At 43.0% G+C, this 72089-nt stretch overlaps 2 protein-coding genes and 1 non-coding gene across 3 annotated transcripts; 1 reads left to right on the forward strand and 2 right to left on the reverse strand.

The window, feature by feature from the left end:
- Positions 1–7290: 7290 nt before the first annotated feature.
- trnaf-gaa (transfer RNA phenylalanine (anticodon GAA)) lies at positions 7291–7363 on the reverse strand. The gene has a single exon. It is a non-coding gene; the product is annotated as a tRNA-Phe (tRNA).
- Positions 7364–7685: 322 nt separating this feature from the next.
- ndufs7 (NADH:ubiquinone oxidoreductase core subunit S7) lies at positions 7686–39577 on the forward strand. Its single transcript, XM_028816629.2, has 8 exons — positions 7686–7833; positions 20133–20169; positions 23221–23283; positions 26508–26625; positions 27506–27685; positions 35923–35969; positions 36048–36136; positions 39392–39577. Exons 1-8 carry the CDS (start codon positions 7818–7820, stop codon positions 39487–39489), a joined length of 648 nt encoding a protein of 215 aa, XP_028672462.2. The 5' UTR covers positions 7686–7817; the 3' UTR covers positions 39490–39577.
- A 4839-nt stretch (positions 39578–44416) lies between these two features.
- Positions 44417–54202, reverse strand: gamt (guanidinoacetate N-methyltransferase). The gene is made up of 6 exons (XM_028816630.2): positions 53879–54202; positions 49419–49564; positions 46412–46475; positions 46089–46156; positions 44910–45020; positions 44417–44788 (listed from the first exon to the last, which is right to left on the reverse strand). Exons 1-6 carry the CDS (start codon positions 54057–54059, stop codon positions 44648–44650), a joined length of 711 nt encoding a protein of 236 aa, XP_028672463.1. The 5' UTR covers positions 54060–54202; the 3' UTR covers positions 44417–44647.
- Positions 54203–72089: the final 17887 nt, after the last annotated feature.

Here is a 72089-nt window from a genome sequence, read left to right on the forward strand (position 1 = left end):
CCAGAAGCATTGTGGGAGCAAATAATCTGGACGACTTTTTTAGGTTTTGCCTTCAGTAGTGGAGTCCTCCTGGGTGGTCTTCCGTTAAATCCACTGTCGGTCAAAAAGCGTCAGATCAGACATTGATGGGCCTCCTCGACCTTGGAGTTCGCTTGTATCTCTTTGGAAGTTGTCCTCTGCCTTTTGTCACCCAGTCTCACTATCCTTGTGCCCACTCTGGGGTCCTTGTCCAGGGAGGTTAGCTTAAGGTCTCATGGACCTTCAACTTCTTCATAACCTTTGCAGGTGTTGTTACAGGAATATCAAGCTGGTCTTCTAGCCTTTGCCCTTAACATGCTGGTCTCTCATTTTCTTTCTGATCTCCTCCCACAACTCCGTCCTTTGTTCAGTGTGGGACACACAATGACACCAAGTAGCAGAGTGACGACTTTTCTTCATTTAAATCGGCTGAATGGCTGAGACATGTGTGATACTAATTCAGGCAAATAGCGAGTTTGAAAAATCACTCCAGTCCAATTATTTAGGGTCTTCTCTAGGGGTCCCAACACTTGTTCCCAGGCCATTCTAGAAGATCTTTGTAGACTAAGTAACACTTGATCTCTTGTCACACCTGCTTTGCTTTACTCGACTTCTCAGAGACACACAGGAGACAGTCACTTTTCAAGTCGTCACTTTTCAGGGGGCATGCGGCACTTTTTCAGGGAGCAAATACTTAATTAAGACGCCTTTCTTAGGGTTTGCCTTCAATAATGGAGTCCACTGTCAGTCAAAAAGTGGCAGATCAGACCGTGATGGGCCTCCTCGACCTTGGAGTTCGCTTGTATCTCTTTGGAAGTTGTCCTCGGCTTTTTGTCACCCAGTCTCACTATCCTTGTGCCCACTCTGAAGTTGGGTTCAGGGCAGTTGGTCAAGGTCTCATGGACCTTCAACTTCTCCATAAAATTTGCAGGTGTTGTCACAGGACCATCAAACTACTTGGAGATGATGGTCTTCCAGCCTTTCACCTGCTGGTCTCTTGTTCTCTTTCTGATCTCCTGTCCTTTGCTTTCATACGTGATGACACCAAACTGCAGAGTGACGACTTGTCTCCATTTAAATCGACTGAATGACTGACTGCACGATTGGTGACACGTGTGACGCAAATTCAAGGAAATAGCAAGTTTGAAAAATCACTCCATTCCAATGCTTTAGGGTCTTCTCTAGGGGTCCCAACACGCGTTCTCAGGCCATTGTAGAAGATCTTTCTAGAATAAGGAACTCTTGATTTCTTGTCACACTTGCTTTGCTTTACTCGACCTCTCAAAGGCCTGGAGACACACAGGGGATGGTCGCTTTTCAAGTCGTCACTTTTCAGGGGGGCGACAACTTTGTCCCACGTCCGGATGTGATGTACTTGGAGTGGAAGAAAAGTGAGGCACATTGTTGGCAGAAACTAAAATGGAAGCTGCTTTAATGAGTTCAGACCCTTTTGGCGTTGTCCTGTAATTGAAATGGGGGCTCCTATTCTGGGTGGGGGGCGCTGAGGGAGCTTGTGTTTTGTGCAGCCGCTCATTTTTTTATTTCCAAGAAGAACAGACGAAGCGGGATGTGCTGTCGCTGCTCATCGCCACATTAGACGACTTTTCTAGCAGTTTCCAGTTGTAGCCTTCATTTAGTGTACCGAGTCAGGCAGCCCGTTCCTGTGAGGGGCAGGTCCCTTAATGTCACTTACCCAGTGACTCGGTCCAGGTGGTCCACAACTCGCCCCTCAGACATGTTTGATTTTGTCTTTACCCATAGGGGTGACGCTGCGCGTGTCTGCGTGACAGCTGACATTTCAACAATCTGGATGACGACGGACCCTTCAGCCCACCAAAGCTCGGCAGTTCTGCTCCGTTTTGAAAGTCGCTACTGTCCACCACACTACTCGGTCACTTATTCATCATCAATCGGTTTGGTAGCTCATCGGGGGAATACCGCGACGAATAAGGAACGCAGCCACTTGGGACATCGCAAACAGAAGAGGGGCTCGTCTGTCTGATGTCTCGTGTTGTCTCCCACATCAGAAGGGGAATAAAAAATAAAATCACACAGCACCGCCAGGCCGCACACTATTGGCCGTCAGAAAAAAGCGGCGAATGCCACCGTGTTGGAAAGTCGTCATGGCGTCGTCTAGTTTGATGTGCTCGGCGATGTTCAGTCGTGTAATCTGCAAATCTGACGTACCCACCGACTAGAAGTGGCCTAACGGGACGTCGGGGTTGGTGTGCAGTGAGCTTGTTAATTTGTCGTTTTACTTGTAAACACATTTCGCCTCGTATCTCCTTGATAAACATCTTCTGATGCTTTTAGTTGAGACAAGCATTTTATTTTCTTATATGGACTCTGTATATAGATTTTTTTTTTTTAAAAATGTGTTTTATTAGTTAATGTATGTATTTGAAGATTTTATTTAGTATTTTTATGGTCATTGAACGATAAGTACAGAATTTAATTTTGTTAATAAAATATGAACGGGTAAAACCTGCGCTCTGCAGTTTATTTGTAAAAAAGAACAAAAGAGCAGAAGGCTTCTGCATGGCTGGTTATGCTGGTGTTTAGTGGGGGGGGGGGATAATGGAAAAGCTGTAACCAGTAGGGGGCGCCACTGAACCCCAGACAGAGCCACACCTAGAATTTATTAATAACAGGTGCATACGATCGAAGCATAACCTGGACAGCAGTACCACCCTCTTCCTCCACTCTCCTCCCGGCAAGCCTCGTCCACGGCGGCCCGACTCTGACTGTCTGGTCAAGGGGAAGCAGCTCCTTTTATCTTTGATCAGGGAGAACTTCCAGGGCTAGCAGTCATAGGGTTAAACAGGAGTCCCACAAAGCCTACCTCACCCCTTGGTGGCACCCACAGAACCAAACAGGGCTGTACTCCGGGACTCCAAATCCCATCATGCTCCATGGGTATCCAAAGGGGACCCGAATCCCAGGGATGCTGCTCCCTTAGCGTATCAGGGACTGCAGTATCCACATGCTGTGGTCTCCCCAGGTCCTTCTCAACATCCTGGCCTCCCTACCAGGTAAGACTTTCTATTCCCATCTGGTCACAGAGCCTGTCCTTCAAATTTTCTTTATCGTTGCTTTCCACCTGGGACACCCGTGTCTGTGGCAGTCACAAAACATTAAAAAAAATGGGAGTCGTATCCTTTGTCATAATCACAACAAAAAAGGTTTGGGGCAGCCACCTGTGTATTGTTCCTGGCTGCAATGGATAACTGCTAGATAACAGATTTGAGTCCACAATTGAACTGATTTGCTGGCACAAAGATGGCAGCTTTAAGAGAGAGTGGAGGAAGTGACATCAACACTGGGGCCGGGAACTGGAAGTGATGTCATTAGAGACAACACCAGAAGTGATGCCACCTGTAGGGCCGGAACCGGAAATGATGTCATCAGTGTGGGGCCTGGAATGTCAGCTGTAGGGCCAAAACTGGAAGTGATGTCATTAGGCTGGGGGGGACTGGAAATAATGTCATCAGTGGGGCCAAAATTGGAAGTAGAGTCATTGGGGACAGGACCAGAAGTGATGTCATCCATAGGGTTGGAACTGGAAGTGATGTCATTGGGCCTGGGGACCGGAAATGACGTCATCAGTATTCTTAAATATCAGCACCAGTCCACTTCTTCTCCACTCCTCAGGCATCCTCTCACTTTCCAAGATTCCATTAAACAATCTGGTTAAAAACTCCACTGCCATCTCTCCTAAACACCTCCATGCTTCCACAGGTATGTCGTCTGGATCAACGGCCTTTCCATTCTTCATCCTCTTCCTCGCTGTCCTTACTTCCTCCTTGCTAATTCGTTGCACTTCCTGATTCACTATCTCCACATCATCCCACCTCTTCTCTCTCTCTTGTTCTCTTCATTCATCAGCCTCTCAAAGTACTCTTTCCATCTTCTCATCACACTCTCCTCTCTTGTGAGTACACTTCCATCTTTATCCTTTATCACCCTAACCTGCTGCACATTTTTCCCAGCTCTGCCCCTCTCTGTAGCCCACCAGTCCTTTTCTCCCTTCTTAGTGTCCAACCTCTCATACAACTCATCATATGCCTTTTCTTTACCTTCGCCACCTCTCTCTTCACCTTGTGTCTTATCTCCTTGTACTCTTGTCTACTTTCTGCATCTCTCTGACTATCCCACTTCTTCTTTGACATCCTCTTCCTCTGTATGTTCTCCTGTATTTCCTCATTCCACCACCAGGTTTCCTTTTCCTCCTTCTTCTGTCCAGATGTCACACCAAGCACCCTTCTTGCTGTCCCCCTTACTACATCTGCTGTAGTTTCCCAGCTGTCTGGTGACTCTTCACTGCCACCCAGTGCCTGTCTCACCTCCTCCCTAAACTCCACCTTGCAGTCTTCCTTTTTCAACTTCCACCATTTGATCCTTGGCTCTGCCCTCACTCTCCTCCTCTTCTTGATCTCCAACCTCATCCTACAGACCACCATCCCATGCTGCTTAACTACACTTTCCCCTGCCACTACTTTGGAGTCTTCAATCTCCTTCAGATTGACTCTTCTGCATAGGATGTCATCTACCTGTGTGCATCTTCCTCCACTTTTGTACGTCACCCTATGTTCTTCCCTCTTCTTAAAATACGTATTCACCACAGCCATGTCCATCCTTTTGGCAAAATCCACAATCCTCTGACCATCTTCAATCCTCTCCTTGACAGTATACCTACCCATCACCTCCTCATCTCCTCTGTTCCCTTCACCAACATGCCCATTGAAATCCACTCCAATCACCACTTTCTGTCCCTTGGGTACACTGTCCATCACTTCATCCAACTCAATCCAAAAATCTTCTTTCTCACCCATTGCACATCCAGCTTGTGGTGTATATGCACTAATAACATTCATCATCACATCTCCAATTTCCAGCTTCATAATCATCACTCTGACTGACACTCTCTTCACCTCTTGACATGCTGTTCCTTCAGAATAACTCCTACTCCATTTCTCCTCCCATCCACACCATGATAGAACAATTTGAACCCACCTCTGATCCACCAGGCCTTACTCCCCTTCCATTTAGTCTCACAATATATCAACCGTCCTTCTCTCCATCATATCTGCTAACTCTCTCCCCATACCAGTCATACTGCCCACATTCAAAGTTCCTACCCTCAGTTCCACTCTCTTTACCTTCCTCCTCTCCTCCTGCCTCCGGACACGTCTCCCCCCTCCCTTTAATTGCACACTTACACAAGAGGTAAAAATAAATGTTACATTTCTCACATGTATATGAAAAGGTTCCACGTGTCATTGTGTCAGAAGTGTTTGGATTTGTCGGAGGCCTAAAACTGTCCTGACTGCAGCTGGATACTTCAGGGCGCCAGTCCATCACAGGACACACACACACACCAAGCAGTCAGTTTAGCGTCGGTAATCCTGTCTTTAGACTGCAGGATAAAACTGGAGACCCACACAGACACGGGGAGAACATGCAGGGAAACCCGGGATGCAAAGGTAAAACATCAAATCATGTTTTCTGTATGGGACAGGGTGAATAGTTACAGATAACTCCATGTTGTTCTTTTCAGCATTTTCCATACTGTCCCATCAGTTTTGCAATTGGGGTTGTAATAAATGTGAAAATGAAAAGTTAGGCGCCCCCGAGCAGCCATGAGTCGAGGTAATTCTTGGTAGTGAAAACCAATCACATCGCTTTCTGCTACCAAGATTCATCCAAGAATTGAAAGCTCGGGCCAATCACAACCCGTTTCGGCTACCAAGAATTGGCCAATGACAGCTCAGTCGGCTACCAAGAACTGGCGAATCACGACTCATGTCGGCTACCAAAACCCAGAAAGGGCGGGCCAGCCTCTTGTCAGTTAATGTATTCTGCAAAAGCTCATTGGAGTCGACACACAGACAGACGCTTTGCGATTTGCGTTTCATTTTGAACTTTCTAAAAATGTTACTCACGAGTGTCAGTTTGTGCAGATGTATTTACATTCAAGTACACATTTTTTGAATGATTTTTTAAACGTTACAATACAATACAATACAGTTTATTTCTGTATAGCCCAAAATCACACAGGAAGTGCCGCAATGGGCTTTAACAGGCCCTGCCTCTTGACAGCCCCCCAGCCTTGACTCTCTAAGAAGACAACGAAAAACTCCCAAAAAAACCTTGTAGGGAAAAAATGGAAGAAACCTTGGGAAAGGTAATTCAAAGAGAGACCCCTTTCCAGGTAGGTTGGGCGTTCAGTTTATTACATTTATTAAACATGTCTGCAAAACGTGTTTACTATAAGTATATAAACATTTACCTTTGCAATATTTCCAAATACAGCAGAGTCTCGCTTATCTGACTTTCCGTTTTATCCGACGTCCCACCACAAAAAAAAACAAAAAACGCATCAATCAGCAACAAGAACTGTAAGCTGAGAGCGTAGTCTATTGTTTGTTACTAAGTTCATTTTTTCAGTTGTTTTATTGTAAAACATGATTATTAGGTTCGGAATGTATAAAATTATAACATAGTTTGACGTTTAATAGGCTTTTTCTTAACACCTCCCATTATCTGACATTTTCACTTATCTGACGTTTATGTCGGATAAGCGAGACTCCACTGTATTTATTTGTACCTACTTCGAATTAATTAAATGTCAGCATCAACTAGAATATATTACTTCCCCGATTTTATAAATACATACAAACACAAGGCTGTGCACTGTTATTTATTCATTCTTACTGTGCTTTCATTTTTATTGTACCCCTCTTGATTATCTGTGCAGCCGTCTCAGACCAGGTGCTATATTAGTAAGTGAAATGCATTATTATTTGTTATAATTATGATTCAACAGAATGGGCAGGCAGTTTCTTTAAGTGTGATTTTAACTCTGCGTGTTGTCCATGTGTTCCATGACAAATCAATCATTCATTAAAGTTTTTGTTTAATCAAAAAAGAAAAATAAACAACTACATCTGCAAGGTAGGATTCAAACCACCGTTCGTTGAAGATAAAGTTTTTAAAATTTATTTTAGAGATACTGTATTTTCTTCCATTCAGAAATGTGCCATGAGCGGGATTCGAACCAGCACCTCTGTGATAATTTCTGGTAGATCGTCTGTCAAGAATCACAGCTATACCTCGACTAATACGCGTAATCCTAAATTACACCTTCTTCTGTTAATACAGCTGAATATTTATTAATATTTATAATCAGTTCAACTACCGTTTGTATTACCTACATGATCGCTAACACAGCAGCACTTCACTCTCACTGCCTTCCTCGTCTATTAAAATTCCTGCCGAAACCCGGGATCGAACCAGGGACCTTTAGATCTTCAGTCTAACGCTCTCCCAACTGAGCTATTTCGGCGTTTCTATCAATTTAGTGATATACATACCCTTACACGTGTGTAGCTAGTTTTTCTTTTCACCATTTTTCTTACTAAATTTTATGTTATTTATTATTTAAAATACAAATAACGTGCAGCTATACTTTTGACAGCGAGTATTGAAATACCAGTGCGTTCTGTTCGCTCCTGCGCTGCTCTACCTCGCGCCTCTTGTGACGTCATTAAGCTGCGACAGGATTATTCTGGTCGCTCCTAATCAAAGCACCGTAGACCTCGCGATTTTATTATTATTTATTTCCTCACGCTTAATTTGGTTATCTTGAAATTAAGCCAGTTTATAAAGTATGAGTATGTTTTTTTGTTATACAGTCTGAACTAAAAGGAAAATAACTTTTTTTTCGGAACGTGTGCTCGTTAGCCTCGCGGACTCTATTCGGTGTCGGACTACCGGACGTTCGCGAGTCCTTCACTAAAATGGCGGCGCTGGTAGGTAAGTTACAGGTTTAAGTGCTTCTTTGCCCTTAAGTCGCCGTTGAAAGCAGGTGGCGGTGCTTGTTTGGAGGTTGACCGGTTACACTTTATGGACGTCTTGCTCTTTTGTAATCGCAGTGTCGCGTTTGTCGACTCGTGTGTCTGACGCTCGTCTCCCTGACCTTGGCACCCGGCTGGCTGTTTCTGCTGTCCGTTCTTCGCTCCTTCATTTCTCGTCTTTTGAAACAAAACCAAAACGTGTGGCGCTGCGATGTGTTTTAGTGACTCGGTGTAAAATAATGTCATGTTTTTGAAATGCCCAACAGAATCGAAGGCAAAGTTTTTTTTCCCTAAAACGAAACACATACGCGGATTTAGTTTTACAGGACGAAACGCCACCTTAGGTTGATTTGCGAGCTCTTTGTATTTCAGGTGTTGCTGTGTTTGTGTCTTGAGGGGCCGTCAGACAGGCTGAGTGGGCATCTCTGGCCATCAAGTACAATACAATGTATTTGTGAAAAGCCCAAAGTCACACAAGAAGTGTCACAGTGGGTTTTAACAGGCCCCGCCTCATGACAGCCCCCCAGCCTTGACTCTCTCAAAAGACAAGAAAAACTCTTATAGGGAAAAAAATGAATTAACCTCAGGAAAGGCAGTTCAAAGAGAGACCCCTTTCCAGGTAGGGTGGGTGTCAAAAAGAAGGGGATCAATACAATCCACAGAACAAATCCTCAATACAATAGTACAATAGAAATATTACAAGTACGGAGCAGAATTTAACAGTAGATGATATCCCATAATAGGATTTGGATTTGTTTAGAGTCCTGGAGACCTCAGCCATCCCCCTATTGACAATTCCACAGCTGAGACAGCCAATCCGATGACAGGACCCCTCTACCCCACAATTCCTGCGATCCTCCATCAGAGATGACTTTACCTTAGGCAGACAAAACAACTTGGCAGGTGGGCCGTGGGCACCAAGTGGCACATCTGAGTACCGAGAAGAGAAACTGAATAGGTGAGGGTTAGTAACAAATAACATGAGAGTTAGAATTTATGTTTTAGTGCTAATGACTGACAACAGAGATGCAGTCTGTGCAGTTAATCAGCAGCTCTAGTCAGGGTGTGCTAAACTGAAGTAGTGAGTCTTCAGCCGGGATTTGAAAGCTGAGACCGAAGGGGCATCTCTTATAGTAGCAGGCAGACCACTGCACAGTTTAGGGCAGGGGTGTCGAACTCCGGGCCTGGAGGGCCACAGTGGCTACAGGTTTTCATTCTTTTTCCTAATCAGTGATCAGTTTTCACTGCTAATTAACTCATTTGCCATTTGTTTTAATAGCCCTGTTTTTAAGGATGCAGTGCTCTGACTTGATTCATTTCTTCATTAAATGACAGCCAAACAAAAGCTGGATGATAAATTAGACTGGACTGCCAATACTGATGCTCTGTGTAAGAGAGGACAGAGCCAACTATACTTCCTTAGAAGGCTGGTGTCCTTCAACATCAGCAATAAGATGCTGCAGATGTTCTATCAGACGGTTGTGGCGAGCGCCCTCTTCTACGCGGTGGTGTGCTGGGGAGGCAGCATTAAGAAGAAGGATGCCTCACGCCTGGACAACCTGGTGAGGAAGGCAGGCTCTATTGTAGGCATGGAGCTGGACAGTTTAACATCTGTGGCAGAGCGATGGGCGCTGAGCAGACTCCTGTCAATCAGGGAGAATCCACTGCATCCACTGAAGAGGATCATCTCCAGACAGAGGAGCAGCTTCAGCGACAGACTGCTGTCACCGTCCTGCTCCACTGACAGGCTGAGGTGATCGTTCCTCCATCACACTATGTGACTCTTCAATTCCACCCGGGGGGTAAACGTTAACATTATACAAAGTTATTGTCTGTCTGTATACCTGCATTGTTACACTCTTTAATTTAATATTGTTATCATCAGTATGTTGCTGCTGGAGTATGGGAATTTCCCCTTGCGATTAATAAAGTATCTATCTATCTATCTATCTATCTATCTATCTATCTATCTATCTATCAATCAACCAGAAATGAGATGTGAAACGAGCCAACAGATGACCAGCTAAATTTGGTCTTCAAACTCCAACCAATTTCACTCCATCCACTTTCTTAATGAGAAGCTGATTCTTGCTGTTAATTAAACTCGTTCTTTAATTCAATGGCTTGTTGCTGCTCTCATTCTGCCACAGCAGACATTTCCAAAACTGTTGATTTTCTGTTTTTTCCAAGAACACTGTGAAAATGTTTTGGTCATCTGAGAGATATGTCTTACTGAGACCTTCACCTTTCTTTATTTTCAGATATTGTGGATAGCTGGTTGTGTAGGCAGCTCGTTTTGTGTCTCATTATTGTTTTGCTGCTAATTAAGGAAAAAGAAACAGCAAAGGGGCTGAGTTAAGTTAATTAAAATTAAGGCAAAAGAAGTTAATTAGCAGCAAAAAACTGGTCACTAATGAAGAAGATGGTTAGAATGAAAACCTGCAGCCACTGCGGCCCTCCAGGACCGGAGTTCGACACCTGTGGTTTAGGGGGTCCTGTAACTAAAAGCTCGACCTCCCACTGTTATTTTATTAATCCTTTAAATCCTAAGCAGACCGGCATCTTGAAATCTTAATGTACGTTCTGGTTTGTAAGTCATGATAAGTTCACACAAGTAAGCCGGACCTCGGCCATTTAAGGCTTTATATGTTAAAAGGAGGGAGAAGTGTGGAGTGGAGTCTGTCGGTGGGCAGACTTTCTTTAATTGAGCTTTCGACAAAGCTGTCAAACTATCAGCAGACCTTATTGAAGAAAAAGGGAAGCCAAGAAGAAAGAGAAGTTTAGGAGTAAACAGGACTCGTCCTTGCTCAAGTCAGTAATTTCAACTTGATTTTCCCATTTGTCCTTTTCCATTTTCTCACAATGTCATTTATGGCACCGTCCTTTAATGCCCTCGACGACAGATTCTGATGGCGGAGTGGTGGCTCTGAGGCTGGGGGTCTGCACTGGTAATCGGAAGGTTGCCGGTTCAAATCCCATAAATGCTAATAGGGTCTCTGCTCTGTTGGGCCCTTAACCTGCAATTGCTGAGCACTTTGAGTAGTGAGAAAAAGCTCTATATAAATACAAAGAATTATTATTATGGTTTCCAAGCACCTTAACGTTTAATGGCCTCTTCTGCTATCGCCACATTCAGCCGTGTGCACAATCCAGGATATGATGTCAAGGCACACACATCACCAACCGCATTCGCGAAGCTAATTTGGTGATGCACAGACAAGTAATTACATTTTAGAGATGCACCGAGTTGATAGTTTTCATTAACATGTAGGAAACAATAAATTGATGTACAAAAGAAATTGTAGTTCAGAAATAAATGATTGGGATGAGAAAAAAAAAACAGTTTTAGGAGACAAAAGCATAGAAACATCGGAACAGAAAAGTGTGGAAAAACACTGGGAAGGACACCGAGCCAGCACTTGATTGTTACAAGTTACAATTAGCAATATTAACACAAACATCTCTTCCCAGCTTAAGAGCCTGGGTGTTATTTTAGACCGTATCCTCTCTTTTTCTTCCTATATAAGTAATGTTTCTCGGAGTGCCTTCTTCCATCTCCAAAACATTTCTAGACTTCATCCTGTTCTTACGCAATACAGTACTGAAGTATTGGTTAATGCCCGAGTCACCTCACGCATTAATTACTGTAATGCTATTCTATCTGGCATCACTCAAAAACTTATCCATCGCTTACAACTTCTTCAAAATTCTGCTGGCAGGATAATAACCTGCTGTTCTAAATCCACTGAACACATCACACCGATTCTCTCTCAACTTCACTGGCTCCCTGTTAACGACCGAATACATTACTAAATACCGCTCTTAATATTTAAAGCTCTCCACAACCTCACTGATCTCCTACAGACTTTCACTCCTTCTCACTCCCTCAGATCCTCATCTGCAGCTCGACTTTCTGTACCGCACGTCTAACTCTGTTCTACGGGAGCTCGAGTGTCTCTCCTAGTGCTCCTCAACTCTGGAATTCTCTTCCCTCTCATATTCGTCAGCTCGATTCAATAACACATTTTAAAACTGCCCTCAAAACTTATCTTTTCAAAATGGCATACCAATTGTGAATTTTACACTCTTATTGCCTGTTATCTTTGTTTGCTTGCTAATTATTGCTTTTTATTTTACAAATGTTGTTTAATTTCATTGTAAGGTGACCTTAAGTGCTAAGAAAGGCACCTATTAAATAAAATGTATTATTATTAAGACAGCGTGCAGCTTCAGTAACGGGAGCTCTCAGTCCTACTGCTGACACCAAAGCTGGTTGCCCAGTTCTTAACCCTTAACTTCTCACGCTGGTGTGTTTTGTACACCAACCTCAGTTATTTTTGTCCAGTGTCCTTTTTACTTGATCCTATGTTAAAGCAGATTAGGCAGCACGGGCACCCTCAGCCCCAAAGTAGGCACTCAGAGTCTCGGGACAGGCAGCAGAATCAGGCTTTTATTACATGATGCAGACACACAGTCCCAGTTCAGATAAATTGAGCCCCAAGCCTTAAGTGAGCTTTATTACAATGCTTATGACAAAATATCCCCTCTTCACACTGTTTCCCATCATCAGCTTCACAGAGTTTCTAATAATAATAACCTCGCTCAGCACCTTTTCTCATAACAATCACCAGAAAGCAGGAGACAGAGCTGGAGGTGGCAGAAATAAAGATGCTAAGATCTGCATTGGGTGTGACGAGGATGGACAGGATTAGAAATGAGGACATTAGAGGGTCAGCTCAAGTTGGACGGTTGGGAGACAAAGTCAGAGAGGCGAGATGGTGTTGGTTTGGACATGTGCAGAGGAGAGATGAGGGGTATAATGAGAGAAGGGTGCTAAGGATAGAGCTGCCAGAGAAGAGGAAAAGAGGAAGGCCTAAGAGAAGGTTTATGGAAGTGGTGAGAGAGGACATGATGGTGATGGGGGTGACAGAGCAAAATGACGTGGACAGAAAGATATGGAACAGATAGATGGATACTTTATTAATCCCCAAGGGGAAATTCACATACTCCAGCAGCAGCATAATGAAAAAACTATTAATTAAAGAGTGATAAAAACACAGTGCACGTTAAAAAGTGCAAGGTGGAGAGTGCGAGGCAGGTGTAACAGTCAATAACATTGTATAATGTTAATGTTATAACAAGATGACCCGCTTTGGTGACCCCTAACGGGCGCAGCTGTAAGAAGATTTTCTTCATTAAAATCCCTTTGGCTCAAAGGACATGTTGGCCTCGTGGAGGTGAGCGTCACCTAATCACTCCTCCCTAATCCTGAGCTGTTAAACTTTGAGGGCCTTTGGTTAATTAGTTCTCACCACTAGTTTGGACTCAGTAGACCCCACCTGTGAAAACTGGACTGCTGAATTAATAATTCAATGAATGTTTACTTGTTGCACTGGCATCTCTTAAGGCTGACATAATAGGCAGCTGTGCCAGTTAGGCGGCAGCACACAGCTTCACTGATGAAGGTTACGCTGCAGACAGCTTGGCGTGGTGCCTTTTGACTACTGGAAATAAAAGAACAGGCCCTTAACAATTAATCCTTACATAGTTTAAAACTGGTTTAATGTACTCTTGTGTAACTTTATTATTAGTATTCTATTCATAAAAAGGCACAGACATATAAACATAAATGCACCTTTAACCTATACAGTATGTATACGTGCTAATAGTGTTCCCATAATTAAGCCTTGAATGCTTAGAGAAAGTTGTCTAATCCACACTATATTGCCAAAGGTATTGGGGGACCCCCCCCCCCCCCCCCCAAATCATTGAATTCTGGGGTTCCAATCCCTTCCATGGCCACAGGCATATAAACTCAAGCCCCTCGGCATGCAGACGGCTTCTACAAACATTTGTGACAGAATGGGTCATTCTCAGGGCCCCGTGAATTCACGTTAGTAAGTCCGTTAGTGAAATGTCCTCGCTGCTAAATATTCCACGATCAACTCTTAGTGGTATTATAACAAAGTGGGAAGCAATTGGGAACAGCAGCCACAAAGTGGTAGGCCACATCAAATCACAGAGTGGGGACAGCGCATGCTGAGGTGTGCAGAAGTCGCCAACTTTCTGCAGAGTCGATTGCCTCAGACCACCAACAGCTCATGAACAGCACAGAGCTTCACAGGATCAATGGGCCTCCATGGCCGAGCAGCTGCAGCCAAGCCTGACGTCACCAAGTGCAATGCAAGGTGTCAGATGCAGTGGTGTAAAACCCACCGTAACACCCCTGGACACTCGAGACCAGTGCAGACGTGTCCTTTGGAGTGACCAATCACACGAGTCTGGGTTTAGCGGGACTCGCCTGACTGCATTGTGCCGAATGTAAAGTTTGGTGGAGGGGGGATTATGGTATGGGGTTGGGCTTGGCCCTCTTAATTCCAGTGACGGGAACTCTTAATGCTTCATCATACAAAGCCATTTTGGACAATTTCATGCAGCCAACTTTGTGGGAACAGTTTGGGGATGGCAACATGACTGCACAGGCACCAGTGCACAAAGAGCAAGGTCTATAAAGAAATGGAAGAGTTTGGTGTGGCTGCACAGAGCGCTGACCTCAACCCGACAGAACACCTTTGGGATGAATTCGATCGGACACTGCGAGCGAGTGAGCCAGGCCATATCGTCCAACATCAGTGTCTGACCTCACCAATGCTCTCCTGGTCGCAAATTCCCATAAACACACTCGTACACCTTGTGGAAAGCCTTCCCAGAAGAGTTGAAGCTGTTAGAGCTGCAAAGGGTGGGCCGACTCCATATTAAAGGGGATGTGTGTGTAAAGGCAGGCGTCCAAATACTTTTGACAATAGAGTGTATGTCAGGCAGAAGGCCCAGCACCCAAGTTAATAAAATAAAATCTATCTGCTCGTTGGCTCACCTTCTTCAAAGAGCACAACCTCCTTGAATCACAGAAATTCAAAACAAAGCAAGTAAAGGAGCAAGCAGGCCACTCTTTTATGCCAAAATCAATGGTGGCCTGCCTTAATTAACTCCTTCATGGTCTAAGACTAACTGCAACTCTTACTGTTTTAACGTGCACCAGGATCTAATGCTTATTTTCATATATGCTCATGATTCTCTTTCAATATATGCAACTCATCAACTTTAAGAATATACTTTTCTATACCAGCAGCATCCACCATCTCTCCTCAGCTCGATTCACTACAAGTTCAGTGTCGCTATTGTCCCCCCCCCCCCCAAGCCAGTTTTATGAGTGGATGCCCAGTCGCCAGTTCCTTTTGGTGCACCGCACAGCTGCTTACTTGTGTATGTATGACAACAATGAGATGCTCTTCTTGCAATGACTTTGTCTGCAAAGAACATTCAACAACTGAAGGGAAATGTGACACACGTGTGCAAATCCTGCAGTGGGTGAAAGTGTGACGGGTGACGAATGCGCACCGGAGAAGTGGATCAGGTTTATTTTCAGATAGTCCTGTCATGCTGTTCAGTAATATGGTATTACATTACGTTAAAAACATAAACAATTAAAAATGATTCCTATATTATATATTACATCCTCACAGCGTGCATATAAATAGCCATTTTAACACTGGGACATAAATTACAGTGCATCCGGAAAGTATTCACAGCGCTATGGACATGTCATTTCTCAATTTTTTTATTTTTAATAAATTTGCAAAAACTTCAAGTAAACTTTTTTCACGTTGTCATTATGGGGTGTTGTGTGTAGAATTCTGAGGAAAAAAATGAATTGAATCCATTTTGGAATAAGGCTGTAACATAACAAAATGTGGAAAAAGTGATGCGCTGTACACCAAGTGAGTACTCATGAGATGGAAAATGGTGCGAGTAGGTAAGGGTTAAAGCTGTGGTTCGTAAAGTTTATTTCTATTTTTTTTCTCACAACCTAGTTTTGCTTTTTTTTTTTTTTTTTTTTGAATCGCTGCCAATTGTTATGCCTCTGTGCCTCTTGGAGATTCACTCCCAATTGTCACCAACCGACCCCCCCCAAGAGTCTCCCTTGCAGAATCACAGACACAAGTCACAACATAGAAATGATATCTGCTTGAGCTGACCCTTTCCCATTGTGCACTTTTGTGATTTGCAACTCAAATTCAGACAACATGCGTCGTGTAGTTTAAGAAATACATCATCCAGACTACGTAGTGATGGCCGAGAAAAAATTAGCACATGTGCAGAATAAGAAAAAACAGCATGATGTTTTTGTGGTTTAATTTGTTAATTGCTTTTATATACCATATTTACTCGTGTACCACGCGCCTTCGTGTAAGACGCGCACCCTAATTTTACAAAGAAAATCGCGAAAATAAAGTCGCCCCGTGTACGACACGTGTTCTGATTGTATAGGAAGCGTTTAAGGCACGTTTTCCGCAAAATGCACTTTTGTTTTTGTTGCATGATGAGAGAGAGAGAGAGAGACCAAGCAAAAGAAGTAAACATTACAGAAAAAAATTTCCTCGTGTATGACGCACACTTAATTTTTGGGAAAAAATGTGCACATGGTACACGTGTAAATACGGTATACAGTAATCCCTCCTCCATCGCGGGGGTTGCGTTCCAGAGCCACCCGCGAAATAAGAAAATCCGCGAAGTAGAAACCATATGTTTATATGGTTATTTTTAGAATGTCATGCTTGGGTCACAGATTTGCGCAGAAACACAGGAGGTTGTAGAGAGACAGGAACGTTATTCAAACACTGCAAACAAACATTTGTCTCTTTTTCAAAAGTTTAAACTGTGCTCCATGATAAGACAGAGATGACAGTTCTGTCTCACAATTAAAAGAATGCAAACATATCTTCCTTTTCAAAGGAGTGCGCGTCAGGAGAGAGAGACAGAGAACAAAGCAAGCAGTCAAAAAAAAAATCAATAGGGCTGTTTTAAGTATGCGAAGCACCACCGGTACAAAGCTGTTGAAGGCGGCAGCTCACACCCCCTCTGTCAGGAGCAGAGAGAGAGACAGAGAAAAACAAACTGAAAAATCAATACGTGCCCTTCGAGCTTTTAAGTATGCGAAGCACCGTGCAGCATGTCCTTCAGGAAGCAGCTGCACACAGAAGGTAGCAACGTCCCTATCGTCTAGGTGTGCAAACAGCCCCCCTGCTCACACCCCCCTACGTCAGCGCAAGAGAGAGAGAGAGAGAAAGTACGTTGGGTAGCTTCTCAGCCATCTGCCAATAGCGTCCCTTGTATGAAATCAACTGGGCAAACCAACTGAGGAAGCATGTACCAGAAATTAAAAGACCCATTGTCCTCAGAAATCCGCGAACCAGCAAAAAATCCGCGATATATATTTAAATATGCTTACATAAAAATCCGCGATGGAGTGAAGCCGCGAAAGGCGAAGCGCGATATAGCGAGGGATCACTGTATAGAATTTTTTTTTTAACTCTTAACTGGCACCAGTGCAGGCATCACCTGCATTTGGCTGCACAAGTAAAAGGGAGATGGACGGGTAAGAAAGGAGAAAAAGAATTTATGAAAAGGTACTCGAGAAGTGAGTGCATGAGCACGAGAAAGGCGAGAGGCGAAAAGGAAGGCTAGAACTCCACGCGAGTTTCCAGTAGAGGAGAGTGAGTGTGACGTAGCTGGCGTAGATCTCTGATACAAAAAATAACTTGTAATGTTAATGATGTAGTACACTAACAAATATTAAATAACACTAATGTATATTATATGATTTTATGTGATACAAAATATTTTCAGTATCGTTTATATTTCTGGCTTGTGCATTTTCTGTGCTCTTTTGCCAAGCTACAAAAATAACCCTGAGCCATTTAATTGTTCACATGCGAATTGCAAATAACCAAAACCACAGATTCCAAATTTGTGAATCTGGAGGGGTGACTGTGTGGAATAAAACACTATATAAATGCAATGAATTATTATTATTATCATAATGTGTTGTGTCCCTCTGAGCAATCTGATTGGCCAGTTTGGCTTTGGTCTGACTGCTCAGTTTCACTGTGGTTGCTTAGTCAAATGTAGTTGAGGAAGACAGTGTACGGTAAGGAAGGTTGACACATCCAAGGATACCGAGGAGGAAAGTCACTTTCAGATGTGGAGAGTAATTACAAGAGATGTGAATGATAATTTTACTCTGGGTAATTTGGATATGGTAGTCATAAAGAAGACTGGATTTAAGCAGCATGCCTCAAAATGACAGAGGAAGGTGGTCATCATGCCGGAGAGACGAGACATTTCACGTGCCTACCTGAATGGTTCGCCTCAAATTAGTACCCGAGTCCTGCCCTGTAGTGTGTGACACCTCAGCACCACACCAGTTGTAATCCCCAACAGACCTGACCCCATTGGCTCTCTGGCAGTTTCAGCTCTTCCCTTCATAATGCGAATAGCCTTCCTATGTCACATGAGGGTACCCAAGAAAGACATACAACACAGACTTGAGGGTACATGTAAGGTAAGAGTTGTCAAACTGAAATACAGGTAAAATTCCGTTACAACGAATATCTTTACAACGAAATTTTCATTACAATGAAGTATTTTTATGGTTCTGACAGTTTCCCCAGATGACAGGAGTCTATAGAAATCTCGTTACTACGAAGTCCATTCAGCAGATACTTTCATTACAACGAAGTGACCTTGAAATGCCTGAATGAATCATTAACAGAGCAGTTAGTTCCAAGGTCTCAGCTCAGTTGTGCACAACGATCCTCAAACAGAAACAGTCTTTTTTTTTTTTTTTTTTTTTCTTTCTTCGGTCTTTCCTCGTACTGTTTTTTTTTTTTTTTTTTTTTTTTTTTTTTTTTCAGTGATACCTTTTACTTATCGCTCGTCAACATTTGAAAAACATCTATTGGAATTTAACTAATTGTCTCCCTCCTATAGAAACGGCAGACACAGAAAAACGATAACGGTTCATATTAGAAAAAAAAACTTTAAATTTTTGCAGCTCTCGATTGCGGCAAAAAGAAAAAAGACGTTGCCAGTGAATTCGGAATTTTGCCATCGACACTGTCAACTTTCTTGAAAGGCAGAGCAAAAAAAGAAGAGAAATCTCGGGCTGCAAACGTATGCAAACTGCTGCATTTAAAGACGCTGAAAAAGCTGTTTTTCTGTGGTTCAGTGACGCTCGTTCAGGAAACATTCCTATTAATGCGCCACTCATTCAAGAAAATGTGAGGTTTGTAAACTCTCTTGGGACCTCCCACAACTGGACAACACGCCGAAGAGCGTCCTGAAGTGCGATCACCTCGTCTGTGGAAGACTGTTTATCTGTTGCCGGGGCAACGGCAGGCTCACAGCTCTGCTGCGTCTCTCCGCCAAAGTAAATGGAAAAGATCTCGATGGGTGATGCAGGGCACAGGATTACTTGGCCTGCCTGACTGCTGTGTCTGTGGATAGGAGAGAGTGGCAGATCCCACTACAATAAATAACCCTGCTGTTCCTGTTTCAAGCTGAATAAAGCTGGTGTCGCTAAAGTACTGAGACTAAGCCTCATGTTTTGGCGTGCAAGACAGGGACTTATAGCGCACCCACGATCTTTTAGGATTCGCTTCTGTGGCGCCTCACTGCAGCGTTCTGAGCCTGCGGTTGCCCTGCCCCGGCAACGGACAAAAATCTTCCACAGACGCAGCAATCGCACTTCGGGATGCACTTCAGTGTGACGTTCCCGTTGGGTGGGGAGTGGGGGGGGATCCCAAAAGAGTTCAGAAACCTCACAATATGAAGAAGAAAAGGATGATTCGGCTTCTGACTGATAACTATGCTGCCCACAACAGGCATCCACATTTAGATAATGTTCACGTTGAATTCCTCCCACCCAATTGCACAGCAGTGCTTCAGCCACTGGATTTGGGCATCATTCGCACCCTGAAAGTGTATTAGCGCAAGGAAATGTTGAGAGAAATTCTCGTCAGCATAACTTGTAGACAGGAGGAGATGAACATTTACACGAAAGAAGCTATTGAAATGATTGCAAACGCCTGGACACAAGTGAAAGAAAGCACTATAGCAACAAATACAGTGTCTCTTTACAGTGAAATTTTCGTTACAACTAAATATTTTTTAGGTCCCTGGCAGTTCGTTGTAACAGAATTTTACCTATATTTTCAAATTTATTCTTTTACCTGTCTTCAACAGACAACCTAGCCAGTAATTATGCAAGTCTAAAAAAGGCACAAGCCTGTGCCCACTTGCCAACCTGATGACTAAGCACATTACTGTATATTCACATTCCCATTTATGAGCCTATTAGTCAAAATCCAAATCCAGTCAGTGGCTGTCCCATTCATTGTGTCTCTCTTTTCATTTCAGGTCCCCGCCTGGCCAGGCTTTTAAGCATAAACCTCAGGTCAGTAGCACTTTCTACTTTGCCTTTATGCTTTCCTTTAAGGTTGGCGTACAATGTGTTATTAAGCCCAAATGTTTGTTTTTTAATCAGCACAAAACCACTAGCAGATCGTAGTAAGGTCTTGACAAGGTACTCCATATGGCCAAAAGTATGTGGATGCCCCTCCAAATGACTAACTTTGGGTGTTTCATTGTTAACAGGAGTAGGTCTATCAAATCAAACACATAGCCATATAACCTTCATTGACAAACATTGGGCCATACTGAAGAGCTCAGTGACTTTAAACGTGACACTGTCATAGGATTCCAGCTTTGTTACAAATCAGTATGTGAAATTTCTGCACTGCCCCAGTAAGTCCTGCAATTGTGAAGTAAAAACATTGAGGAGTAACAACAGCTTAGCCATGAAATGGTAGACCACGCAAACTCACAGAATGGGGCTGCCAAGCACATAAATATGGCCTGTCCTCTGTGGCATCACTCAACAGAGTGCCAAAGTGCCTCTGGAAGCAAAATCAGCACAAGAGTTGTGTGTCGGGAGCTTCATGAAGTGGCTTTCCATTGCCTCGGAACTACGCACATTAAGATCACTATGTGCAATGCTAAGTGTCAGCTGGGCTGGTGTAAAGCGTGCTGCCATTGGACACTGGAGCAGTGCAGACATGTTCTCTGGAGTGAGGAATCGGCGTCCTGCATTCTGATGGACAAATCTGGGTTAGGCGGATGCCAGAAGAATGATACCTTCCAGACCTCATAATGCCTAATGTAAAGTTTGGTGGAGGAGTGATAACTGCAGGGTTTGGACTAGGCCTCTTTGGTTCTAGTGAAGCGTATTAATGAAAGCTACAGCATATACAGACGTTGTGGACAACTGTGAACTTATGACTTTGCAGCAACCATTTAAGGAAGGCCCTTTTGTGTCCCAGCATTGCTGTGCCCTTTTGCACAAAACCAGGTCCATAAAGACATTGAACTTCTGCACCTGCACTTAGATTTAAGTGATAGATCAATAGTCCACAGTTTATCGTGGACTGAGCTATCTAGTTAAATAAGTGTAAGTTTGGCCAGCTAAGGGGTATTGATATGAATCTTAGGGTCTCCAGGTGCTTGCTGGTTTGGGGTCAACTACAGGAATGATTCCTCCTGGTTGCCCTTTTATGAAGCACAGTCACAGGGTTACATTTTGAACAACATAGCAGATCTTTATATATTTTCTTGTGATAGTTATCCCCAGATATTTAAATCGTTTTGATTTCATGAGCAAATAGTTATCCAATCTAGTATGATGTGATAGAAAATGTACTGGGAAGAACACACTTTTATTCACATTAATTCTGAATCCAGAAATCTTGTGAAACTCTCCTAACACATCTTCAACTAACGATCAAGATAACTGTAGATGTGATATTAGTGCTGGGAGGTATACCGGTTTATACCGAAAACCGTTTTTTATTTTTGTTATGATACGGATTTTTCTTATACCGCAATACCGGTTTAAATAGCCTAAACCACGTTCGGAACATAGGGCAGCGAAAAAATGTTTAAGGGGGGACCCTTTTCACCGCTACACTGCTAAACACGCATGCAGCGGAGTACATGTGTTGATGGAGGTATTGAGCGGTGAAAATGGACAGAGAACATTCTGAAACTGAAGCTGTAACAGACAATAAAGTTGAACATGATGACACAAGAACTTTTGCCGAATGAACTAAGATTGGCACCATCCACGTCCTCCAGTAAAACTGAAAAAGCTAGAGGACACTCAAGTCAGACGTCACTTGTAGATGCATTTGCTAGAGGTACTGCCTATGACAAAAAAAGCAAGCGGTGGATCGAGATAACCAACGCCATTACAATCCATATAGCTAACGTGTCAGTGGACAGAGATTGATAACATTAACAGAAAGTGGAGTTGGTTTACAAAAAATATTTACTCTTTATTCCTTTTCTAAGACATGTTCAGTGCAATACAACTTTTGACAAGCACCACTGAATATTTTACTAAGTCTAAATGCCTGTTTGGATGGTTAAAAATATGTTGTCAAAATTATAGTTGAAGTTGTTTGCAAAATTTGTTCAGTAAAAAGGTTCTATGTTTTGACTGCAACTGTCATGCAATGTGATTCCTTCTCTTCATTAGTGCCAACCCCTTGAAAACTATCACTTTATGGGGCCATGCAAACCTGTATTAATACTTTTGTGCACATTAAAGTTTTTTTTTTTGTACAATGTACAATTCTCATGACAGTGGATTAGATTATTCTTAGCCAGTCTACTGCAGTAATTATAGTGGAAAATGTGGTTAACATCCATTCATGCATGGAAAAAAAAATACCGTGAAACTGGTATAATTTTGAAAAATATTGTGATATAGAATTCTGGTCATACCGCCCAGCTCTATGTGATATATAAATCACCATATCATCTGCATGTAGTGATATTTTCTGTTTAAGTCCGTCTCTGATAGTCCCCTTTATGTGTGGTTTAGTCCAGAAGTGAATAGCCAGTGGCTCAATGGCTAATGCAAAAAGCATTGGTGATAATGGGCACCCTTGTCAAACCTCTTTCTAATTTGAAGTAATTGGTGTCAGTGTTATTAATGAGGTGGTCTGATGCTTCTGGACTGGTATAAAGTACTTTAATCCATGCAGATATATTGCGGCCAAGCCACAATCTGTGCAGTATAATATTTATATAATCCCATTCAAGTCTATTAAAGGCTTTTTGTGCAGCCAAAGATAGTAAATCTTCTAATGGGTTCAAATTTGAAGGCGAGTATATCACTTTTAAACAGGCACCAAAGGCTTGAGGCTGAGTGTCTGCCTGTAATAAATTCTGTTTGGTGTTGTGATATCACTAAGGGAAGCGCTTTCTCAATTCTTCTACCTAAGACTTTCACTTGCATCTTCACGGCATTATTCAGGAGTGAAATTTGACTATATGATGCACATTGTAGTTAAGTCTTTATTTTTCTTTGCAAAAATCGTTAGTAATGCCTTGCATAACAGCAAATCTTTTGTAACCTTGACTCTTTCTTTCCCTTTCTTTGCAGACCTGGCTGTGTTTTCGCTGTGCATAATAAAGGCCTTCACCAGAGTTCAGAAGCTGAAAGCAGGTCAGAATGTGGTCAAGATGTTGCACAACTAAATGCGTCGTCATTTTCATTAATTGCTGGGCAAACCTTGTGCTTGGTTTAATTTCAGCATTTTAGCCCCTCACCACCTGACATGCATTTAACTGTTCGGAGAGTGTTAAGTATTCCTTCTGATTTTCTGTAGGCCAAAACTCTAAATCAGGGGTGTCGAACTCTGGGCCTGGAGGGCCACAGTGGCTGCAGGTTTTCATTCTAACCCTTTTCCTAATCAGTGACCAGTTTTCACTGCTAATTAACTTTTTTTCCTTTCATTTTAATAGCCGTTTTTAAGGATTCACTCCTCTGAATTGATTCTTATTTTTTATTAAATGTCAGTCAAACAGAAATGAGACGTGAAACAAGCCAAAAGATGATCAGCTAAACCGGGGCTTCAAACTCCAACCAATTTCACTCCAATCACTTTATTCTTGCTGTTAATTAAACCCGTTACTTAATTCCCTCGCTTGTTGCTGCTCTTATTCTGCCACAGCAGACATTTCCCAAACTGTTGATTTTCTATTTTTTCTAAGAACATTGTCAAATTGTTTTGGTGAGCTGAGAGATCAATCTTACTGAGACCACCATGACCTTTCTTTATTTTCAGATATAGTGTGGTGGGCACAGGTGAGCTGGTCCTGCGGTGGCTTGTTATGTGTCTCATTATTTGTCTGCTAATTAAGGAAAAAGAAACAACAAAGGCTGTGGTGGGCTGACGCCCTTCCCGGGGTTTGTTCCAGCCTTGCGCCCAGTGTTGGCTGGGATTGGCTCCAGCAGACCCCTGTGACTCAGTGTTAGGATATAGCGGGTTGGAAAATGACTGACTGACTGAAGCAGCAAAGGGGCCTAAGTCAAGTTAATTAAAATGAAGGCAAAAGTTAATTGGCAGCAAAAACTGGTTACTAACTAAGAAGGTGGTTAAAATGAAAACCTGCAACCACTGCAGCCCCCTAGGACCCGTGCTCAAAATGAAAGGCTTTTTGTAGAACAGCAAATGCACTGAAATAACATTTTAATTCATCATCCTGTGTAGCAGTCATTCTTAAGTGAGGGGCCTGCCGTCCGACACCAGTGTGCTGCGCTGTTCAATTTCATAATCTCCTAGCTAAGGAGTGAAGTTGTCATTGCTACCACAGCTCTACTGGTGCACATTAGTAGGGAGTCTCTCAAGGCTTCATGCTGGTGATGTGTGTGCACTTGAGGAAAAGTTGAAATAAAGCAACTTGCTCCTCTACATCAATTTGCAGCTATTGACAGTACAAGTGTATAGGAAGGCCACGGCCTGTTCTTTTTCATGCTATGCCTCCAGAACGTTTCGACTGTCTCTTTCTTTTGTTTTCCTCTTGTCTGTGTCCCTAATACGCTTCCATGTGACATTTAGACACTCGCCTTTTCATGTCGACTTTGTCATCTGACCACTTCTTTTTTTTGAAATTCTTCTTTTTTTTTTATATGTGCTTTTACTGTTGTCTTTTAACAAAACACTGAATGGAAGTGGCTATTTATATTGATTTGCATATTCAAATATGCAAAATTCTGGGAGGAGTTGGGGTGGGGCTGTATGCACGTTCGTGTGCGTTAAAATTCACGCTGACTGGGATTTATAAAGGGGGAGTGCTTGGAAATTTACTTACACACATACACACATTCCTGTTTTTGTCCGTACACCACGTTTTAGTGTGAATTCTACACACAACGTTATACATGAGGCCAAAGAAGTTTGACATTTGAGTCCATTTGTTAAATATTACTTTTTAGTAAGTTTTCTTTTTCTGTTTTACCAGCTAATGATGCAAATATGAATCTTACAGTAGCAAATGTTACAAACCTAACAGATGGCTTCTCCAACACACCAGCTCTTTAAAACACATTATTACTAAAACAACTTTAAAGAGTTTGCTTACATGACAATATAATGAATTCTCACGGAATTCACTAATTCAACAATAACTGTAAATATTTGAATTATTATTTTTAGTATTGATTTTAAGCCTTGGATTTTTGTCCAGACATGCAGTGTGAATTGTAGGACCTTCTATACCCAGGTCCACGTGTGCCTTTCTAAACAGTGTCCAATCAATTCAGTTGGCCACAGGTTGCCACCAATCAAATTCCAGAAACATCTCGAGGAGAATTAAAGGAAACCGGACACATCTGAGCCCAATTTTGAGTTGCTGAGGGTCTAAATACCTCTAGGAATGAGAGATTTTGATTTTTGTTAAAATTACAAACCTTTCTGAAAATCTGCTTTTACTTTGTCATTGTGGGTTATTGAGTGTGGCTTGAAAGGGGCAAAAATAACAAGTTGATCCATTTAAAATTAACAGTAAAATATGCAGAAAGTGGAGGGGTCCGAATCCTTTATGAATCCACTGTACGCCGTTTTGTAGATCAGCTGGAAAAAGTGTAGAGTTTAGAATTTGAGGTGATAAAATGTGAAAACAGTTTTGGATGCCGGAGTCCTTTTTCAAGGCACTGTAAATGTTACCAGGAATGGTTTCCAACACTCATTTTTACTTTCTTGTATATTAAGTATAGGGAAAGCATTGTAATCGTCCAAAAAGTCGATGTTGAGATTTTGCTGAATCTCAACGTGTGTGTGTGTGTGTGTGTGTGTTAAACACGATAACTTGACTACACTTTCACTTAGGTCAACCAAATTTTACATACAAGTATTAAGTACAAAACATAGATTTCTATCAACTTTTGAGCTATTTCTGCTAACTGGAAGTCCAGCTGCAGAGTCTGATTTATTCAGCTTTACTTTTAGAATAATTGTTCAATATATTATTAATTTGATTTGTTGTTGATGGTTCTTTTAATGTACACAATATAAAAATATATCATTGTCTTGCGGTTTACTCTTCAAATATCCATCCTCATATCTGAGAATACGATTAAGTCTCAGGGAGACCATTCCCAGTTTTTATTCTTAAAAGCTTTTTAATGGAATGTCAAATTCTATTTTGTAGTTCCTAGGCATTCATTTTAGAGGTTCAAGTGTGTGTGTGTTTATCATCAAGTGATAGATAGTCGCCTTCTCAGTCCAACTGGAGGTGCTCTGCAGTGAATTCTGCAGACGCAGCAGCGTCTCCTGTAGATGGAATGTGACGTATTTGCTGTTTGGTGTCTTTGTTTTGATGTTTGTTTGTTTCTTAACTTGACATTTTCACAAACCTGACAACTGAAATGTCTCCTTCTCTCCTTAGTGTTATTCCTGCTAGACACAAAAGTACAGCATTAGCTCCTAAGAAGTCCTCCGCACCCAGCAGTAAAGGAGAGTATGTTATCGCCAAATTGGATGACCTGGTCAATTGGGCTCGACGAGTAAGTTGGACTCCCTTTTAAGTTTACAGTTTATAGTGCCACATAAAGCCCAACATGAGTCCGTTTCAATTCAAGTCTTCTAGCTCTTTTCACTGAATAGACAGATAGTAGTTTATTTCACTACTCTATGACAACTTTATATAATAAAATACAATTACAAACCTTACAAATTACATAATCCACAAACTTGACATACAGATTTTTGGTAAACATACAGTAAAATAAACCAATTTCAACAGATTGACATGCAAGGATCTTAACAATATAAAGAGCGACACAAATTAAGAGACAAATCACACAGAATTACTCAGGTATAAAATGGAGATATTACAATGGAGAAGAGGAAAGCAAAATCTCCAGTCAGCAATATTCTTGAGAGGGAGAAAAAGCAAAAATAATCAAACTGTCATAAGGAGGGTTACTCAGGTCTCTCTTTTTTTGTTTATTTGTTTGTTTTCACTTTTTAGATTCTCTTATTTTAAGAATCTACTTAGGCTATGTGCTCAGTTCAGGTGCCTTTTTAAGGGGGAAAATGGGACCTTTTGTGGGAGCAGGAGAAAGTGGGTGTGGAACAGGCAGGAACGGAGAGCAATGTATTTGGGAGTTTCTGGGAGTGGGATAATAAAATTAGTACAGCACACACGTCTCTACATTGCTGTCCACTTTTGCAGACTCATTTTGTTTTTTGTTTTTTTGACTGGTTTTCCTCCTTTGTAATAGCTGATTGCTATCTATGCTTTATTTTGTTGTTGTTTCAATAAATATAAAAAGGGGAAGGAATAAGGGCAGGTGAGTCTTACCTCTGAGCCATGTTCTGTGACTGTTATATTTTTTAATGTGTTAGCCTCAGTGTGTTCCTCCTCCCTCTTTTTCTACTCAGAGCTCCCTGTGGCCCATGACCTTTGGTCTTGCCTGTTGTGCAGTTGAGATGATGCACATGGCAGCACCACGCTACGACATGGACCGTTTCGGAGTGGTCTTCCGAGCCAGCCCTCGGCAGGCAGATGTCATGATTGTTGCAGGAACTCTCACCAACAAAATGGCCCCTGCCCTCAGAAAGGTAATGTTAAGAAAAAAAAAGCCTCAAAAACATTTGCATTATTATTTCTGTCACTTATGTGTTTGGACTGTTATGTGTTACACTATCAAAACATAACTGCCACTGGCACCCTGATGAGTAGTAAAAGCTACTAATGCAGTCCTCAGTCATCCATCCATCCATTATCCAACCCGCTATATCCTAACTCAGGGTCACGGGAGACTGCTGGAGCCAATCCCAGCCAACACAGGGCGCAAGGCAAGTCCTCAGTCATTCTCTTTCTAACATATTCTGTACACACTGTTCTGTTTCAGTGTTAAGTAATATGCTGTCTGTCTGTCTATCTAGCTATCCATCTAATTGTATAGTGCCTTTCATATCTGTCTGTTTACTACATAGTGCCTTTCACATCTATCTATCTATCTATCTATCTGTCTATCTATCTATCTATCTATCTATCTATCTATCTATCTATCTATCTATCTATCTATCATATAGTGCCTTTCACATCTATCTATCTATCATATAGTGCCTTTCACATCTATCTATCATCATATAGTGCCTTTCACATCTATCTATCTATCATATAGTGCCTTTCACATCTATCTATCTATCTATCTCTATCTATCTATCTAATTATATAGTGCCTTTCATATCTATCTATCTAATTATATAGTGCCTTTCACATCTATCTATCTATCTAATTATATAGTGCCATTCACATCTATCTATCTATCTATCTATCTAATTATATAGTGCCTTTCACATCTATCTATCTATCTATATAGTGCCTTTCACATCTCTGTATGTGTATATCTATTATAGTTTAAATACTTGGGATCAGCAGTACAGAGTGACGGGGATTGAAAGAGAGAGTGTACGCAGGGTAGAGAAGAGTGTCAGGAGTAACACATGACAGACGGATATCAGCAAGAGTGAAAGGGAAGGTCTACAGGACGATAGTGAGACCAGCTATGTTTTATGGGTTGGAGACGGTGGCACTGACCAGAAAGCAGGAGACAGAGCTGGAGGTGGCAGAGTTAAAGATGTTAAGATTTGTATTGGGTGTGACGAGGATGAACAGGATTAGAAATGAGGACATTAGTGGGTCAGCTCAAGTTGGATGGTTGGGAGACAAAGTCAGAGAGGCGAGATTGCGCTGGTTTGGACATATGTAGAGGAGAGATGCTGGGTTTAACAAGAGAAGGGTGCTAAGGATAGAGCTGCCAGGTAAGAGGAGAAGAGGAAGGCCTAAGAGAAGGTTTATGAATGTGGTGAGAGAGGACATGCAGGTGACGGGTGTGACAGAGCAAGATGACAAGAACAGGAAGGTATGGAAAAAGATGATCCGCTGTGGCAACCCAGCCAAAAGAAGAAGAAGAATGTCGACTTTCCAACACAGCTTCACATTTCCAAAGTGTCACGAGTTTGCCGCTTTTTCTGACGGCCAGTAACATACTTTCCAGGTGCAGAGAGTTCAGCCTCAGCCCTTTGTTGCCTTTTTCCATTCTGTCGTGGTATGTAAAACGATACACACCCTTTGACCTTGTGGCCACATTATATGTACAGTGCTGTACTTCTAGGCGAATGCTCATTGGTTCCCAACCCTCAGACAGACAGAGCCAGTCACTGGTGGGACCGAGTCACTGGGTAAATCAGACTTCTTTTCTGTGAATTCAGCTGTTCCATGTCTTTTAGTGCCAACATGTCCCTGGTGCTTCCCAGAATGCTGTGCAACTGTCTTCAGTAGGCCTATCTGTGTGTTCACTCCAGGGTGGAAGCAAAACACAAATGAGCTCACACAGCCTCCTCACAGGAGTTGGGCCTGTTTTAAACTGTGACTATAATAAAAGTCCTGTCCACCACCCCCATGATAAGCACCTTTGACCTTTTGACTTCTATTCCCTGATGCCATGTGTTTCTGCAAGAATGTGGTTTTTTTATTCTAATCTGTGGGCAGCTGTCCCTCTTGATGACTGAATGACATCCTTTTGATTCTTTTTGTCGGCACAGGAGCCTGCTGTGTGAAAACCGATGACTTGCCTGGGCACACTGAACTATCTATTGCTTTTTGAACTCTACATTGACAGAATTGGGGTCCAACATTAACTGAAAAGTGTTTGTCCAAACACAAGAATAATCAGGAGGGTTTCTGCAAACACACAAAACTTCCCTTAATCTTTGGATGGCTGACCAGTGATTGACCTTTCTAGGTTAGTGCTTACAGAGTATGGATGAAGGTCAGAAAACAGAGACTCCACTCAACTCAGTGCACTTTATATAAAGTTCTGTGAGCCAAAAAGTAAAACGTGTCCACTTAGATCCTATGTTGCCCGGTTGGCCCAAACTGGCAAAGCGTGTTTTGTTACTTTTCTGTTGGCTTAACTTTTATCTCCTTAAATCAGTAGCACATCGCACAACTTCTAGTCGAACTTAACAACCACAGTTACAAAATCTCCGGTTTATGGAAATTTCACCTCTCAGCACATTTCGCCTCCATGCTATTTCTCCCCCACCCCAGTAACTTCTAATACCCACACCCAGACATTTTGAGTGCTGGAAGTTTCTAGAAAAAATAAATGGAATAACTGTTCTCAGCGTTCAAAACTGACTTTCCTATTTTAAACATTTTTGTAGCAAAATGCATCACTTTAATGAAACGCTCTGTAAACATATATAAATTTTTATTTCGATTAAACGAATCCAAACGATTTTACAAAAATTAATATCACATGCCGTTGCGAAAAAACATGTGTGAAATACAATTATGTACTAAATTAATATCTTTGTAATTTTAATGTTCACAAAAAATTATTTTTGTTTATAAAATTACTGATTAGAACTCAAAGTTATATGCGATGCCTCTAAAGTAATCAATTACATTACGATTTTCAAAATTTTGGGCTATTCCTTTGATTCTAGCAGAAATAGCAGCATACTTCTTGTTTCTCTGATTGCCTGGATTACCGATGTGGTGACGCAACAGTTTCGATATTGCACTGTCTGCGAGGTGTTGATGGTTCTTCCACGCATCAGCGATAATCAGGCGTCGAAAACCGTAAACGCATGTCTTGAAACGGCCATAGTGCTGGCAAAAAAACACGAGAAATCCAGTACAATCGTACAATAATATATCACATAACACAGATTACATTTTAAGTACAATACTCACCTTTTATGGAGGCAATCACGCATACTATTTTCAGTGGAACAAGTTGATCTGTGAGTCGTATAAGAACACTATCTGAGTGAACTTTTTTTATTTTCAATGTTGGGTAAGGTTCATTAAATTTTTAATTGCAATTCTAGATATGTACATAAATACCGGGGGGGATTAAAATTACTGGGGGTGAAATGTATGACGCAACTTATCTGGACGCCAGAATCTCCTCACCCTAAGGATGCCTTACATTGTGGAATCCCAAGGGACGATGCATTAAATGACTACGTCATGACTTCTTAGCACAGTTTTAGACTTACAAAGTACAGGAAGTGTGCCTCATTTTGGCAGCACCAGTGGCGGTACACATGTGTTCCAAGAATAGTGAATTCAACCATAACGGTGGCAGGAGTCATTTATGAAGAATACATGTCTGGGGACAGCTCTCTAAAAATGTTTTGTCAAGAATAGCAGAAAAGCCTCCACATACAGGGTGTCTTCCTAATCACCCACACCCCCTCAATTTCCTTTCAGATCTTGCACTTTAAATGTTCAAAGTCCCAGGGTCCCATTTCTGCTAATGTATTGCACAAATTCATAAACTAACAATGCAAAGATAAGGAGAAAGAAAATGAACAAGAGACATGACATCCATCCATCCATTTTCCAACCTGCTGAATCCGAACACAGGGTCACGGGGGTCTGCTGGAGCCAATCCCAGCCAACACAGGGCACAAGGCAGGAACCAATCCTGGGCAGGGTGCCAACCCACTGCAGAGAGACATGACAAAAAGTTAAAATTAATGTTATCAATTAAAGAACACAAGTTAACGAAAGTTTAATGAGTAATTTATAAATTGTAACATGCCTGGGGAAGGAAGAGACAGGTACCACCTCTGAGAGACATGTTGATTTTTTTTAATGTCCAAACACAGAACTGGCAGGTCATTAACTCTTTGAGGGCTGAATATTTTTTCCAAAAATATTCATCATCTTTGGCATGGTCACAGGTGGACGGCCAGCAGGAATGTGCTTTCGCGTGGCTGGTGGGCAGCGGTAGCCGGCGCACTGTGCCACAATATGGTTTCCACCTATTGTCATCGTAAAACATCGTAAGTGAACATTTCCATAGGCACATTAGCTGCACAAACATGTTCTGCACCACCATCAGCTGATGCCGGTACCTCACTTTCATTTTCGATCTCATTCTCCAGATTACTTACAGCAAAACTGAAGTCTGATAAGTCAGAGTCCGATTCAGCGATAAAAAGCAAAACGTCGTCCACTGAGTTTTTAAATTGAGAATTCGCTTTGGTCTCTCACCAGACGTCGATGCCATTTTAAATGCGGCTTGCTCTTTACTACTCGTGCACACGCAGGGAATCGAGGTCACATCAACAAAGTTAACTTTCCTTCTGGCAGAGAGAGTAAAACTAAGATGTAATGGCAAGTTTTGTCACCGTTTACGGCTAATTGCTGTCCTGTACCACTGAATTTTGACAAAAGTCGACATTCGAACTAAAAGAGTTAAACCCTAGCATGTTTAGGCAGACATCCCCACTGTTAGGGGGCCACTTGGAACGTCACCCAAAACAACTGCTAAACACCTCACCTCGTCTTGTCCCCTCCGTATACACACTTGGGATACACACATCGGGCCACTCTTTAGTCGCGCACATGATGATTTGTTGCCACCTCTCTGTGATGTCTTTTTCGTATTGATCACTTTTGCCACTAGTCCAGTAATGCCTTTAAATACAAGAGTATAATCCAGTTTACCACTTTCTTTGCAGTAGCTTATGAGTATTTATAGCATATACATATTGATACTGCTACATCCTGCCCCCTAATCCACTCCACTCCATGCACCACTTTTGACTACTCCGCCCAGCTCCTGTCACCCACATGGAGGTCCTCCGTACACGGGCCACACTTTGTGTCGCCTTCTGCCACAGGACATCAAGACCCTCCTGGTGATCTTGTTTAAATAGCCCACGCTGTTGAATGTAAAAACCCTGGATGGTACTGTCTAGAAATCTAAGGAACAGACGAGATGTTTCTACAGAGTTGGTTGTTACTGTTCAATGGGTGTCTCTAAATCATCTAAAAAGTACTGTCCTCCTACAGAAACACTGGGGGACACAGTTGGAAACTTGTTATGGGTACATTTCACACAAACTTTATGAACTTTATCATTTCGCAGAGAACCACAAACACGTGAGATAGATAGATAGATAGATAGATGAAAGGCACTATATGATAGATAGATAGATAGATAGATAGATAGATAGATAGATAGATAGATAGATAGATAGATAGATAGATAGATAGATAGATAGATAGATAACTTTATTAATACCCAAGGGGAAATTCACAATTTAATAATTATAATAAGTAATCAAGTAGTGCGGTAGACAGGAGGACTTTAAATCTCCTTTAGATCTCAACTTCATTTAGAATTAAGTGGATAGGACTGGCGAGCTTTGTTGAGCTGAATGGCCTGCCCTCGTCCAGCTTGTTCTAATGTTCTAAAAGGTACTTGGCCCCTTCTGCTTGTCTACTGAGCTGCTATAATATCTTTTTGTCATTTTGACTGTTGTATGACAGTATGGCATAACAACATCAACTCGTGTTTAGAGGAGCATTGTGCTCTGTATACAGTATATACTATACAGGGGGTCCTCGGGTTATGACACAGTTCCGTTCCTACAACAGTGATGTAACCCGAATTTTGGTGTAAGTCGAAACACACCCTGGCCTAAGTCACTTACCTACCCTAACACATTTGCAAAATCATAATCTAGAACATAAAAACACAACTAAGCCACAGAAAAAGGAAAAGGACATAAATATACTGTACTTTAGTAACAGAAAAAATGAGTGTAAAAAAAAATCCATCCATCCATTATCCAACCCGCTATATCCTAACTGCAGGTTCACGGGGGTCTGCTGGAGCCAATCCCAGCCAACACAGGGCGCAAGGCAGGACACAAACCCCGGGCATGGTAAAAAAAAAAAGAAATCCTTACATTTAATTCCTTCTGAAGTCTCAATTTTTTTTAAGATTTTATGGGAGTGAGCGTTGTAAACTCGAAACGTCATATGTCAAGACGTTGTAACCCGAGGACCCCCTGTATACTGAAATGCTGCACCTTTATTGTAGTATGGCATGTTTGGCATTTACAGTCAGACAGTAACATTAACTTCCTTTAGTTATTCATTTAGAAGTGCTGCGTAACCTCGCCTGTGGTGGTCCCGGAGTCGTGTCATTGTTGTTTAGGCACATTTACTGTATTTGCATGTTTTGAGTACCAAAATCTGCACCTCCTGTGGCTTTTTGTTATCAGCCTGCTTAACGACAGCTCTTTTCACCTCCTTTTAATGGGGTTTGACCGCACATCGTTCAGTTCATAACAGCGCCATTACCGTTTTCTGCTTAAATCACCGCCCCTGCTTTGAGCTTCACCTTCATTAGAATTAGGATTGATTTAAGAAGGTCATAATCAGAGAGTAGTCTGTTTGTTTCCACCGACTTTTAAACCAAATTCACTCTTGATTGTTGCCAGACATATTCGTTATACATTTGGCTCTGCAAGAGTCGGTGAATTTGACTGTAGTCATTGCCCCTTTTCTTCCCTTTTTTCATTCTATCGCCTTGATATCCTGTCCATGAAAACTGCAAACAAGAGTAGTGACAAGACACAGCCTTGATGGAGTCCGACACCCACAGTGAATGACTTAACAGCAAGTCTACTGACACAGTTCTCATTGTATTCATATACGGAATTAATAGCACGCAAGAACGTCCATTTTACTCCATATTCCTGTCGCTCCCCCCACAACACATGTCACTGCATGGTCACATGCTTTTTTCAAATGTACAAACCACATGTAAATTGGGTTATACAGTACAATAAAATATTCATTTTTGTATAGCCAAAATCACACAAAGAGTACCACAGTGGGCTTTAACAGGCCCTGCCTTTTGACAGCCCCCCAGCCTTGACACTCTAAGAAGGCAAGAAAACCCCTGTAGGGGAAAAAAAGGTAAAGTCATCCTTGATGGAGGATCGCAGGAATCATCAGGCAGAGGGGTCCTGTCATTGGATTGGCTGGCCCAGCTGTGAAATGGCCAGTAGGGGGAGGCAGATTGATGGCCAAGGTCTCCAGGACTCTGAACAAATCCAAATTGTATTATGTGATATCATCTACTGTTGAATGTTGCTCTGTACTTGTAATATTTCTGATGCACTAATGTATTGGATTGAGGATTACTTGTGTTCTGTTCTGTATATCGTATTGTATTTCCCACTGCTTCTTGGGATTGATAAAGCCTTTCAGATTTCTTTGTCTCCATCTCCTGCCTTCTGTCCGTCCACAACTCTATCCTTGAGATGTTTGCTGTCAGTTGCACTACCAAGCAATGCTCCAGGAACAGCTTCACTAATCACACTCATTACAACTGATCACAGGTGGAAGGAAGCCAGTAACCGCAATGGAAATGGTGGGCACTGACACCTGATTGAGTTGGGGGGGGGGGGGGGGGGTCCTTTATTAATCTCAGTAGGTCTTGTTTTGGATTTTTTTATAATTCTTCTGAACGTTCACTTGATGTTATTGATTGCATTGAGTAAGTAAAGCTGGAAAAACTATTGGTTTGTGTTTTCATGTATGGCTGTAAAGCAAAACAAATGGGAATATTTCGAAGGGGGGGGGGGGGGAATCTTTTCTATACCCACTGTACCAGGAAAAACTTTGAACTGCCTTTCCCAAGGTTTCTTACATTTTTTCCTTGCTACATTTTTTTTTGGGGGGAGTTTTTCCCCTTGTCTTCTTAGAGAGTTGAGGCTGAGGGGCTGTCAAAAGGCAGGGCCTGTTAAAGCCCATTGCGACACTTCTTGTGTAATTTTTGGGCTCTACAAAAATAAATTGTATTTTTCACAGCACTGTATATTGGAATAAAAAGAAATCGAATAGTGAAAGTAGTCTACAAGAAAAAAGAAATACAGAAGTAATTCAGTGTAGTGTGTTCAGCGCGGTTCTTTTGATTATTATCCTGCAGTGCTAACATGAGCCGTTTTGTTTGTCGCTCTTGCAGGTCTATGATCAGATGCCAGAACCTCGCTATGTCATCTCCATGGGCAGGTGAGTTGTGTTCCTTTTATTTGTTTGTCCTTTTCCTGATTTCTTCTGACCTCCTGTCTTATGTTTATCTTCTTTCAGCTGTGCCAATGGCGGTGGGTATTACCATTATTCCTACGCCGTGGTGAGAGGCTGTGACCGGATAGTGCCCGTGGATATCTACGTCCCTGGTAAGATGGCGACACTCTGTTTTTTTGCCCCCTTTCCCCATACCAAGGTATCTCATCATAGCACATTCTCTGTAGGTAATTGGGAACATGATTTTTTTTTTTTTTTTCCCCCCAGGAATTGTAAACATATTTTTAGTGGAAGAAAACAATTTGTGGAAGACATTTTTTGCGACGAGCACTGCAGCTCCTTTTGTTTGGCCTCATGTATTTATTTTTTTTAACAGGATGCCTGTATTCTAGGCATCCACAGAACCAACTCTATAAAGAGTTTGCTGTTCTCGTGTTCCCAATGTTATCAAGAAGTTTAAGGTCCATGCATCTCTAGCCAACGTCCCTGGACCCAGCCACACAAGAGTAAAACCGACCCAAGATTATGTAATACCTCTGTTGTAAGTTGCTTTGGATAAAAGTGTCTGCCAAGTAAATAGGTTGGGAGCGTGCGTTGAGGGCACATTGCCACACCCACCACACGATGAAGCACCTGAATTGGGACCCGAGTGCAGTGGGTGACACCTCAGCACCACACTGGAACAGTGTGAGGAATAAATGGTAGATAGATAGATAGATAGATAGATAGATAGATAGATAGATGTGAAAGGCACTATATAATAGATAGATAGATACTTTATTAATCCCAAGGGGAAATTCACATTGTCAAATTCTTTTTATTATTTACCTTCTTCCCCTTGGCAATATTTTTCGCAAATATAACATTAATTTTCACTGTTATGCTGATGACACCCAGCTCTACCTTGCTGGTAATCCCACCTCCTCTTTTCCACCACCCTCGCTTATTGACTGCATTGCTGAAATTAAATCCTGGTTTTCTTCGAATTTTCTTAAATTAAACAGGTTCTCCTCATTGGTTCAAAATCATCATTATCCAAAACCAATAATCTTTCTCTTATTATTGATAACTCTGTTGTTTCCCCATCACCTCAGGTCAAGAGTCTGGGTGTCATCCTCGACGGTACTCTATCTTTCCAATCTCACATTAATAACATCACCCGGTCTGCTTACTTCCACCTACGTAATATTAATCGCATTCGCCCCTCCCTCACTCCTCACACCACTGCCATTCTTGTTCATAGTCTTGTCACTTCTCGGCTGGACTACTGCAATTCACTCCTCTTTGGTCTCCCGAATAAATCTCTTCATAAGCTTCAGTTAGTCCAGAATTCTGCAGCACGTATCATCACTCAAATCCCATCTATTCACCATATTACTCCGGTCTTGCAGCAGCTTCATTGGCTCCCGATTAAGTTTCGTATTGATTTTAAGATTCTACTATTAACATTTAAGGCCATCCATAACCTCGCCCCTCCATATCTGTCTGACCTTCTTCATGTTGCCATTCCATCCCGTAACCTTAGATCCTCTTCTTCCACCCATCTGACTGTCCCTCCCGCCCGTCTAACCACCATGGGGAGCAGAGCTTTCAGCCGTTCTGCTCCCAAGCTCTGGAATTCATTGCCTGCGGATCTCCGAAATATCAAATCATATTCATCCTTCAAATGTAAACTTAAAACGCATCTGTTTAAAATGGCTTTTTCTTTTTCCTCCTGATTATAATGGTTTTGTTTGGTTTTAATTTCTAGATTTTCTGATGTTTTAAGTTTTTTATAATTGTGTCTTTTATTTAATTATTTATTTATTTATTTATTGTTGTTCGGTGTCCTTGAGTTCCCTGAAAGGCGCCTTGTATAAATAAAATGTATTATTATTATTATTAAATGTCATGTAAAGGTAAGACTGAATAGAAATGCTGTGGAAATGGGGAACAAAGAACCAAAGAAAAGCTGCCCTTCAGGCCCGAGGTGTGACAGTGTGAAGTCACACCATCTAGTGTTCCATAGGAGAACAGAAAGACTCCACTTCTAAGAGCTGTAAAGTTTGCCATGATGCATATTGACAAGCCGCAGTCCTCCAGCGAGAACAGATAAAACAAAATGAGTGTTTTTTGGTAAATCACACCAACTCTGTGTTCACAGTAAGTAAAGTGAAGCTTTTTGAGAAAAGAAAACCATCCCTCCCATGAAACATGGTGGAGGCTCAGTGATGTTTTGAGGTTGAATCTCTACAGGGCACAACAAAGTCACTCTTGTGGCCATTTTGACAGCCTAATCTCGGAAGGTTGGATAACAGCTAAAAACAGACCTTGGAAAGCACCCAGGAATGGAGAAGAAGAAAACACTGGGCCATTCGGGAGTGGCTGCTGTAAGTCCTGATCTGAGTCCCAATGAACATCCATGGAATGAGCTGAAGGTTGAAGTTGGGAGGAGATGTCCATCAAACCCAAAAAAGAGTGGGGCAAACCAGCATTCAAGAAGTGTGGGAATGTCACTCGGAGCTACAGAAAGCACTTGATGACAGTTCTTGTCTCCAAAGGCTAGGCTACGAAAGATTAGGTAAAGAAAAGAGTGTCCTGCCATTTTCACTTGTTTAATTATTTAAAATAATATGTTTAGTTGTAAATCAACAGCAAAGTTTCAGTTCCATTACCAAATACTTTTGAGCTTAGATTTAGTCTACCATCGACCACGTCCTGGCACTGAGGGTTCTCATGGAGTACAAATGCAAATATCGGCAGAGATTTTTTGTGGCCTTTGTCGATTTTCATAAAGCGATCAACTCAGTTGATTGAGCTGCCCTGTGGGACATCTTAAGGGTTTGCAGGATCCCCTAAAGGTTGCTGGATATCATGACCGGCCTGTACGCCGGTACAGTAAAACCTTGGATTGCGAGTAACTTGGTCTGCAAGTGTTTTGCAAGACGAGCTAAATTTTTTAATAAATTTTAATTTGACTAACGAGCGAGGTCTTGCAATACGAGTAGTACGTATATGCTTTGTCCACCAAGCATCACATGATCACAACTGAGCCGATGGTTTCTCTCTCTCGCATTGCGGGTTTGTCGGTAATCATCTCCCGTGCTCAGTCTCAGTTGCCGTGCCTCACTCATATAGTCAACATCTTTACGAGCATATAGTGTTTACCATAGCATCATGACCACGTGTGTGTGCTGTGACGTGTGAGTCCCTGTCCATTACAGTATCGTCTTCTGAAATTTCACTTTACTCTCTACCATCAAAACATAATGATCTGTTTGCAGGAGCTCCTTCACACACTTCTGTGGTCACCACTAGATGACTGTCGCAACAAGCGGTGGACTTGGAACAGATCCCTGGTGCAGCCTCACCTTCACCTCAAAACACTCCCTGGGTTTCTAACCGCTCTCATGCTTTGTTTTTCTCAGGCTGCCCCCCAACAGCAGAGGCTCTACTCTACGGTGTCCTACAGCTTCAGAGGAAAATCAAGAGGGAGAAGAAGCTGAGAATCTGGTACCGCAAGTGAAAGTACATGACTTATTTATCAGTAGCATTTTTCTTCTGTTGTATACAACTCTGCGTGTGCACACATTAATAAAATTCTTTACACTCTTTTTCCTTGCACCGTCATCTTGTGGATGTGAGTTTTGTGGGACAGCCCTTCAGTGGATCTTTACACCTGGTCAGGGAGGAGCTGAAAGGTTCAGTCACATATTGAGAGGAGTGGACAAGACCCTAAAATTAATCTTTGGCCCACCTCCCTCTCCTCAGCTCCTTCCAGCTTGGCCGATGTGAATCCATTTGAAGTGCAACTCTCAAGGTTACACTCCCAAAGTACCTGCTCTGTATCTTCTAGTGGCCAGTTAGTTTGTTACTCTTTCTCTAGTTGGGATGTTTCAAAGGATAAATGTCATATTTTTGAAGTTCCAAGTTATTTTTTCACAGTCAACAGTACAAATTAGAACGAACAAACGAGAGAACTTTATTTGACCCCATGGAGATATTTGGCTTTTTACAACATCTCACTAAATAAATATTCTATTATAATAATAATAATGACCAGCAACAGATACACACGAGAATGACTAAAAAGAATGAAAACTTCTAACTGGGCTAAAGATTAAGAAAAGCAAACTCTCTGTTATGCACTGTAAGGCCAACCCCAATTGCTGTTGGTATAATAGAGCCCCAGTCGTGTTTCTTGACACACTTCTTCTGAAAGTCCTCAGTGTTAGAGTTTCATAGAGTCTTTGAGTAGTGAGAAAAGCGCTATACAAATGGAAAGAATTATTATCATGTGCGGTTTTGTTCATAATGGCTCTATTTTTTATCTCAATTCTCTGATCCAAGACTACCTCCAGCGGGTCCAGGAGGCGTCCCATATCTGAGCCTCCCTTCTTGAGTACTTCTTAATTCGGTAGGCCTTTCTTGAAGTGATGTCACCAGCTCAGCATATCACAATGTAGACAATTGCGCCAGTCATCATAGAATTAGGTAAAGGATGGCACTACCCACATTAATATGCCACAGAGAATTGTGTCATTAAGTGAAGTATTGTTCATGCCCGTAATTGCTGTTTATATGCACAGGGCTCTGATTCAGACATAACAACAAAAGCCATAAAACTTGCTAAAAACCTCCAGTTGTGACTATGCGGGTTCACTCCATGCTCCCATTGTCCTTCTGGGAGCCCTGAACCCATCACCATCGGTAATGTCACCGAGATGAGCTTGGCAGTGAGGCATAACAATGAAACAAGGATAGATAGATACTTTATTAATACCAAGGGGAAATTCCCATACTCCAGTAGCAGCATATTGATAATAACAATATTAAATTAAAGAGTGATAACAATGCAGGTATACAGACAGACAATAACTTTGTATAATGTTAACATTTAACCCCAGGGTGGAATTGAAGAGTCGCATATTGTGGGTGAGGAACGATCTCCTCAGTCTGTCAGTGGAGCAGGACGGTGACAGCAGTCTGTCACTGAAGCTGCTCCTCTGTCTGGAGATGATCCTGTTCAGTGGATGCAGTGGATTCTCCATGATTGACAGGAGTCTGCTCAGCGCCCGTCGCTCTGCCACAGATGTCAAACTGTCCAGCTCCGTGCCTACAATAGAGCCTGCCTTCCTCACCAGTTTGTCCAGGTGTGAGGCGTCCTTCTTTATGCTGCCTCCCCAGCACACCACCGTGTAGAAGACAGCGCTTGTCACAACCGCCTGATAGAACATCTGCAGCATCTTATTGCAGATGTTGAAGGACGCCAGCCTTCTAAGGAAGTATAGTCGGCTCTGTCCTCTCTTGCACAGAGCATCAGTATTGGCAGTCCAGTCCAATTTATCATCCAGCTGCACTCCCAGGTATTTAGATATATATTTATATATAAGGGGATGGTATAAAAGTGCCAAGTGCTTTTATTTTAAAAACCAACAAAACAGTGTTCAAATAAATAGTGCAGTGCATCAAACTCTTTAAATAAATAATTAAAATTGAAATGGGGAGGTAAAAAAAAAAACAAATCCTTTAAAACGAGGTTAAAACAACGGCTAGAAGCAGCCTCTTAAAACCCAAAGCACAGTACCTTCTTTCTACCTGGCGGCTCCCCTGCTTCTCCCATCGGGCTTCGTCACAGGGGAGTCGCCCTACCTGCCGCTGACCTTCTCTTTCCATTCTGATCTGGAGGCTTCCCGATCCCTGGCTTCGGTTTAGCACTCTCCAGACCGAGACTTAGGTTCCACCAACGGCCAGGATGCTCACGCTGGGGAATCCATCTCCCAAGCCTCCCGACTCCTGCGGTGAGCCATCCTTCTTCTGGTCACTCCTGATCCTCACAGAATGCTCAGCGGGAGCGACCACAATCGACCGCCCTAGGTGTCGGCCAAACACCCCGCTAGGGCTCAGCTGTCCAGCAGCCAGCTCTCTTTCACACACACTGGCTTTCTCCTCGCTGCTTTCTGCCTTCTTGCCTGCAACCTCTGTCTTTCTTTTCTCTTTTCTTCATCTTCCCCTGCTAGCCGCCTCGCACTTCTATTTATTACGGGGACGTGGATCAGCCATGGCAATCAGCAGCTCCCGGGAACAATTATGGATGTGGACAACTCCTCACCTCTGCACTTAACTGAGAACCGCCCTCATCACAAATTCCCCAGGAACCGCTCAGCCACACACCATCACACCCCCTCGATAAGCCGCGAGTGCGGCGATTATTTCGTTTAAAAAGTGGCCTTTTGACATGAGCTGTGCACCCGCTACACCACACCATTTTGCAGGCAGGTGTTTCAGAGATTATGCCTACTGCATTTCAGACATAGTGGGGTGGGGGGGTCAGGAGGCAGACCGTTCTTAAAAGTCTTCAGCCTGTTCAGGTTATTCAGAGCTCTAGAAGTACAGTTAGGTCCATAAATATTTGGACAGAGACAACTTTTGTCAAATTTTGTTTCTGTGCATTACCACAATGAATTTTAAATGAAACAACTCCGATGCAGTTGAAGTGCAGACTTTCAGCTTTAATTCAGTGGGGTGAACAAAACGATTGCAGAAAAATGTGAGGCAACTAAAGCATTTTTATAACACAATCCCTTCTTCATTTCAGGGGCTCAAAAGTAATTGGACAAATGAAAGAACTGGAAATCAAATGTTCATTTCTAATACTTGTTTGAAAACCCTTTGCTGGCAATGACAGCCTGAAGTCTTGAACTCCTGGACATCACCAGATGTTGGGTTTCCTCCTTTTTAATGCTCTGCCAGGCCTTTACTTTCAGTTCCTGTTTGTTTGTGGGCCTTTCTGTCTGAAGTTTAGTCTTCAACAAGTGAAATGCCTGCTCAGTTGGGTTAAGATCAGGTGACTGACTTGGCCATTCAAGAATTTTCCACTTCTTTGCTTTAATAAACTCCTGGGTTGCTTTGGCTGTATGTTTTGGGTCATTGTCCATCTGGATCATGAATCAATTTGACTGCTGTATTTAGCTGGATTTGAGCAGACAGTACGTCTCTGAACACCTCAGAATTCATTCGGCTACTTCTGTCCTGTGTCACATCATCAATAAACACGAGTGTCCCAGTGCCACTGGCAGCCATCACACTGCCTCCCTCCACCGTGTTTTACAGATGATGTGCTATGCTTTGGATAATGAGCTGTTCCACGCCTTCTCCATACTTCTTGCCGTCATTCTGGTAGAGGTTGATCTTGGTTTCATCTGTCCAAAGAATGTTTTTCCAGAACTGTGTTGGCTTTTTTAGATGTTCTTTAGCAAAGTCCAATCTAGCCTTTCTATTCTTGAGGCTTATGAGTGGCTTGCACCTTGCAGTGCACCCTCTGTATTTACTTTCATGCAGTCTTCTCTTTATGGTAGACTTGGATATCGATACGCCCGCCTACCCCCTGGAGAGTGTTGTTCACTTGGTTGGCTGTTGTGAAGCCATGGAAATGATTCTGCGATCATCCACCACTGTTGTCTCCCGTGGACGTCCAGGTCTTTCTGCGTTGCTGACTTCACCAGTGCTTGCTTTCTTTCTCAGGATGTACCAAACTGTAGATTTTGCCACTCGTAATATTGGAGCAATTTCTCCGATGGGTTTTTTCTGTTTTCACAGCTTAACGATGGCTTCTTTCACCTGCATGGAGAGCTCTTTTGACCGCATGTTGTCTGTTCACAGCAAAATCTTCCACATGCAAGCACCACACCTCAAATCAACTCCAGGCCTTTTATCTGCTTAATTGATAAGGACATAACGACGGACTTGACCACACCTGCCCATGAAATAGCCTTTGAGTCATTTGTCCGATTACTTTTGAGCCCCTGAAATGAAGGGATTGTGTTCACAAAATTCTTTAGTTGCCTCACATTTTTATACAATCGTTTTGTTCACCCCACTGAATTAAAGCTGAAAGTCTGCACTTCAACTGCATCGGAGTTGTTTAATTTCAAATTCATTGTGATAATGTACAGAACCAAAATTAGAAAAAAGTGGTCTCTGTCCAAATATTTATGGACCTAACTGTAAATAAATGTACGGTGGCTCACGGCGCATCTCCCAGATCTCTGATGAGCTATGAGGTAACTCAGGCCCCTTCTTCAGGTGAGACATAATTATCTTGTAATCATCCTGCCTGAAGAAGAAGCCTGAGTTGCCTCATAGCCCCAAAATCAGCCCAGTCACACTCCTGTGGTCTTCCTCAAGTGCTGTTATGTCTTTGTCTGTAATATGGAGACCATAACTGGGGCCTGAGTTGCCTTGAAAGCTTTGCCCATTGTACTCTTTTTTTTAGTTTGCCAATAAAAGGCGTCATTTTACTTGACTTGTCACTACATTCATAATGGCTAACACGGTACAACATCCTAGTGTTGCTCAGATTTCTTTTTTTTTGCCCTTTTGTTATCGCCCCCCTCAAATCCATTTATCCCAAAACAGCCTAATGCTGTGAAATGAATAAAGACACAAACTCGTTGGCTCAGCATATTTATTGCATATTTTACAAAACGAAAATTAAAAATGAGTCACGAGAAGGAAGTTGGGAAGACACGTGTTTAGCGTTCTGTTTCCCCCGCCCCCTAAGTCCAAGTAAGAACAAACCAGGAGAAGAGGACTTGACTCTTTCTCTTGGTCATATAGAAGCAGCACTCTGCCACCGTGTGGCACCACTTGTCTCCGGGGTCTTTCCTGCAGGCGCCGCCACTTCACTGCTTGATGATGGTTGGCGTGATCATCTTGTGGAAGGAGTAGTATTTGCAGTCTTCGGGAGGGATGATGTCAAGCAGGCTGGTGCTGATGTTCTCCTTTTTGAAGCCGGCTTCCACTAGGTGGGGCACTTGGGTTTCCTAGGTAGAGACAGACAGATGGGCAGTAAGACATCAGAATGCGGACCCCAGTTACAAGCATTCCAGTGCTGCAGAACTGGGCACCATACTTCACGTCTGAAGGTCCCACCAGGGCTCTTACCTGGAACATGATGTCAATGTCATTGTACTTGGTCTTCAAAAGCTCCCCCCACGAGGTCAGGTTACAGTAAGTTAAGACCCCACCGGGCTTTAAAAGCCGGAAAGCGTGATTCTGAAAGACATAAACCAACCCATATTAACGCACTTGTATCACTATGACCTCCTGCAGATAGGGGGCAGTGCAGCAAATCAAAGTGCTACACTGGGAACTCCAGAAGGGAGGGGGGGGGACATGTGGTGAGGTGTGCCAGTACAGAGTTCCCAACAAGGCCTGCCAAGCTTTATCATTGTGCCAGTCTGTATATTGCACCTTTCATGGCTCAGAGTGCCATGAGTTGGCAGCAGTGGGATTCATTTTTGTTGCATTGGTGCCACTTCCTTATCCCTCCCAGAGACCCCCTGTGGCAACTGCACAGCAGGTTCGATCACTAGCCGCTACAGTGCCCTCCTGTGGTCATCAGCCAGGCAGGTGACTGTCATCTTGTTGGCCTCAGTCGTTGGGACGGCTTGTAAAAGACTCCGCCACCCCATGCAGGTCTCCACACTAACCCCAAACTATGCGACTCTTCAGTTCCACCCAGGGGGAGTAAACATTAACATTATACAAAGTTATTGTCTGTTATACCTGCATTATTATCAATCTTTAATTTAATATTGTTTTTTGTATCAGTATACTGCTGCTGGAGAATGTGAATTTCCCCTTGGGATTAATAAAGTATCTATCTATCTATCTATCTCTATCTATCTATCTATCTATTATATAGTGCCTTTCACATCTTATCTATCTATCTATCTATCTATTATATAGTGCCTTTCACATCTTATCTATCTATATAGTGCCTTTCACATCTTATCTATCTATATAGTACCTTTCACATCTTTATCTATCTATCTATCTATCTATCTATTATATAGTGCCTTTCACATCTACCTATCTATCTATCTATCTATCTATCTATCTATCTATCTATCTCTATCTATCTATTATATAGTGCCTTTCACATCTTATCTATCTATCTATATAGTGCCTTTCACATCTTATCTATCTATCTATATAGTGCCTTTCACATCTTATCTATCTGTCTATCTATCTATCTATTATATAGTGCCTTTCACATCTTATCTATCTATCTAATGGAGGAGGTGCTTTTATTTTGTCACACAAAGTTCAAATCCTTACCTTAATGAAATTAAACTGATGCGTGTGCCAGGTTTCTTCAGACAGTGGGTACGTGTCATAAAGGATACCTGCAGAACGACACAGTCAGAGACTCACTGATTACACAAAGCAACTCTGCCAACGGTGGGCTTCATGTTAGAATAGAAATCCCGAACTTAAAGACTCAGCCTTTAGGGGGTGCTGTGGCCAAACTCTGATGTGCTCACATGAATGGGAATGCAATCAGAGCTGCGCTTTCCTTTTATAAAGTGATGAGTGGGCTATCGTACGCCCCCCGCTGGCAGAAGTGTAGTTTATCATATTGATAATGAAATCAGTCTTACCATCAAAGTGGCCATCGGGCAGTGTGGGTGCCACCTGTTCCCACAATCCTTTAAGTGGGACGACCTGTAAAGACAATAAGAGCAACTGCAGTTAGGAAAAAAAGACGGGAATGAGGCCGTGTGGGTGTGGTCAGCATGGGTTCAGCACCGTGATTGGCTGTTATAACAGACTGTGATAACAAAAGAGACTGGGGTGACATTTAACAACACAAAAGAAGAAAATCAAAGTTTAATAAGAATGGAAGAGAAAGAGGATGAAAGAAAAAATCGATGCAGGATACTGAAAATTGAAAAAATAGAATAAATGGGAGAAATTGGTCCATTGTAATCGACAGAATGGATAAACGGATTTGATTCAGCATAATGAAATACATAACTAGGATCAAAGGAGAAATCAATCCAACATAATCCATTTAAAAAAGAGTGTGAATGGAGAAATTGATCCAATATAATGAAATTACAAAATTAGAAGAACAGAGAGATTGATCCAGCCTAGTTGAGTTTTAAAAAAAGAAAAGGATAAAGGAGCAGTTGATCCGACATAATCTGATAAAATAAATAGGAAGAAAGGAGAAATCATAAGGGAATTAAAAAAAGAGTGTGAATGGAGAAAACAGTCCAGTACAGTCGAGCGACAAAAGAGTAAAGGAGCAGTTGGTCCTCTACAATCAAATCAAATAAGCAGAGTCAAAGCGGAGACTGATCAGCATAATTGAATTAAAACAGTAGGCTTTGTGTCCTCGGAACCAAGTGGCCCGAACTCTTCTCTGACATTTCAGTAATTACCGTATTTTCTCGTGTATAAGTCGGGTATCGAAACCCGAAAAATTAGACCCCAACTTATATGTCCGTTCAAAAATACGACACATTTTTTGAATGGTTGTAGATCGAGGTTCGGTGATGTGATTTTCCAATTCCGCCCATGAGGCAATGCTGGTTTGGTTTGCAGAGCGCACTTTTGTCTTACGTGTTTTTCTTAATTCATCTTCTCGCTGCCTCCAATCTCTCATCAGCTTCTCGGACGCATTGAATTTTGTTGCAGCAGCGCAGTTACCAATTTCTTTTGCCACTTCGACGACTTTTAATTTAAAACCAGCTTCATATTTTCTTCTGATCGTAGATAAGGGATGCTCTTACGATAAAAGTGTACGAGGGTGTGAGATACAAAAAACACAAAACAGCGCAAAACGTCGCTTCGGAATAGTTCAGGTATTACCGTGTGGTCACATAGGCACAATACATAGAAAAGAAAAGGCCGTGTGCTCCGTGGTTACTCACTCCGGTGGACGTTAGCATATCGTAATCTCTTGGACCAATAGCGGGAGTTTTACGCATTCGACGGCCGACATTATAAAACATGGTATAGCGTATAAGTCATACGGTAAAATCAAACCCCAACTTATCCGCGGGAGACCTTAAATGCGAGTGTATACGGTATTTGCCGCTCTGATGCCGATTACGATAGCAATTGACATGAAGAATTCTTAATTAACTCTTTGAGGGCTGAATATGTTTCCAGTTTTCTGAAATGCACACAAAGCACTGGTTTCACACACAAATCAATGTAGAACGTCCTTTTCTGCATGCCATGGCTACTGTCGGCGCCCATTTGGCAACTCCGTGACCAGCAGGAATACGTGATGTGCCGGCCGCCTGGCTGTGTTCACGCAGCAGTAGTGGTCGCAGTGTGACGCAGTCTGGTGTGTAGCGCTTGTCATCGTAAGAGGCAGTCCTGCCGGGTGAACATGAGCGTAGGCCCATTAGCTACGCAGACATGTGCAGCACCACAATCAGCTGACGCTGCTCCCTTCACTTTCGTTTCCGACCTCCAGATTACTTACATCAAAATCTGACAACTCGGAGTCCGACTCCGTGATGTGCTACGCAAAACATCGTCCACAGAGTATTTTGTTTTGCACATTCGCTTGGCTCTTTCTCCAGATGTCGATGCCATTTGAGGGGTGTTTGCTCTTTGCTACTCGTGCACGCGCAGGAAATCTCGTTCAAATGAACAAAGTTAACTTTAAAGAGAGTCAAATTAAAACATAACGGCGAGTTTAGTCACAGTTTACAGCTGATTGCCGTCCTCCATCCCTTAATTTCGACGAAAGATGACAACCGCCCTGAAAGAGTTAATCGCAGACTTACCATATTTGACGGTCCCTCTACAACGCCACTTTCTCTTCAACGATTTGGCTCCAAAACTAATCGGTACGTCGTCATCTCCTAACAGTTCCCAGTTTGGTATTTTTAGCTCAAGAGAAACTGTGACACACAGACAGACACACACACCCATCAGCGAGATATCGGCGAAAATCGGAGATCAAAATTTTTGACGAATGTAAAGGTTTTGCTCCTCCCCCATAGACGATAGGTTATGGTAGGTGAAAAAAAAATAGGGCGAATGGAGAAATCGATTGACGGTAATCAATAAAGAAATTATTCAGATTTGTCTCAGAGGGTTATTAATTCATTTAAAGGGATTATTATTATCATTATTATTATTATTATTATTATTATTTTCTCCCCCACCTTGCAATCCAGTTCTTTTTCTGACACACAGTGCAGTAAACCAGAAGAGGCGCTGGTTGACACTCAACGTCATGCCCTTTGCAACCACTTGCTGTGTCATGGCGACAAGCCACAAGATGGCAGACAAAAGGCAACAGCACTTTATTTGAACTCATTTCTGGTAGTGAGAAATGAGAGACTAGCGACACACGTGTTCGCAGAACTTAAAAACCAATCCACTTTAATAAAACAGTAAGTGCCTGTGTGTCTGTCTGTCCGTCCAGTGGCCGTGACTCTGTCATTCCAACAGATACAGGTACATCACAAGCATTAACTCTGCTTTTACAAATCCCATACCAAATGGCATATAACAGAAACCTATGCATTGCATTTGGTTTTCCAACAGACGGTGCATCACAGATATCTGTAGTAATAACATACATTTGTCATTTCAACAGATGGCGCATCACAAACATTAATTCTGCTGACGTCTCACCTTGTGCGGCTGTTCCTGGGCCCACTGCTGCAGTCTCTGGAAGACGCCGTCGTTGCACTCGATGATCCAGTGCTCCTCGATGGGGAATGACTCCACCTTGGTGGCAGCGATTGCCATTCCAAAGCCCACCTCCAGGACTCTGCCACCTGCCGCAGTAAAAAGAAATATCAGTGGGTGGAATGATAAATACAATTCATTATGTAATAAATTAATTCATTAATAAATAGATAGGAAAGGCTAAATAGAGTGAAAGGCGCTATATAATAGATAAGTAGATATTGAAAGGCACTATATAATAGAAAGATGGATAGAGTGAAAGGCACTATATAATAGATAGATATGAAAGGCATTATATAATAGAGTGAAAGTCGCTATATAATATATAACTAGATAGAGTGAAAGGTGCTATATAATAGAAAGACATATGAATGGCATTATATAATAGAGTGAAAGTCGCTATATAATATATAACTAGATAGAGTGAAAGGCACTATAGATAGATAGATTTGAAAGGCACTATATAATAGCTAGATAGATTGAGTGAAAGGCGCTATATAATAGAAAGATAGAGTGAAAGGCGCTATATAATAGAGTGAAAGGCACTATATAATAACTCCAGTGTCCAATAAAGATGTGTCCTGTCACCAGGCCATCGACTGGCTCATGCAGAACCAACAAGCTAATTTTCTCCATAAAGCGCACTTGAAAGCAACACGTTGTTCTCCGAAGTGCTGCAGGTATGAACGGTAAAACAGCGAGGAAATAGAAAACTGAGTTACCGTCCATGTGATCATCAGCACAGACACATTAAGACAAAAAAAAGCAAAAGTATCCTAACAAGTCGAATCAAACTGGACTCGAAATTTGAAAACCAGAACAGAAGGAGCAGCTCTACCACTCAGGACTCAGCCACTCCACGGTCTGGGGGTTCGGCCCCCTTAGGTTTTAAACCACAGAGCCATTAAGAGCTTTAAAAATGAACGGGAGTTGAAGTTTAAAATGAGTTCTAAAACTAGCGGGGAGCCAGTGAGGGGAGGCCAGAGCTGGAGTGATGTGACTTCTTTTCTTAACGCCAGTCATTGATCTGTGGACGTAACAAAGACAGACGGACTGACGGACAGAGTGATGCCCGAATATAAAGAGTGACAACAACCTCAACGGGCCACAACATGGGCTTCACCTTCGAGATCATTCCAGGCTGGTCAAAGCTCCCTTTGATGGCCTTGTTTTTAAATTGCCCCCAGATTTGTAACCTGTGTTTTGACTTCTATTGCCGAGTGCTTTCTGGGCATTCAGAGGGTCTTGTTAGGCGGACCACTCAAGATCGCCTCTGATTTTGCTTTCTTTCAGCTGGAGAAAACAATTTGCCACCCAGCCTTTCATCTCCCCCAAGCAGTCAAGAAAGGGTCTTCAAAGAACTGCCATTTTTAGGGTCCAATACATCTGGAATTAGCCTGAGCGTTACTCAGGAAAAAGGGGGGGGGGCTTGTGACGGACCCTGACTTTATCCTAGAGGGCTTTGTCTATCCAGAACACCTGGGGCTGCTGTTACACAGATATGGACAGATCCAACAGAAGATGGAGGACCTCAGTGAGATCCCCACCACCACTGGACTGAAGGTCCGAAAGAGGAAGGCCATAGGTGCCCTCCCAGTCACAGTACATGGCAACACACTGGGGGATGTAGAGCCACCTGGGCAATAAGGTGACAACAGAAAGTCAATGATGGAACCAACCAAGCCTTTGGATCGCTCGGGTCAATCTGGAGATCTGGTGGTCTCAGCATCCACACAAAGCTCAGGATCTTCAGCACCACCGTCCTCTGCGTTCTTTTGCAAGGCTGTGAGTGCTGGAAGACCACAACCATCGAGCAGAAGCTGGACTATCCACAGAGTATCCAGAAGATCTTTAGGCCAAACACCATCTTCAACAAAGAACTACAAAACAAGGAGGGGGCAGAGACGCTCCTGAAGCCTCAGTGGGCGTGGCTGGCACATGTGTGTCACATGTCCTTATGCTCATTGCCAGGGACAGCACTTCAATGGACATCGCAGGTCAAAAGAGACAAGAGGTTGCCCAAATGAGACTTGGTGCAGGACGATAGAGAAAAACTGAGGAGCAAAGAGCTCACTCTTGAAACGACCCCTAAAGCAGCAGCAGACGGAGCCTGAGAGCACCAGATGGTGCAAAGAGTTCTGAGAGACACAACAGATGGATAAACTCGGAGCAAAAGGTGCTGTCCACCTTAAAAAATAGAGTAAGTAAGTGTGTCTGTGCATCTCTGTCTCTCCAACACATGGCGCACTGCAACCACCTGTAGCAATAAAATGCATTGCATTTGTCATTCCAACAGATGGCACATCACAAACATTAATACTGTGTTTACCAATCCCATACCACATGATGAGATGGGTCTCCTGTTATACGTATGACGCAGGCCACATGATAGCCACAGTCTTACTCTCGAAATGTCCTTTAGTGAGTCAGATGACACTCCCTCCCACAACCCTGATCTTAACCAGTAGAGTAACCAGGCATGCAATGGGAGTTTTATGACTGATGTTGGGGCCTTCTGTGACCTAATCCATAGAGACTAGTGGGCTGCAATGAAACTATGTTGAAGATGATGTATGCATTGCATTTATCATTCCAACAGATGGTGCATCCTATAACACTGCTTTTACAAATCCCATACCAAATGGCATATAACAGAGACACGTGCATTGCTTTTGAACCTCCAGCATTATGCATCACAAACATTTGTAGTAACGAAATGCTTTTCTTTTATCATTCCAACAAATGGCGCATCACAAACATTAATGCTGCTTTTACAAATCCCATACCAAATGGCAGAGAACAGAGACACATGCCTTGCACTTATCATTCCAACAGATGGCTCATCAAAATATGTGGTAGCAAAATACATTGCATTTGTCATTCCAACAGATGACGCATCGCAAACATTGGTAGTAAAAATGTTTGTGATGTGCCATCTATTCGAAGATAAATACATTTTATTACTACATACATTTAAAAAATACATTCTTGTGTGCTGCAAACATTAATGCTTAGATTAAATACATAAGTAGACAAATGTGAAAAGCACTGTATAATAAATTGATCTGTAAGGCATGATACAGAATTAGTGTTTAAAGAAGTAAAGTACTTAATGGGAAAATAAAAAATGCAGTATGTAATAAATAAGTAGATAGATACATAGATGGATATGAAAGGCACTATATATACTTGGTGTGAAAGTTCAGTACAGAACACACAGGGCATCACAGTTTGTTGTGTAGCCACAAACCAATCAGAGTACCCATGGTGACCATTGTCCACTGCCAAAAGTGCCCACGATGGGCACGTGAACATCAGAACTGGACCACAGAGCAATGGCAGAAGGTGGCCTGGTCTGATGAATCCCATTCTCTTTAACCTCCTGTCCGTGTGTGTCGCCACCTGGGCATGGCACCAGGATGCATTATGGGAAAGAAGCCAAGCCGGCAGAGGCAGTGTCATACTTTGGGCAACGTTCCGCTGGGATGCCGTAGGTCCTGCCGTTCATGTGGATGTTACTTTGACACGTACCACCTACCTAAAGATTGTTGCAGACCACGTCCACCCCTTCATAGAAGCGGGTATCACCCCCTGATGGCAGTGGGCTCTTTCAGAAGGATAATGCACTCTGCCACACTGCAGTAATGGTTGAAGGTTTGAGGAACACAACAAGGAGTTTGAGGTGTTGACTTGGCCTCCAAATTCTCCAGATGTCAATCCAGTCGAGCACAGGTGGGATGTGCAGGAGGTCCCACCTCATAGCTTACCAGACTTGAAGGACCTGCTATGGTGAAGATACCACAGCGCCCACCCAGAGGTCCAGTGGAGTCCATGTCTCGACAGGTCAGGTCTATTCAATATTAGGTGGGTGGTCGTAACGTGATGGCTGATCGGTGTAAGCAGACAGCAAAGGCGCTATATTGGTGTGAAGTACTCCTTAAATGTTAACGCCGTAAACAAACGAAGCCGAAGGCAGCAATGAAGCCCTCCATATTTTTTAAACACTTAACGTTTTAAGCATTTTGTGTTTCTTTAATTTTATTACTCAGTCGTCTAAAGAAATAATCCGCTAATCCATCAACCGATCGATCAGTTTTCACGACAGCAGTAGCCTGTCGCTGAGCTTCTTACTCCTCGTCTTTCGTTTTCTTTTATTTTTCTAATTTCTGACTTCTTTCCCCTCCGCACTTGACCCCGCGTGCACCGCAAGGCGCTATATAAGAGATGACTGTTAGCAGAGCGGCTGTCACGTAGACACCCCGGCCGCCCGCCCGCACGTGTCGCCTGTCACTCCAGCAGCTGCTCCGGTCCGCCCTCTCGGGGTCTGCACAGGGACAGCTGCTCGATGCCCACCCCCGACTGCCTCCACGTGCTTTGGCGCTCGGCCCCGACTGCGTGCCCACCTTTAGACGCCGCCGCCGTCGCCAGCTGGTGCATGTACGGAGTCTCCCAGCGCTCCATTACCGGCTTGCCCAGGATCTGCAGGTGGGTGTCCGTTTCGTTGTACTGGGCGTTCGCGTCGGTCCAGTCCGGCTTGCAGTCCTCGCCTTTACTGAAGATGGGCGCGGGGGTCTCGCTCGCCATCGTGATCGGAGGTCACCAAAACAGTGGAACTGGGAAGAAGAGACGGCGGGCAGCAACGGGCCTTGGGTACGACGCAAAGGGAGAAGGGCCGGCGCGGCTGCGGCTTTTAAACTCCCGAGACTGCTGACCTCGCAGAGGGGGCCGGGGGCCGATCAAATTACCAGCCGCACCCCCCTCCCCTCCGCATTGGTGCCCGAAGGAGCGGGGAGGGGGTGGAACAGCCAAACTCGGGACACCGCAAGCGGAGCAGCGGGACGACAAGTGACGGGAATGGCGGACTTTGACCGAAAATTGAGGAACAAAAGAAAAAGAAAAAAAAAAAAAACTCGTTAGGCGACATCGGTCGGCCCACCGCAGCTCAGACAGACCCCGGAGGGACACGGAGAGCGGATTGGGCTCTGGGGTCTGGGGGCTGGGGTGTGTGTCTGCAGCCGCTACGTCTTCAACTTATTCTCCGACATTTTAGTGAAGTTACTTTTAACCCGCGACCACCGCTTCGGCACTGAAGACGTGACAGGAAAGAAAAAACAGCTGGCACTACAGGGGTGTTAAGGACTTGAGCAGCCAGACAGACAGCCGTCCATCTGTACAGACAGACACGCAGGAAAGGCGCTTTATAATAGATAGGTGGGCGCAGCAGTAGTGTGAAGGGCGCTATAGAGCGAGGGGTGCGTCGGGTAATAAATACGGGGATAGAAATGGCGCCTGTAATACAAAGATTATCTATCATATAGTGCCTTTCATATCTATCTATCTATCTATTTATCATATAGTGCCTTTCATATCTACCTCTCTATTATATAGTGCCTTTCATATTTATCTATTTATCATATAGCACCTTTCATATCTATCTATTATATAGTGCCTTTCATGTCTATCTATCATATAGTGCCTTTCATATCTACCTCTCTATCTATTATATAGTGCCTTTCATATCTATCATATAGCGCCTTTCATATTTATCTATTTATCATATAGTGCCTTTCATATCTATCTACCTCAGTATCTATCTATTATATAGTGCCTTTCATGTCTATCTATCATATAGCACCTTTCATATTTATCTATTTATCATATGTTGCCTTTCATATCTATCTATCTATCTATCTCTCTATCTATCTATCATATAGCACCTTTCATATTTATCTATCTATTTATGATATAGTGCCTTTCATATCTATCTATCATATAGCGCCTTTCATATTTATCTATTTATCATATAGTGCCTTTCATATCTATCTACCTCTCTATCTATCTATTATATAGTGCCTTTCATATCTATCTACCTTTGTATCTATCTATTATATAGCACCTTTCATATTTTTCTATTATCATATAGTGCCTTTCATATCTATATATCATATAGCGCCTTTCATATTTATCTATCTATTTATCATATAGTGCCTTTCATATCTATCTATCTCTCTATCTATCTATTATATAGTGCCTTTCATGTCTATTTATCATATAGTGCCTTTCATATCTACCTATCTATAAAATAGTGCCTTTCATGTCTATCTATCATATAGCACCTTTCATATTTATCTATCTATGTATCATATGGCACCTTTCATATCTATCTATTATATAGTGCCTTTCATATCTATCTATCTATCTATCTATCTATCTATCTATCTATCTATCTATTCTCCGCATTCACTTCAGAACAGGTGATCCACCTGAAGCTCATCACGTTCAGACCCAGCCACTATTTGATGGGAGACCAACCAGTTATCCCAATGTCCTGGCTTAATTGTCCACTGTAGCCTAGTTATTCTGGGCCCCCTAATCATCCCCTGTCTCTGATTGGCTATCTCTCTCACCCCTTCATCACCGCTCATACAGTATGTGGTGAGTGTACTGTAATAAATATTGCTGCCATCACATCGTCCAGGTGGGTGTTATATAAATGTAAAGAATTATTATTATTTGTAATTATTATTATTATTATTAATGATCCATCTATCATATAGTGCCTTTCAAATATCTATATCTATCTATGCACCTTCATGTAGATAGACAGATTGATTGATTGATTTGAAAGGCGCTATATAACAGATAGACAGGTAGATGGCTATACTGTACATCATATTTTTTGTGGAGTGTTCTTCACTGAGTGCAGATGCAGAGTGCTGAAGTTATAGAGTTGAAAGGCGCTATATAATAGCTAAATTGGTAGGACATACAAGTAAGAATTCCCCTGTGCTCTGCTCATGTGGCCGTCCCACTACTGCTGACGTCTTTGTCAGGGGTCCGCAGAGCTGGTCCTGGAGGGCCGTGGTGTTGGCTGCAGGTTTTTGTGCCAACTCCAATTCAATGGCGTATTCGTGTTTTCATTCAGCCACGTCAGCTTGCTGTTCCTGTCCAGGTGGTCCGTCTCTTGAAGCGGTTGAGCGATTCTCAGTCCTTCGCGTTGTTTTCTCTTCTTCATTTTTGACGTCATCAGATGAACAGCCACAGGTGAACACGGTGACATTTCCTTCGTCATTCGCATTTTCCTGCTAATAAGGAGTCGTTACAAGCTGAGAACGCAGCTGCCGTAGTCTACAAGAAGCTCCTAAGGGTGGGCATTTTTGCCACGTGAGACGACTGAAAGGAGCAGACTGATGTTACTTGAGTGAGTTTTGACTTCCCATTAAGACAAGAAACCTTGCAGCCACTGCAGACCCTCGCTCCAGACAGTGGCTCTCCTGTCACCCTGGCCTTGTCTTCATCACTGGCACTGTCATGGAACTTCCGGCTGGGCTGGCTGCTGGCTGGCCCCTCTCCCTGTCCCGAGTGGCAGTGCCAGTGCCAACCAGGCCTGTCCTGACACCTGTGATGGTCTCCTGGAGGTCTTGATGTTGTGTTGGTCTTGGCGTCTGAGGGGGTCTCACACTCTCTGTTCCAGTTTTATTTCCTTGCACATCCCAGTCCTGCCCCTTCTTGCCCCTTTAACTCTGTTGGCGATTCCTCGACTGCCCTGAAGTTCTTCGACTCGTCCCGCTGGTGGGCAGCTTTGCCGTTTGGGTTTCTGGTGGGTTTTGCAGAACTTTAACTGCATGTTGTGCGCCACGTGGGGGGTATGGAGACAGGTGGGTTTAACAAGTGCCCACCCCCACCATCATCTTCGTCATCAGGGGTCTGTCCTTGTCTATCACCGTGTAGTGGTGAGGGGGGTTCCTTGGACCCTTCAGCTGCTGCAGTCTCTCAGCAAACACGTGGGGGAGGATGGGCGGGGGGGGGGCAATATAAGCACATGTCTGTACTCCTCAAATAACCATCTACCCCACATTGGGGGGGGGGGGTGCGGCCCACTCCCTCACATCCGATTGGGTGGCTTTTTTTTTTTTTTCCTTTCATTTCTGGCATTTTCTGATGGTGGAAGTTGAGGGGTTTATGCAGCATTTTGGGGGGCTTTTAAAATCTCATTTTGTCTCCTGCATGTGTGCACGTTGCTAGTTGGAGCATTTCTAATTTTTTATATCATATTTGCAACATTTTGCGGGTGTTTTTATATCCGTCGGTGACTTAATTCAGCTTTGTGTGACTCTATTCTATTATTAAAAGTTTTAAAATGAATTTCAGCCCCCGGATGCCCAAGGAAATGATCAGCTGATGAGGGGTCCATAAAGCCCAGGCAGACAAATACGAGAAGAATATCAGAATGTGAGCCATTCGAGTTAAAGGCAAACAGGATTGATGAAGTCTTCAGACCCCTTCACTTGCTGTGCTCCTTACTGTGTTTGCCATTTGTGCCCAACTAACTGCCCATCCATCTGCACACAGCGGCCCATCATGACACGGTCTGCAAATTTATTAAAAATCAAAAGCTGAAATCTCTCCTTCCTGGAAGTTTACAGACCCTTCATTTGGCACTTTGAGTCTTCTTACTGAGTCTCTACAAGCTTGGCACACCTGGATTTGGGCAAGTGATCCCATCCTTCCTGGCAGATCCTCTCAAGCACCGTGAGATAGAAACGGGAAGGGTCTGCCAACGTTTTATTGGGTCTGTGCCATTCAAGGCCACTCAGAGGCTTGTCCCAGTGCCACTCCACTGCCATCTCGGTTGTGTGCTTTGGGTCATTGAACCATCGCCTCAGTCTGAGGTGGCCACGCAGGTTTTGCTGCACACGTCTGTCCCTCGATCCTGACCAGTCTCCTTGTCCCTAAATCCCAATGCTGCCACCATATGTCACCATTAATGCTTCGAGCCCATATAGTCTGACTTGGCCGGGCCTTCTCGACGCATCACGCCGACCACAGCGACTCTGATTGGCCAGTTTGGTAACCACGAACTTCCTGAAAGGCGATTCCATTGGTCTTTGCAAGTCGGCGAATCTATGAAAAAGTGAAAAAACGTGAGGGACAAAAGCACTCGCCGATGTGTAGGAAGAGGAGCGGCAATAGTGGAGGGCAAAACCGGACAACATCTTAGCGGATCGTCCATCTGCTTTACTAGCGTACTGCCAACACCGCCAACTAGTGGTCAGTCAATGTCATTTCTGAAATCCATCCATTATCCAACCCGCTATATCCTAACTACAGGGTCACGGGGGTCTGCTGGAGCCAATCCCAGACAACACAGGGCGCAAGGCAGGAAACAAACCCCGGGCAGGGTGCCAGCCCACTGCAGGGCACACACTATGGGACAATTTAGGATCGCCAATGCACCTAACCTGCATAGATAGATAGATACTTTATTAACCCCAAGAGGAAATTCACACACTCCAGCAGCAGCATACTGATACAAAATAATATTAAATTAAAGATTGATAATAATGTAGGTAAAAACAGGAGGAAACCCACGCAGTCACGGGGAGAACGTGCAAACTCCATGAAGCAAACCCAGGTCTCCTTACTGCGAGGCAGCAGCGCTACCCACTGCGCCACCTTGTCGCCAATTTCCAAAATGCATCCTTAAAAGTACAGTGCCTTCTGGACAGTATTCCCAGCGCTTCATCACTTTTTCCACATTTTGTTATGTTACAGCCTTATTCCAAAATGGATTAAATTCATTTTTTTCTTCAGAATTCTACACACAACACCCCATAATGACAACGTGAAAAAAGTTTACTTGAGATTTTTGCAAATTTATTAAAAATAAAAAAGATGAAAAATCCCATGTCCATAAGTATTCACGGCCTTTGCCATGAAGCTCCAAATTGAGCTCAGGTCCATCCTGTGTCCCCTGATCATCCTTGAGATGTTTCTGCAGCTTCATTGGAGTCCACCTGTGGTCAATTCAGTTGACTGGACATGATTTGGAAAGGCACACACCTGTCTATAGAAGGTCCCACAGTTGACAGTTCATGTCAGAGCACAAACCAAGCATGAAGTCAAAGGAATTGTCTGTAGACCTCCGAGACAGGATTGTCTCAAGGAACAAATCTGGGGAAGGTTACAGAAAAATTTCTGCTGCTTTGAAGGTCCCAATGAGCACAGTGACCTCCATCATCTGTAAGTGGAAGAAGTTCGAAACCACCAGGACTCTTCCTAGAGCTGGCCGGCCATCTAAACTGAGCGATCAGGGGAGAAGGGCCTTAGTCAGGGAGGTGACCAAGAACCTGATGGTCACTCTGTCAGAGCTCCAGAGGTCCTCTGTGGAGAGAGGAGAACCTTCCAGAAGGCCAACCATCTCTGCAGCAATCCACCAATCAGGCCGGTTTGGTAGAGTGGATAGATGGAAGCCACTCATTAGTAAAAGGCACATGGCAGCCCACCTGGAGTTTGACAAAAGGCACCTGAAGGACTCTCAGACCATGAGAAAGAAAATTCTCTGGTCTGATGAGACAAAGATTAAACTCTTTGGTGTGAATGCCAGGCGTCACGTTTGGAGGAAACCAGGCACTGCTCATTACCAGGCCAATACCATCCCTACAGTGAAGCATGGTGGTGGCAGCATCATGCTGTGGGACTGGGAGACTAGTCAGGATAAAGGGAAAGATGACTGCAGCAATGTACAGAGACATCCTGGATGAAAACCTGCTCCAGAGCGCTCTTGACCTCAGACTGGGGCGACGGTTCATCTTTCAGCAGGACAACGACCCTAAGCACACAGCCAAGATATCAAAGGAGTGGCTTCAGGACAACTCTGTGAATGTCCTTGAGTGGCCCAGCCAGAGCCCAGACTTGAATCTGATTGAACATCTCTGGAGAGATCTTAAAATGGCTGTGCACCGACGCTTCCCATCCAACCTGATGGAGCTTGAGAGGTGCTGCAAAGAGGAATGGGCCAAACTGGCCAAGGATAGGTGTGCCAAGCGTGTGGCATCATATTCAACAAGACTTGAGGCTGGAATTGCTGCCAAAGGGGCATCGACAAAGTATTGAGCAAAGGCTGTGAATACTTATGGACATGGGATTTCTCAGTTTGTTTATTTTTAATAAATTTGTAAAAACCTCAAGTAAACTTTTTTCACGTTGTCATTATGGGGTGTTGTGTGTAGAATTCTGAGGGAAAAAATGAATTTAATCCATTTTAGAATAAGGCTGTAACATAACAAAATGTGGAAAAAGTGATGAAGCGCTGGGAATACTCTCTGGATGTACTGTACACACGTGGTTACTGTCGCCCTCAAAGGGCATCTCAACACCGACGTAAACGACGTTCCCATTTCGGAAGCAGGTCTGGAAATGCCGTTGAGCAGCCGTCTCCCATTCTGTTGGATGTCAGTTATATTAGAAAGTCTTCGTCCTTTCAGTCCAGCTTTTATAATTTTGGAAACAGCCAGAAATCCCTGGGGGTTAAGTCAGGTGAATTAGGCAGAACGATCTAATTGGGTATTCGCTTTTTATTGGGCCAGAAAGCCCCTCACAGTCCGCGCCATGTGACTTTAGCCCAACGTCATGATGAACGATCCACCTCTCGGGTCTTTTTCTTCGAGCAGCAATCTCGTAATCTCTTCAGTACCTCTGAATAGCATTGCTGGTTGATCGTTTGTCCGTCTTCAATAAATTCTTGGTGGGCTTATTCCTTTGGAATCCCAGAAACACATCAGCCTGCACTGTAAAAAAATGTCAGTAAATTTATCGGAAAAAATACTGTAAATGGTGAAAGTAAAGGACCTTTCTGAAAAAAAGGAAAGTTACCTTATGTTCTACTGAAAATTACCTGTATACCTTAAACAATACATTTCATTATTTTTTACAGCCAAGTTCTGTAAAATCTATATTTGTGTACCTTCAAAATATGCTAAATACCGTTTACTGATGCATTACAATTACACTGAAAAAATCTGTTAATTTTACAATGTAAAACTGTTAAATAGCGAAGTCACGATATTTGCATACGGACACGCCCCCTTTCCCCATATTCTTCCTGGTGAGCCGCATACCTTCGAATAGCAGCGACCCAGTTAGCAGACGGATTTTTCCCGGCGTGCTGAAGGTTTTTTGAGGTTATGGAAGCCGATTTCTGGTGGGTTGTATTCAATAAGCTGGCACACCTGTAGGACACCATTACTCCACCAAAGCAAACTTTACTTCCGCACCAGGCAATGTGCCATAGTTTTCTTTAACACTGAATTGTTTTCAATGTGTATAATTAAATGGTACCTGTTTGCTATTGGCTGTTATTACTTTAGTGATGCAAGCTGTGTACTGGGGTTTGACTCCGACAATACTTTCTAATAGTTTATTGATTGGCATATTTATTACAGGGGCGGCACGGTGGCGCAGTGGGTAGCACTGCTGCCTCGCAGTTGGGAGATCTGGGGACCTGGGTTCGATTCCCGGGTCCTCCCTGCGTGGAGTTTGCATGTTCTCCCCGTGTTTGCGTGGGTTTCCTCCGGGCACTCCGGTTTCCTCCCACAGTCCAAAGACATGCAGGTTAGGTGGATTGGTGATTCTAAATTGGCCCTAGTGTGTGCTTGGTGTGTGGGTGTGTCCTGCGGTGGGTTGGCACCCTGCCCAGGATTGTTTCATGCCTTGTGCCCTGTGTTGGCTGGGATTGGCTCCAGCGGACCCCCGTGACCCTGTGTTCGGATTCAGCGGGTTGGAAAATGGATGGATATTTATTACACTACATGAATTTCTGGTTATGGTTAAATTTAATTTAAATTTCATTTCTGGTTATTCCCTTCTGTTGGAATGCGTTGCAAAGAAAAAACAGGTTATACTACAAAGTGATACCATAGACCTAAAAATATTGTCACCTTATTTATTACAGTAAAATTTTGGCAACCCAGATGCCAGTTTTTTATTGTAAAAATAAAATTTTTATAGACCTAAAAATACTGTCACCTTTTTTTTTACGGTAAAATTTCTGGCAACCCAGCTGCCAGTATTTTACCGTAAATTTAACTTTTTTTTTTTTTTTTTACAGTGTGGTCTTAAACTGTCAGCGCGACATGCGTGATTTTTGTAGGGCGCGGTGACCCCCGGGGACTTCCACTGCAGGCTCCGTCACACCTTTGAACTTCTTGTGCCGCTCGAACACATTGGACTTTTTCACAGCATCTTCACCAGATGCCACTTGCTACAGTTATGACGTTTCAGTAGCGATTTTCACACGAAGTGTAATATTAATACCATCCATCCATCTTCCAACCCGCTGAATCCGAACACAGGGTCACGGGGTTCTGCTGGAGCCAATCCCAGCTAACACAGGGCGCAAGGCAGGAACAAATCCCGGGCAGGGCGCCAGCTCACCGCAGGACTGCAATATTAATACGTTGTTCTAAATTTCGATCACCCCAAAGCAGATTATCTATGACCTTCCCCGCAGCTATCAACTGGCTCTGGCAGCTTTTAATTTACACTCGAGTTCGGTCAAATGCGAATACTCACGTGACTACGATACAACACGTCACGGGTGACACTACGCGGCCATTCCAGGAATTAAATGGTCACACCCCGTATCTATAGTAAAGCTGGAGCCCACTGTGGCTGCGGGTTTCTGTTCCAACCACCTTCTGTTTTTAATTGGACTCCTGGGCCCATTACGTGAGCTGTCATTTGCCAGTTTCTGTGTTTTGGAGTCAATGGAGTAAGAACAAGTTTGGTGCATTGTTACTAAAGCGTACTAAGCACTTATAAGGGGATAGGTTTGTTTGTAACGTTTAAACAATTTTCAGGCTGATTTTCATTCTGTTTTTCCAAGTGTTCTGATTGTTTAATTTATTATCTATTGACCAGTAACGGCGCCACCTCAAATTGTGGAATCAGAGTCGGAAAGCAGCGGGCAACACTCAAAGGAGGAGCGGGTGAGGAGAAAGAAGAGGCACTAGGTGACTGAAAAAAGGGAAATGGCAGGTTGTTACATTTACAGGAATGTATTTACTTTATATTACATGTATTGTTTATGTTCCACTTTTGAACATAACTCGATCATGTTTAATTTATTGAATCTTGTGGGATGTGCAATATACTCATTTCAGTCATTTAGGTAGGTTAGAAGTCCTCACCGGAAATTAATAAGAGCACCGAGCGGATTTATCGGTAAAGTCACGTGACTTTCAAAGAAGCACCAGGTCATTCGTTTAAGTTATTATCGCTAGTTAAGAGCAAAAGGTTAGTGAAATAAAAGTTAAACAAATAAAAACACACATACACAACGAGAAATATTCAGCTATTCATTTTAAAAACTTAATCTGACAGTCAGACTAACGTTACTCCGTTTTTTCTTGTATTCTCTTTTAATGTTTCATCAAGGGTGGCGCAGTGGTAGCGCTGCTGCCTCGCAGTAAAGAGACCCGGGTTCGCTTTCAGCGTGGAGTTGCTTTATTGACATGAGCCATGTTTCCATCCATCTATCCATCCATTTTCCAACCCGCTATATCCTAACTACAGGGTCACGGGGGTCTGCTGGAGCCAATCCCAGCCAACACAGGGCACAAGGCAGGAACCAATCCCGGTCAGGGTGCCAACCCACCGCAGCATGAGCCATGTTTATTTAACATAATTAATTTAACAGAGAATGAGAAAGTTTCATTCATTTTATATAAAAATATCATGTTGTTTCGGAATATAATAATTTAGTGCAATAAATTAAATTATTTTTGATAAAAACAATTTTATTATGTGCAACCGATGTACATATTTTTTTATTTTAATCTGACATGCCATTTTTTTCAGTGTTATAATTATAACCAGTAACGGCGCACTGCACGTTCTCCACTTGACTTGACATTCCCAGTTCTCATCCTCCTCTTTCTCTGTACGTTTACCATTCGTGTGCTCAGAGGTTGATGCGCTTGCTGTTTCCTGAGCAGCTCTTCTTCTCTCCACCCTAGTGGCTGCTTCTTCTCCTCTGTTGGCACCTTTTCGTGTTAAAACTGATCAAGTCCGTGTTTGTGTTGCAATTACTTAGTTTGTTTTCTTAATTTTTACATAAGTTGGCACTTAAGTCTTCAATCTGCCTCAAAAATGATTTAAGATACATGAAGCGGTAGGGGAAGTGATGGCGAAGGCGACTGAACGCATGTGCCGCACTGCCGCCCCCAAGAGTTGATTCTACAATAAAATAAAAAGAGGAATAGCCTTGGAGGTCAATCATCACCCCAAAAGCAGATAGTAGATGTCACGTGGTATATGTGTACCAAATTTCAGGTCAAACGGTTTGCGAGCTACAGGTGATTTCAAATCCTGGACAGACAAACAAGACAGCCATGGTAGCTTATTATATATAAAGATCGGTGGGTCTGACGCTGAAGTCATTGCAGCCTTTAATCATTTGGTGTGGCTTACCTGGCTGTCAGCTCTGTTTGTTTTAATTACACAATACCATTTATTTTTGTAAAGCCCAAAATCACACAAGGAGTGCCGCAATGGGCTTTAACAGACCCTGCCTTTTGACAGCCCCCCAGATGACAAGAAAACCCTAGCAGGGAAAAAAATGGAAGAAACCTCAGGAAAGGCAGTTCAAAGAGAGACCCCTTTGCAGGTAGGTTGGTCATGCAGTGGGTGTCAAAAATAAAAAGGGGGGCAAATACAACACAATACACAGAACAGAACACAAGTCGTCATCAATACAATACAATAGTACAATAGAAATAGATACTTTATTGATCCCCAAGGGGAAATTCACACAAATATAAGTACAGAGTGGAATTCAACAGCAGATGACATCCCATAATATGATTTGGATTTGTTCAGTGAGTCCTGGAGACCTCGGCCATCAAGCTGCCTCCCCCTACAGACCATTCCACAGCTGAGTCAGCCAGGCCTATGAAAGGACCCCTGTACCTGACGATTCCTGCGATCCTCCATCAGGGATGACTTTACCTTAGGCAGGCAGAACAACTTGGCATGTGGGCAGTGGCACCAAGTGGCACATTTGAGTACCGAGAAGAGAAACAGAATAGGTGAGGGTTAATATCCAATTCTAACGATCATGTGACTTATGTTTTAGTGCTAATGACTAACAACAGAGATGCAGTCTGCACAGTTAATCAGCAGCTCTAGTCAGGGTGTGCTAAACTGAAGTTGTGAGTCTTCAGCCGGGATTTAAAAGCTGAGACCGAAGGGGCATCTCTTATAGTAGCAGGCAGACCACTCCACAGTTTAGGGGCCCTGTAACTAAAAGCTCGACCTCCCACAGTTATTTTATTAATCCTTAAAATCATAAGCAGACCGGCATCTTGAGATCTTAATGTGCGCTCAGGTTTGTAAGTCATGATAAGTTCAGACAAGTAAGCCGGACCTCGACCATTTAATGCTTTATATGTTAAAAGAAGGATTTTGAAATCTGCCCTAAACTTAACCGGGAGCCAGTGTAAGGATTTAAGAACTGGAGTTATGTGTTCATATTTTCTTGTTCTTGTAATAATTCTTGCAGCAGCATTTTGGATTAACTGGAGGCTGTATAAAGAGCAATTTGAACATCCAGTGAACACCACATTGCAGTAGTCAATCCTACTGGAGATAAATGCATGAATTATTTTCTCAGAATCCTGTTTATTTAGAAAGCGCCTTAATTTCCTAACATTTTTAAGATGGAAGAAACATGTTTTGGACAACTTTGTAATATGCGCTTTAAATGACATGCTAGAGTCAAAGATAACTCCTAGATTGTGGGCTGATTCAGTAAAATTAATTGGGATTCCAACGGAGTTAAATGATGACAGAATATTGTTGTGATCAGCGTCATTCCCTCCAATAATTAACATCTCTGTTTAAAGACAAGTAGTTCTTATTCATCCACTCCTTTAATTCACTAACACAACTAATTAAAGACAACATCGGAGAAACTTCATTTGATTTAAATGAAAAGTATAACTGGGAGTCATCTGCATACAAATGAAAATTAACATGATGTTTCCTAATGATAGATCCCAGTGGAAGCCTGTAAAGTGAAAACAGTAAAGGTCCGAGTACTGAGCCCTGCGGGACACCATATTGAACTTCTGTGTATAATGATGGAGTCCTGTCAGCACATTTATGTACGTATTGGAATCGATTTGATAAATAAGAACTAAACCAAGCGAGCACGGTGCTTGTAATCCCAACGTCATTTTCTAGCCTGTGCTGTTAAATCGAATGGTCGATGGTGTCAAACACTTCACTCAAGTCTAACAACATAATCACAGTGGAGTTTCCTTCATCAGAGGATATCAGAATGTCGTTTACAACCCGCGTTAGTGCCGTTTCTGTACTATGACCAGTGTGGGATCAACAGTACAGAGTAATGGGGACTGTGGAAGAGAAGTGAAGAAGAGAGTGCAGGCAGGGTGGAGTGGGTGGAGAAGAGTGTCAGGAGTGATATGTGACAGACAGGTATCAGCAAGAGTGAAAGGGAAGGTCTACAGGACAGCAGTGAGACCAGCTGTGTTATATGCGTTGGAGACAGTGGCACAGGAGACAGAGCTGGAGGTGGCAGAGTTAAAGATGCTAAGATTTGGATATGTGTGTGACGAGGATGGACAGGATTAGAAATGAGGACATTAGAGGGTCAGCTCAGGTTGGACAGTTGGGAGACAGAGTCAGAGAGGCGAGATTGTGTTGGTTTGGACATGTGCAGAGGAGAGATGCTGAGTATAATGAGAGAAGGGTGCTAAGGATAGAGCTGCCAAGTAAGAGGATAAGAGGAAGGCCTAAGAGAAGGTTTTTGGATGTGGTGAGAGAGGACATGAAGGTGATGGGTGTAACAGAACAAGATGCAGAGGACAGAAATATATGGAAGAAGATGATCTGCTGTGGCGACCCCAAACGGGAGCAGCCGAAAGAAGAAGAAGAAGAAGTTAGTACATACTGTTGCACACATGCACTTGAGAGGCAGTTGATGGGCTTAACTAAGAGTAAAACGCTGGGTCGAGGGTTGACAACGTGCACTAATGTCTGTTCTCCCTCCTCTGCAGATCACCAGAAGCAAAGGCCACCTAAACCCCAACCAGGTTCCACTTCCATGTCCAGATCACACCCTCCCACTGACCTCGCTCCCTCCTGCTCCCCCTTGGACCCTCCTCTTCCTTCTCACTGCCTAGAACACCAGCCACTTGCCTTTCCGGTCAGTCCCACCATGGACTCAGTCATTTCAGGCTACTCTTTATTCCTCTCATTTTTGAGAGATTGTTAATAATAACTAGGGGGCTCTGCCCCCTGCTCGCTTCGCTCGCCAACCCCTGGTGTTGGGTAACCCGAAATACATTGATGTATGTATGAGATATATTGGAGTGTAAAGGTGTAGATGACGAACAAAGGAAGTAAAGAACCCATAGCATGGCACATGAGAAAGATTTATTGGAATATTTCTTTATACATAACATTTGTAGTAAAGATGGTGTGTTGTCCTTGAATGAGTTTTCCTTGGTGTGGAGTATCTACAACTTTAACTTTAACGTCAGATGAACGCCGAACTCTTGAGAAGGCCACATAAAGTTGTCCATGTCCAAGTACAGGCTCAGAGAGGTATATGCCAACTCTGTCCATGGTTTGTCCTTGGGATTTGTTGATTGTCATGGCAAATGCAGGTTTAATGGGAAATTGGCATTGTTTAAGTGTAAAAGGTAATTCCAGGTCAGAACGTGTAAGGTCAACTCTAGGAATCAAAACAGTATTGTTAGCATGTGATCCTGTAAGTACTTTTGCTTCAATAACATTGTGTGTCATGGTGTTGATGACTAAACGTGTACCGTTGCATAAGCCTTGTTTAGTATTAAGGTTTCTTAATAGCATGACTATTGTCCCGATTTTGAGGTTAAGATTGTGTTGTGGTAATCCGGTTGGGTTAATAGTGTTCAAATATTCTAAGGGGAAATTAAGATGCTCATTCTCGTCTTCAGAATCAACATTGTCAGTACTTAGAAAGAGGCGGCTTTCTCGTTTTGGAAACGAGACAGTTTTGCTTCCGCGGTTTCAGACGTGCGTTGTAGGCACCTACGTATCCATGCGGGCTCGTTTTTGTAGCTGCGTTAGTTGAGCTGGATCGTTTTGGAGCCGTGACCGTGACTCCATTAGTTATCCGTTGTCTACCGTTAGTAATATGGATAATTGCACTTACTGTTAATACGGAGCGTTTTCTGTGGTTGTACTGTTAATAATGCATCACTGTAATGTGATTCACATATGCTTTATGGTTTGGATGTGTGAGGATGCCGTACGTTTAATATGGAGAGTTCGTTTATTCTTATTACCCGGACCATGCTGCGTAGTGTGGAAGTTTAGTTCAGAAGCGCGTTGTAGGAACCTGCACCTTTCGTACTTCTTCGCGCCTTCCGTATTGTCTTTGTGGACCTTTGCGGACTCCGTAGTGTCTTCCGTTTGACTCTGGGGTGCAGTGCAGAATCCTCTTTTCTGTGTGGCCGTGTCGTTAGTCGTTAGCTATAGGCGCGTTGTTGCTTCATGTCTTATTTACGTTAGTTGAGCTCTTTCGTTTTTGAGCCGTGACTCCTTCGTCCACGGTGGATCAGACTTCGCTTGCGGTTTATGAGACGTGCGCTGTAGGCGCCTGCGCACTATGTCTCCTGGGTCCATCGCCGTGTACCTGCATCCGTGCCTTCCGGTTTACCATTCTCGGTTAGTAATATGGATAAATGGGGTGGAACTCTAAATCTTTTTTAGAACATTAGAACACTCTGGGCAAGGACAGGCCATTCAGCCCATCAAAGCTCGCCAGTCCTATCCACTTATTTCTTCAAGTCGAGTTTTGAAAGTCACTAAAGTCTTACTGTCCACCACACTACCTGGTCGCTTATTCCAAGTGTCTATCGCTCTTTGTGTAAAGAAAAACTTCCTAATGTTTGTGTAACATTTCCCCTTCAGAAGTTTCTAGCTGTGTCCCTATGATCTCGATGAACTCATTTTAAAGTCACCGTCTCAATCCACTGCACTAACTCCCTTCATCATTTTAAACACTTCAGTCAGGTCTCCTCTTCGTCTTCTCTAAAGGCTCAGCTCTTTTAATCTTTCCTCATAACTCATCCCCTGTAGTCCCTCTAGCTCAGTGTTTCCCAAACTCGGCCCCTGTGGCTGCAGGTTTTTGTTCCCACCGGCTTCAGTTTTTAAGTGGACTCCTGGGCTAATTAAGTGATTTGTTATTTCCCAAGTTCTGTGTTTTGGGAACAATATAGAAATTAAAAAACTAAGTTTGGTAAAGAAAAAAAATATATATACCCGGATATATTAAAATGTACCAAGCAGTTATATGGTGTAATATAGACGCTATATAGGGCCCAACCCGGCACAGACTGAGGCAGAGGCACGTGTAAAACAAACAGTTTCTTTTTCTTCTTCAGCCGTGGGGCACGCCTTCCCCGTGTCCCACAGGCCCAACACAGTCCCACAAGCACTTCAATATTACCACTACACTCTACTCTTCTCTTCTCTTCTTCACCACCACTCCTCCTCAGGCTTAGTCCTCCTCCTCCTCCCGACTCTGGCTCTCTCGAGTGATGGTGGCTGGCCCTTTTTATACCCCACCCGGAAGCGTTCCAGGTGCTTGGCCACCTGGTCCTAATTGCCCTTCCAGGTGGGGCTGAAGATATGACCAGCCAGGCTGCTGACTCCATGCAGCTCCCCCTGGCGGCCATCCGAGCCCCCAACCAGGCTGTGGAGGACTCCATCTCCAATGGAGCCATGCGCCAGGTTGGGGAATCATTGGCTGCCAGGGAGGCTGCCACCAAGCGTCCCGGGGGGAGGTATTGAGGTGACCATGGCTGATCCCCCGGAACCGATGCAGCAGGGGCGTCCCTGCCGGGCTTGGGACCCGGCTGTCCTTCACAATGGGAATAATGTATTTTTTCCTTTTTAATAATATTTTCTTCTTGATTTTCATTCTACTTTCCCAGGTGTTCTAATTGTTTATCCATCCATTATCCAAGCTGCTATATCCTAACTAAAGGGTCACAGCCAACACAGGGCACAAGGCAGGAAACAAACCCCGGGCAGGGCGCCAACCCACCACTGGGCACCCACACACCAAGCACACACTAGGGACAATTTAAAATCGCCAATGCACCTAACCTGCATGTCTTTGGACTGTGGGAGGAAACCCACGCAGACACGGGGAGAACATGCAAACTCCACACAGGGAGGACCCAGGAAGTGAACCCAGATGGGTCTCCTAACTGCGAGGCAGCAGCGCTACCCAGTGCGCCACCGTACTGCCCCTCTAATTGTTTAATTAATCCATTATTTACTAATTAGTGGGTCTGATGCTAAAGTACTAGCACCCTTTGATTATTCCGTGTTGTTTGCCTGGGTGTCTGCTCTGCTCATTTATCATTGTCATTAATAAGATACAACAAAGGGGAAAAACTGCACAGAGAGGGCAACATATAATGAAATCAACAAAAGAGAGTTAAGCATTTCAATCTATAGCAAAAGCAGAAATAATTCTAATTTTAATTTTGTAAATGTAAAAATCATGCTGCCGTGCTTTTCTGAATGTAGAATAAGAGAAAAATAATACCAGCTAATTAAATCAGATCAGTGCTATCAGGTGTTGTCACTGAGTAGGAATCTGGTTGGAACAAAAACCTGCAACCACAGGGGGTCCACAGGACCGAGCTTGGGAAGCACTGGTCTAGTCGCTCTTCTCTGGACTTTCTCCAGTGCTGTTATGTCTTTATGGAGTCATAAACTGCACCCAGGACTCCAGACGAGGCCTCACCAGTGTGTTATAAGGTTTGAGCAGACCCTCCTGGGACTTGTACTCCACACATCAAGGCGCTATATAACCTGACATTCTGTGAGCCTTCTTAATGAATTCTGAACTCTGTCTGGAAGTCGATAGCTTAGAGTCCACTACGACTCCTAAATCCTTCTCATAAGCTGGACTCTCAATTTTCTGACCGCCCATTGTGTGTTCAAACCTCACATTTTTACTTCCTGTGTGTAATTCTTTACATTTACTGACATTAAATTTCATTGTCCACAAATCTGCCCAGGCCTGTCTGCTGTCCAAGTCCTTCTGTGATGATACAACGGATTCCAAATTATCTGCTACTCCACCTATCTTGGTATCATCTGCCATCTTAACCAGCTTGTTCCTTATATTCCTATCTAAAATATTTATAGATATTAAAAATAGCAGCAGCCCTAGTACTGCCCCCTGCTGGTCACCACTCTTAACATCATTCAATTCTGATGAGGCTCCTCACACCATCACCCTCTGCTTCCTGTGTCTGAGCCAATTCTGCACCCACCTAAAAACATCACCCTGAACTGCCACTTCTTTTAGTTTGATGTCCACTCTCGCATGTGACACTTTTATCTCTGTAAAGGCTCAGCTCTTTAAATCTTCATATCTCATCCCCTGTAACCCTGAGTCAGTCTAGCTGCTCTTCTCTGGACTTTCTTCAGTGCTGTTATGTCTTTATGGAGTCATAAACTGCACCCAGGACTCCAGATGAGACCTCACCAGTGTGTTATAAAGTTTGAGCAGAACCTCCTGTGACTTGTACTCCACACATCAAGGTGCTATATAACCTGACATTCTGTTAGCCTTCTTAATGGCTTCTGAACACTGACTGGAAGTCAATAGCTTAGAGTCCACTACGACTCCTAAATCCTTCTCATGAGGTGGACTCTCGATTTTCTGACCTCCCATTGTGTATTCAAACCTCACATTTTTATTTCCCTCATGTCACTCTTTACATTTACTGACAGTGA

Source organism: Erpetoichthys calabaricus, chromosome 12 (assembly GCF_900747795.2).
Source record: "Erpetoichthys calabaricus chromosome 12, fErpCal1.3, whole genome shotgun sequence".
NCBI lineage: Eukaryota > Metazoa > Chordata > Cladistia > Polypteriformes > Polypteridae > Erpetoichthys > Erpetoichthys calabaricus.

Excerpts from the sequence above, each read along its gene's own strand:
- gamt (XM_028816630.2), bottom strand. The coding sequence starts at position 54,059 with ATGGCGAGCGAGACCCCCGCGCCCATCTTCAGTAAAGGCGAGGACTGC. Across the intron at positions 46,476-49,418 it reads CCCAGGAACAGCCGCACAAG|GTCGTCCCACTTAAAGGATT; the intron begins GTGAGACGTCAG and ends TTGTCTTTACAG. Across the intron at positions 44,789-44,909 it reads ACATTGACATCATGTTCCAG|GAAACCCAAGTGCCCCACCT; the intron begins GTAAGAGCCCTG and ends GTCTCTACCTAG.
- ndufs7 (XM_028816629.2), top strand. Across the intron at positions 35,970-36,047 it reads TATGTCATCTCCATGGGCAG|CTGTGCCAATGGCGGTGGGT; the intron begins GTGAGTTGTGTT and ends ATCTTCTTTCAG. Across the intron at positions 36,137-39,391 it reads CGTGGATATCTACGTCCCTG|GCTGCCCCCCAACAGCAGAG; the intron begins GTAAGATGGCGA and ends TGTTTTTCTCAG.